Source organism: Grampus griseus (assembly GCF_964374135.1).
Source record: "Grampus griseus genome assembly, chromosome: 16".
Classification (NCBI taxonomy): Eukaryota; Metazoa; Chordata; class Mammalia; order Artiodactyla; family Delphinidae; genus Grampus; species Grampus griseus.
Genome location: NC_139010.1, coordinates 26136706 through 26208225, shown reverse-complemented (window position 1 = coordinate 26208225; position 71520 = coordinate 26136706). Strand labels below are relative to the sequence as shown.

At 49.5% G+C, this 71520-nt stretch overlaps 1 protein-coding gene across 1 annotated transcript; it reads right to left on the bottom strand.

Annotated features, from left to right (window-relative positions):
• Positions 1–25404: 25404 nt before the first annotated feature.
• On the bottom strand, positions 25405–61213 carry CHST3 (carbohydrate sulfotransferase 3; the record flags this gene model as incomplete). The annotated part of the gene is made up of 3 exons (XM_082673881.1): positions 61182–61213; positions 28070–28291; positions 25405–26686 (listed from the first exon to the last, which is right to left on the bottom strand). The coding sequence occupies exons 2-3, from the start codon at positions 28225–28227 to the stop codon at positions 25405–25407; spliced, it is 1440 nt and encodes a 479-aa protein (XP_082530007.1). The 5' UTR covers positions 28228–28291; positions 61182–61213.
• Positions 61214–71520: the final 10307 nt, after the last annotated feature.

Sequence of the window (71520 nt, the reverse complement as noted above, 5' to 3'; positions counted from 1 at the left end):
ATGCAGTCCTCGCTCTGATCTATATCACCTTGAGCAAGTGGCTTAACTCCGTGACTCAGTTTTTCCCATATGTTTAATGGGGATAACAATAATACCTACCCCTGAGGTTATTGTGAGCGTTGAATTTAGTCGAATGTCCTCCCAGCAAAGCACAATGATAGCTATTATTGTTATTATTATTAAAAACTGGATCGGATCGGAGGACAGGGCTTCAAGCATAACAGCCGTGCTTTTAGTTTGGGGTTTATCTTGTTGTTTTTAATCAGGCGCCTGTGAGATATCACCGTGGGAGGCAGGCTTCTGCTGCTAACAACTAGGGAACCAATGCTGGGATGGGAAGTGCCCTGAGGGGAGACGAGGAGCTCAGGGGAGGCTCGTCCCTCAGGACAGGGGTCCCAAGAGCCCAGGAGGGACCTGGACGGGCCCAGAGTCTGAGGGTGGGGCTGTCTGCAGGGGCTGGGTTTGAACACGAGAATTTCTTTTCTTTTCAGTAACCACAGCAAAGGGCTCTTTCTTTGTCTTCAAGGTTCCCAGCCTTGCCCTCCACCCACACCCCCAGCCTCCCTCTGGTCACATGGTGGAGGCTGCCCTGGGCAGGCGTGTGTGTGAGCAGCCTCCTGCCTCAGAGCAGGGCAGGGTGTCCAGGGACTGGAGGAGGCTGGCAGTGCGGCCCGGAAGGAGGTTCCACACTGGAGCTCCCTGGGGCTTGGAGATCCACCTGCCCTGAGGCCCTGGCCTGGGGCTCTACAGAACCGGGTTGAGGGGTGGCATTTAGTCACCAATGTCCACCCTCCCCATCTCCCAGAGGAGATGTGATTTTGAAGTTTGTCCCTGCCATAAGTGTCATCTAACATTTTTGAGGCTTTCTACATGCCAAGTTCTCTCCTAAGCTCTTTGTCTGTCTTATCTCATTAAACCTCACAGCATTCACTTAACTCTAAGAGTTATTACAGATGAGAAAAACGAGACTAACAAGGCCAGGGTGCCCAGCTAACGAACGGTAAGCCTGGACTAGAGTCCAGCTCAGGGGACGTCAGAGCTACCTTCTTCTTCTTCCTTTTTTTATTTTTTTTAGATAACTTTATTTATTTACTTATTTATTTTTGGCTGCATTGGGTCTTCGTTGCTGAGCGTGGGCTTTCTCTAGTTGCGGTGAGCGGGGGCTACTCTTCGTTGCGGTGCGCAGGCTTCTCATCGTCGTGGCTTCTCTTGTTGCGGAGCACGGGCTCTAGGCACGCGGGCTCAGTAGTTGTGGCTCGTGGGCTCTAGAGCACAGGCTCAGTAGTCGTGGCTCATGGGCTTAGTTGCCCCGTGGCACGTGGGATCTTCACAGACCAGGGCTCGAATCTGTGTCCCCTACATTGGCGGGCAGATTCTTAACCACTGTGCCACCAGGGAAGTCCCCAGAGCTACCACAGCTTCACACTGACCTCTCTTCATGGGGCAGAGACCCAAGGAGACCAGCAGGGTCTGAGAGCTGAGAAGGAGCCCTCCTGTCTGCCCCCTTCATCCTCTGGCCAAGATGGCTGACTTGACTCAACCTAAGTGGCCCACACATCTTGGTGGCAGAGGACTCTAAGCATTTTTACTGGCCTTTTGGTAAAAAAAATCAGGTGAAGTGCCTGGCCTTCATAAGTATTCATAACTGTTGAATAATGTCTACCGTTATCATTAGCTTCTGAACGGGGTCTCTGGCCTCCCCAACCCCCTTTTTAAAAAATTTACTTATTATTATTATTTTTTAATTAATTTATTTTTTGCGGTACGCGGGCCTCTCACTGTTGTGGCCTCTCCCGTTGTGGAGCACAGGCTCCGGACGCGCAGGCTCAGCGGCCATGGCTCACGGGCCCAGCCGCTCCGCGGCATGTGGGATCTTCCAGGACCGGGGCACGAACCCGTGTCCCCTGAATCAGCAGGCAGACTCTCAACCACTGCGCCACCAGGGAAGCCCCATTATTTTTTTTTTAAAAGATCTTTATTGTAGTATAATTGCTTTACAATGGTGTGTTAGTTTCTGCTTTATAACAAAGTGAATCAATTATACACACACATATGTCCCCATATCTCTTCCCTCTTGCGTCTCCCTCCTTCCCACCCTCCCTGTCTCAGCCCTCTAGGTGGTCACAAAGCACCGAGCTGATCTCCCTGTGCTATGCGGCTGCTTCCTACTAGCTATCTATTTTACGTTTGGTAGTGTATATATGTCCATGCCACTCTCTCACTTTGTCTCAGCTTACCCTTCCCCCTCCCCATATCCTCAAGTCCATTCTCTAGTAGGTCTGCATCTTTATTCCCGTCTTGCCCCTAGGTTCTTCATGACCATTTTTTTTTTAAGATTCCATATATATGTGTTAGCATATGGTATTTGTTTTTCTCTTTCTGACTTCACTCTGTATGACAGACTCTAGGTCCATCTACCTTACTACAAATAACGCAATTTCGTTTCTTTTTATGGCTGAGTAATATTCCATTGTATGTATGTGCCACATTTTTATCCATTCACCCGATGATGGACACTTAGGTTGCTTCCATCTCCTGGCTATTGTAAATAGAGCTGCAATGAATATTTTGATACATGACTCATTTTGAATTATGGTTTTCTCAGGGTATTTGCCCAGTAGTGGGATTGCTGGATCGTATGGTAGTTCTATTTTTAGTTTTTTAAGGAACCTCCATACTGTTCTCCATAGTGGCTGTATCAATTTACATTCCTACCAATAGCACAAGAGGGTTCCCTTTTCTCCACACCCTCTCCAGCATTTATTGTTTGTAGATTTTTTGATGATGGCCATTCTGACTAATGTGAGATGATATCTCATTGTAGTTTTGATTTGCATTTCTCTAATGATTAATGATGTTGATCATTCTTTCATGTGTTTTTTGGCAATCTGTATATCTTCTTTGGAGAAATGTCTATTTAGGTCTGCCCATTTTTGGATTGGGTTATTTGTTTTTTTGATATTGAGCTGCATGAGCTGCTTGTAAATTTTGGAGATTAATCCTTTGTCAGTTGCTTCATTTGCAAATATTTTCTCCCATTCTGAGGGTTGTCTTTTCGTCTTGTTTATGGTTTCCTTTGCTGTGCAAAAGCTTTTCAGTTTCATTAGGTCCCATTTGTTTATTTTTGTTTTTATTTCCATTTCTCTAGCCCAACCCCCTTTAAGGATGCACTATAATCCTCCATTGGAAGGGTGAGGACCCCGGCCTGAGGGTGGATAACTTGCTCAGGCCACTCACTCGCCTCTTTCCTGGCAGCCTGACCCTCACAGATACGTTATCCTCCTGGCGGAGCCCTGAAGAGTGAGTGGAGGTGGGGTGGGGGTGATGTGAGTGGACAGACCCAGGGAGAGAAACAGTAAGCCAGAAGCCAGAGAGACATGGCGAGGAACTCGGGAGGCCAGGCATGGCTTGACCATTCACCAGGTATGTGGCCTTGAGTGGAATGCTGACCCGCTTTCATAGAAGAAACACAGAGAATGGTGGAAGTGACAGGGATTCTCTCCTTGACCCAACCCCAGCCAGGCTCCTCGGAGCTTCCTTCTGGACTAGGCCTCCACTTTGGCCTATAAAGACCTGAACAGACGCTAACATAGTTTCTAACAGCCTGGGGCCACATCCCTAGGATGATGCTGGCCCCTCTTAAAGTGCCTGAGTGGGAAAACTCAAGGCTGCCAAAAGAACTGACTGTTCCAGCCGTCACCTGAAGAGGGGGCCCACCTCCCAGACTCCGCGGGAGGGGCAGAGCCTAACCTCCATAAGGCCAGTATGCCAATCCTGAGGGGTTTCACGTGGACCAACACCTCCTTCCTGTTTGTTTGTAATTCTTCACTTCCCTGACTTTCCTGAGCCCCTGCGCACCACCCCCGCATTCTCTCATTCTCCCTTTAAAAGGCCCAGTCACCTCTGTGCAAGTCCCAGTTGAGTATATTTCACACTGGACTCTTCTCCCTACTGCAGTGGTTATATCACTGACTAAAATCTGTCCTGACCACTCTAGCTAGTGACAGGCTCCTTCATCTTCCACAGAGGTATCTCAGGGCCTCTGCGAGTTTGGATGAGATGCTCAGCCCATTGCTGGGCATGGCCTTGAGCACTGGGCATCTCCACCAGGTGTGCTGTGCTGTCGCAGGTGGAAGGTGTTATGAAATGACATTCATGACCATTGACACCCAGACTCTAAAACCTTTGGATTGTTTTCTTCCTATCTGGGCTGAGCATAATTCTGCACCAATCCAACAGGAGACTCTTTGGGGAAGGCAATGGGCGGAGATGAAGACTTAAGAAAATAAAGATGGGATCTGGGTCCAGTGGGGCTGGGAGGAGTAAGGGGTAGGAACCTGGGGTAGAGGGTAGGACGGTATGTGAATTAGCATACAAGCACACACACCCTTTCCCATGTCCAGCTTGTTTAATATCAGACCCTAAATGGGGCAGTAGTTCAGCTATCACACCTCCCAGGTGGACGTTGGGACCAGGTCACCATTCTGGTTAGTAAAGATGGGAAAGGCAGAGCTGTCTTCCTTCTAGACCAGGCCTATGGGTGGGACCACGAGAGACGAGAGCCCCACAGCTGTGTGTTCTAAGGAGAGCACTGCATCCCATTTGAGTGGAGACAGTAGGGAGGGAGAGGGATTTTAATTTCTTGGAGGTTTCCAACATCCTCTTTGAAGATTTTATTTAAAAGAATCCTTGTTTAAATGGGTTTCATGTTTCTTAAGGGCAAGTGTAAGAGTGGTTTTATAAGGTATGATCCCTGCTTTCAGAGACTGACAAGAATAACATGATTAATTCTCATCATGAACATGGCTCCAAATGTTTTATAGACCTCCCATTTCAGAGGAAGTAATTATCACCTTGGATGGAGAGTTAAAATTGTCAGACAGACTGGGGTACAAGTTATTCACCTTATTGGCTCTGTGTGACCTTGAGCAAGAATTATGGGTTGAATTGTGTCCTCCAAAATTCATATGTTGAACTCCTAACTCTCAGTGCCTCGGAATGTGACCTTATTTGGAAATAGGATTGTTGCAGATGAAGTGAGTCAAAATCAGGTCATATTGGAGTAGGGTGGGCCCCTAATCCAATATGACCGATGTCCTTATAAAAAGGGAAAACTTGGAGGCAGACCTACACAAGAACACCAGGTGAAGATGAAGGCAGAGATTGGGGTGATGCTTCTTCAAGCCAAGAAACACCAAAGATGCCAGCAAACTACTGGGAACTAGGATAGAGGCATGGAACAGATTCTCCCTCATGCCCCACAGAAGGAACCAACCCTGCTGACACCTTGATCTCAGACTTCTAGCCTCCAGAGCTCTGAGACAATAAATTTCTGTTGTTTAAGCCACCCAGTCTGTGGTACTTTGCTATGGCAGCCCTAGCAAACTAATACAGCATGTCACCTCACCTCTCAGTCTCAGTTTTCTTGTTTGTAAAGTGAGGATAATAATATTACCTACTGGGAGGGGTAAGGGAAAATAAAAGCGTTATTATGGGATTATATGAAATCACGTGCATGAAACTTTTGAAAATTGTAAAGCACTACAGAATTTAAAGAATCTTTCATTCAATTAGGAAAATGATAAAGAGACTTCCCTGGTGGTTTGGTCCAGCGGTTAAGACTCCACGCTTCCCATGCAGGGGGCGCGGGTTCAATCCCTGGTTGGGGAACTAAGATCCCACATGCTGTGGGGCATGGCCAAAAAAAACAAAGGTAAAAGAAATAATAGTACCTACTGTGGCAGAGATAGTGATAGTCACCAAACATTCTATTTGTTCCCCTATATTCCCCACCCGCACTGCAATTGGGTAGGTGCCATGTGATTAGCACTGGCCAGTGGTCTGTGGGCTGAAGTGACATGAGTCACTTCTGGGGAAAAGAACAGAAGAGCCAGCCGAAGACCCTAGAGTTGTCTTTTCCTCTGCCTCAGCACCAACACCTCCTGTTCAGTAGACTGAGTGACAAGATCAAAGCTACCTGACTTGCTGGGTCACTGCATGAACGAAAGGTGCCCCGGAGAGGTTCGTGGACCCACAGCCGACTTCATGTAGATAAGAAATAAACCTTTGTTACGTTAGGCCCTGAGACCTTGGGCACTGTTTGTTACCACAGCAAAACCTAGCCTATGTAGACTAATACACGACCTCTAGGATTGTTGTGAGGATTAAATGGGTCAATATGTGTAAACAACTGAAGCAGTGCCTGGCATATAGTAAGGACTCAATAAATGTTAGCTCTCATACCACCTGTGTGACTGGGGGCAGGATGTGTGACCTCGCTGAGCCTCTGTTTCCTCATCTTCAAAAGAGAAGCAATGACAGCATCTACTGTGGAGTTGTTGCAGGGATTAAATAAGATGCTACTTGTAAGTGCATGGCCCGGGGAAGTGAAGTGTGTTCATTCTCCTCTCTCTGCTCCTCATTATGGCTGCCTGGTCAACGTGCTTACCTGCCTGTCTCTCTGAGGCTCCTCTGAGCAGGACTTGGCCAGCATCCACTGACCCTTCCCTTCCTGATGTAAATGCATTGGGCCTTATCCTGTGATGAAGTGATTACTCAAAGCATCTGCTCTTTGTTTTGTAAATCTTCCCACAGCGGGGGCTGGAGGCCCAACCTTCCCTTGCTGCCAGGCCTCGGAGGGGGATTTATGCCCGTGCAGACCAAGGATCAGCTCATCAGCTGTGTGCTGCTAGGCAGACTGCCCTTCCCAGAGCCGGCCAAGGTCTTGAACTCAGCGGACCTTGGCTTTTCCATGGATCAAGGTAAGTCAGTTTTCCCTGAGCTGGGTCATAAGGAAGCCATGCCATAGGGGCTCTCTGTGCCATGTGCAAGGAGAGGGAACGTTTCTCTTGAACAAAGGTAAGAGGGAGAACGTTAAGACACCAACGAACCTGCAAACGGAGAGCTGGGAGCTGTGACAAAGTGCTGATGCCCCAAAGCTCAGGCAGAACCAGAAGCAGAGCAGCGACATGCAGAAATGGCCTCTGCGAAGTTGCAGACATGCCAAGTCCGAGAGCGATGTCAAGATTTCTCTTTGATGTAAAAAAGGAATCGAAGTTAGATAAGGCCACGATTGAGAGCAGCTGGATTCTAGTAGGTCCTTAACTGTTAACTGGCTATTTGCACTGATTTTTACAATGTGCTCTTGTAGTTGATCTCACCTTAATTGGCCCTTGTGGTGTTAGCAGTGGTTCTCCCAGGGTCCCCTGGGCCCTGATGCCGTATCCAGCCTCTAAATTAAATCTCGGAGACAGAATTTGGGGTGAAGTAGAAAAGAATAGCTTTATTGCTTTGCCAGGCAAAGGGGGCCACAGAGGACTAATGCTCTCAAAACTGTGTGTCCCGACCTGGAGGGGGTAGTGAGGAGTTTTATAGCAATGGTTCAAAGAGGAGGGCGTGATCAGTTCGTGGACATTCTTCTGACTGGTTGATGGTGAGGTAAGTGGGAAGCATCATCAACCTTCTGGTTCCAACAGTTCGGGGTCTCTGTGCTCTTGGGCAGCATACAGTTAACTTCTCCCACCTGGTGGGAGTTTCAGTATCTGCAAAACAGCTCAAAGATATTGTTATGTGTGTCCCTTGAGGAGGAACCAGGACTCTGCCCCAAGGCTGCACTATTTTTTCTTGACTTTTCCTCCCTTGTCTCCAAATCCCCCTCCCTTCCCTAATTAGTGACTGTTTGAACCTGCCTGTTGGAACTCAGGGAAGGTCATGGAGGCTGAACGAAGCCTATTTCCTGTAATCAAGAAACGAGGGGGGGCTTCCCTGGTGGCGCAGTGGTTGAGAGTCTGCCTGCCGATGCAGGGGACACGGGTTTGTGCCCCGGTCCGGGAGGATCCCACATGCCAGGGAGCGGCTGGGCCCGTGAGCCATGGCCGCTGAGCCTGTGCATCCGGAGCCTGTGCTCCACAACGGGAGAGGCCACAACAGTGAGAGGCCTGCGTACCGCAAAAAAAAAAAAAAAAAAAAAAAAAGAAAGAAATGAGGGGACACAGAAAGGCTTTTGTGCCCAGGAGCCCTACAGGGTCCTGCTCGTTTTCAGCCCCTTTAGGTAGTGGATGTCCAGACCCCACTCCAAACCAACTGAGTCAGTCTCGGAGGACAGGGAGCGGCAGTGGCTCTCAAAGTGTGGACTGGGGACTGGCAGCGCCAGGGTACTGGTTAAAAGGCAAGTTCTCAGGTGCCATCCCTGTCCAGCTGAATCAGAGACTCTGGGGTGAGGCCCAGAAATCTGTTTTAACAAGTCCTCCAGGAGATGCTGATGCACAGGAAAGTCTGAGCACCAGCTGGTGGTTTTAATGCATATCCAGAGTTGAAAACTACTGGGTTAGGTTAGGAAGTTCTGTGTTTTTAAAATAAGTAGTGAATGGGTGAGGGTTGAGTTTCACGGCCTCTTCAATGGTGGCTTATCTTCTCCCTGCTGAGGTTCAGAGTTCAGGATGAGAGCAGCCAGGCTCTACTCCCTATAAGGGGAAAGGGGAAAGGGGACAGTGACCTTCCCATTCTTTGAACATCTTCTACGTACATAAGTGAGAACAAGACAAAAATTATCTTCACAATTAATACTGCTGCCCACTCTGCTCTATTACCAACACCAGTAAGAGAGGAGGCCGGCCCCAAACCTGCTCAGGGCATCCGTGACAAACTGTATTTTGAGACTCTACTGAAATGTAAAGAAGTGGAGCCCAGACTCCCTTAGCTGCATCTTAGTGAGTTCAGCTAAGCCCAGTTCACACCCTGCAAACATAAAGCCTTTTTCTTGGGTTTTGGCACATTCTTCACAACCCTAATCCTGGAGGAATTAATTTCTCATTTTGGAGTAACAGAATAGTTGTGGGAAGTGGGTGGAGTGGGAATTTCTAGGAATCACAGCTTTTTTTGTTGTTTTCATTCACTTCTTTTTTTCATATTCAATCTAATGTTCTTGTCCGCCGTTCCTGACGCTTCACCCAGCAACAGTTACTCTGCTTTGTCTTGGGGTCACTAGAATTTAGAATTTTTACGGGTGTATTGGTATTTTCAAGCAGAAGGGAATGAAGAATGTGTCTGGGTTAAAGCAACTGGAGGATGGGGTCTGGCTGGAACTCCATACCCTCTGCTTTCCCAGCCTGGAAGGAGGTGTGGGCGTGTGTGTGTGTGTGTGTGTGTGTGTGTGTGTGTGTATCTGTATCTGTGTGTGTGCATGTGTGTGTATCTGTGTGTGTCTGTGTAGGGGAGCAACCACAACATGTCCTTCGATCTGGTTCTCCCACATCTGGCGAAATCTGTGACCCATATGAGCTAGCTCCTGCCTAGTGAGGGGCCACAGGAGAGGAGGGAAACCAAGGGCAGGTGGATGCTTGCCAGAGGGTGCTGTTGGCTCAAGGGGCTCATCTCTCTCTGGCTCATCCCTCTCGATCTCTGGACACATCAGCCCCATGTGCACACCTTGCCCCAGGCGCACCCTGGTCCTCACTTACTTTTTAACCACCCTCCTCTTTCCTGTCTGTCTTTGCCTCTTAGGGCTTCTGCTTACAACACTGTGGGGTTTCTCCTTGGCTTCTTCCAAGTTTGCTGGGCTAAGGGAGATGTCTTGGATTTATTCAAATCAGCCCCATATTGGGGCCAGATGCTTCAGAGAAAATGAGCTGGTCAGGATGAAGTGAAGAAACAAACAGGGGAAAGAAGGAGGCCCAGTGGTGAAGAGCAGTCTCCTCCAGGGCCTTCTGAAAAGTCTCCTTTCTCGGTGCAGCCTGTGCTCCTTCTCTCCTCCCAAACCAAACATTTGCTTATACATTTTTGTAAACTTCCACGTCTCACTCTGGGGCCAGCAGACCAGTGTTTGCTGGGCTGTTTCTTCCTCTTTGTGGACAGAGGTGAGGCGGACGGAACACGGGAGTCCTGGCAAGTGTGAGCTGAAAGCCTCGCAGGAAGTCGACAGCGAGTGCCAGCCCTGTGGGGGGCAGCTGGCAGGCATGGCTTTCTGAGGTGGGCGAGGACGCGGGCAAACGCTCAGGCTTTTCTCCCTTCTAATTGCACAAGTTGTATTAGTAATCATAACCATAATTAGTCATAGTAATCATAGCAATGGTGATGATAAATTACCGTGAGGTGTTGGACTGGGAACATCACACATTATCTTCTCATTTAGAGCCTCCCAACACCCCCTGAGCAGGTGCTTTGGTGTTGTTATTACCCCCATTTGTACTTGAAAACTGAAAGGTTTCAAGAGAGGTCTCCATGAATCAGGGATGGAGTTGAGATTTGAACTCAGGCAGCCTGACTCCAGAGGTTACACTCTTTTTTTTTTCGATACGCGGGCCTCTCACTGTTGTGGCCTCTCCCGTTGCGGAGCACAGGCTCCGGATGCACAGGCCCAGCGGCCATGGCTCACGGGCCCAGCCGCTCCGCGGCATGCGGGATCCTCCCAGACCGGGGCACGAACCCGTGCCCCCTGCATCGGCAGGCGGACTCTCAACCACTGCGCCACCAGGGAAACCCCAGAGAGGTTACACTCTTAAACACTATGTGATGAATGCAAGGAATACATGTTGGTTTAAAAAGTTGTTTAAAATTTAGATAAGTAATTTACTGTCAACAGTTTGGTTAATTTCTCTGTGCAAATATATTCACATTATAAAGAATATTTTATATAAATGGAGTTTTATAGCCCTCTTTTATTATCTAATATATCCTGAACATCTTTAACTGTCATAAAAGGTCTTCTGCATGATTATTTTAATAGCTGCAGAGTTTCCCTTCATATGTGTAACTATAATTTGTTTGACCAATTCCTTATTATTCAACACTTAAGGGTTTTTTTTTTTTTTGGTTTTTCACTATTATAAACAACATTTAATGTTTTAAAACATTAAATCTTAGCATTCAGCCACAGTTAATTCCTTAGAATAAATTTCTGTACTAGATTTGCTGGATGAAAGGTTATGAAAAATGTTAAGGTGTTTGATGCATATTATCAAACTTTCCTCCCAGCAGGTGAATGGATGTTTATCTACGCCTTCACCAGCACTGGGTTTTACTATTTTAAAAAACTGTTGCTGGGAATTCCCTGGCAGTCCAGTGGTTAGGACTTTGCGCTTCCACTGCAGGGGGCACAGTTTCGATCCCTGCTCGGGGAACTAAGATCCCCAGTGCTGCATGGTGAGGCCAAAAAAAAAGTTGTTGCCAATTTAAGAGGTCATTTTTGTTTTGGTTTGCATTGCTTGGCTGTCTGCTGAATTTGAGCTTTATGCCTATGTTTACTGTGGCCTTGTATCTGGAGGGCAGCTCCACGTGTGATGTTTCCCTGCCTTAGCTCCGCCCTGCTGGCATTGAAAGCCAAATTCTAAAGAGAGTCTCTGGTCCCGCTGCTTCTTTCTTGGCCAGGATCCCATGAGCACTGTTCACAGAGGCAGACAACATCTGCAGGATTGACAACTGGGCTGACAATTACCTGCCTTTTATTTATCCTGTCACCAGGGAGAGGGATGAGGGTATCACAGGCTCTGAGCACTCAGATGTCCTCACAGTGGTGTGGCACAGCTGTTCTGAGGTCAAGCTCTGGAGCAGAAAGACCTGGGTTTGCAACCTGGTCCACCCAGGGTCTACCTCTCCAAGGCTTAGTTTCCTCATCAATAACATGGGGGATAATCAGTAAAATTATCAAATCAATCACCCATTTCGCAGGGTTGGGAGGATCATCCAAGGAGATAATGCATAGAAGGTACTGGGCATGTACCTAGCACATAGTACATGCTCAATCAATCATCATCATTATGATTATTGATCAATTGTGAGTATCTGGAGGGTTTTGAGAGAGGTATTTTGAGTGAGTGGAGGTCCTGGGCCTCTTGAGGAGACTGATAAAGCTCAGGCAGCTCTTGCTACAGAAATGGACTGAGTGTTGTCTCATTGTAAAGGGCACAAAGGAGCTGGTGACTTACACTTGAACCAGTGAGGCCCAAACCACTTCAAATTGGACAGTCCCATCAGTCATATACAGGGAGGGACTGACACAGACACGGGGTCTGATGGTGGGTTTTATTTTTCCCTGATTGGGAAATTATTGGTACAGATGATTACAAATTAAGCCATACTGGAATTGTTGCTGAGTTTCCAATGAAATGGAGGGTATAGAAGTAAGTGATACTGAGTCTGCCTGGCAAGTCTGACATGGGATGTCTTTTATTGCGCAGACAGGGACTGTGCTCTTCACTTCTGTGCCCTGCAGCCTGGCAGGGGGGCTGCATACTGCGGGCACACAGCCGGCATTTTTTGTTTGTTTGTTTGTTTGTTTTGTTTTTGGCTGCCTTGGGTCTTTGTTGCTGCACAGGGCTTTTGGCCAGGGGGGCTACTCTTCTTCGTTGCAGTGCACGGGCTTCTCACTGCAGTGGCTTTTCTTGTTGCTGATCACTGGCTCTAAGTGTGCAGGCTTCAGTAGTTGCAGCACATGGGCTCAGTAGTTGCAGCACGCGGGCCCTAGAGCATGCAGGCTTCAGTAGTTGCAGTGCACGGGCTCAATAGTTGTGGCTCATGGACTCTAGAGCGCAGGCTCAGTAGTTGTGGCGCACAAGCTTAGTTGCTCTGCCAGCCAGTGTTTGATGGGCTGAACTGTTTCTGCTACTTTCTATCTCAGCAAGTTCCTTAAACCTTGTCGAGCCTCAGTTCTTTTATATTTGAAATGGAGAAATAATTTCCACCCAGTTGAGAGCAGTACTGAGGGTTCAATAATAGATAATAAGCAAGTCCCCAGGACGGTGCCAGGGTCATAGTAGGAGCTCAAGAAATGTTCATTAAATGAAAGTGCTGCCAAAAGATGGAAACAACCCAAGTGTCCATCAACTAATGAGTTGATGAGCAAAGTGTGGTATATCCATACAATGGACTATAATTCAGTCTTAAAAAGGAATGAAATTCGAATACATCCTACAGCATGGATGAATTCTGAAAACATCATGCTACGTGAAAGCAGCCAGACACAAGAGGTCACATATTGTATGATTGCATTTATATGAAATGTCCAGAACAGACACATCCATAGAGACAGAAAGCAGATTTGTGGTTGCAGGGCATATGAGGGTATCCTTTTAGGGTGATGAAAATGTTCTAGAACTAGATAGTGGTGATTGTTGCTTATTATGGAGGTCCTAAATGTCACCAACAGTAAATGTCACTAACAGTAAATTTTATGTCATGTGTATTTTACTACAATTGAAAAAAAATTGTTTATTCCAAGTGCCTCTTAAACTTCCTTACCATTCATTCATTCATTCATTCATTTATTCAACCACCACTTGTGCTGTGTCAGGCATAGTGGGAGACAATATGAAGCCTTTCACTGAGGCTTAACTACCCGTGAAAGAGAACTTGAAGGGCACGACATCTAGAAGTAAGCTGTTGGGAGCATGTCCCTGTAATGGGGTCCTTGGATTTCTTCTTCCAAGGGAAGTCTTTAAAAAAAAAAAAAAAATTATTTATTTATTTATTTGGTTGTGCTGGGTCTCAGCTGCAGCAGGCAGGCCCTCTAGCCGCTGCTCTTGGGCTCCTTTGTTGTGGCTCACCGCTCCTTAGTTGCAGCACATGGACTTCTTAGTTGCGGCAGGTGGGCTCCTTAGTTGCAGCTCCAGGGCTCCGTAGTTGCAGCTTGCCAGCTCCCCAGCTGTGGCACACGGGCTCCTTAGTTGTGGCACATGAACTCCTAGTTGCTGCATGCATGTGGGATCCAATTCCTCTCCCCGACCAGGGATCGAACCCGGGCCCCCTGCACTGGGAGCACAGAGTCTTCTCCACTGTGTCACCAGGGAAGTCCCTCCAAGGTGATGTCTTGACACATGTCTTCTCAGCTGTTGCTCTGCTCCCAGCCAAGTGAGACCTGCCTGCTTCAGGAAGCGGTAGGCTGCAGACCAAGTGTGAACACACCTCCATTCGGGCCAGCCAGACCCCTCCAGGGCCAGGGAAGGGGGGAGAAGTGCTGCCCATTGGACAATGTTTTGAATGAATTGATTTAAACTCAGATCTTCTTGGTTCTCAAGAATCAGTCTCTCCTCTCATACAGACAGAAGGCAGAGGGCATTTTTTTTTCCTGGAAAGGAAACTGCTTAAAGAAATCAAGATCAAGTCAGAGGAAAGAGACTGCTGAAACACAGAAGTGGAATTAATGAACGCTTCCAAAAGGAAAGAGAAGATTAGTCCTACTCACTCACCCAGACTCTGGGAGTTGCCCGTTGCTCTGTGAGCCATCTCAAGGTCTGTCCCTGGAATCTCAGCACTGGTTTTCAGGATTTGTCCTGCAGGGGGCAGCTTGACTGCCTGGGGCAGATGCTGAGGGACCTATTCTATTTGGCCCAGGTTCCACTGTATGCTCTATTTAGGCTTCCCTATAGCCTTCAAAATACTTGTTGATTTGTTGATTAACTGAGAGGCATCCAGAAGAGGGTGAATAGGGTGAAGAGCCTCTATCTTCAAGTAATAGCAGCCACTGTTTATTCAGGGCTTACCATGAAACAGACACACTACATGCATCCCTGTCCTTCACACTGATATTATCCCCATTGTATACATGAGCAGTCCAAGGCTCAGAGACGGCAATTCACTGGTCCAAGGTCACACAGCTAGGACACCTTGCTGGAGAAGAGCAGACTCAGGCTGACTTTGAAAAGCTGGCACATAGGGGAGGGGTCAGACTTGTTCTGTATGATCTCAAAGGAAAGCCTTTCGTTCTGGTCCTCCACAGCCTTTTCGTGGCCTTTGGGGTCTCAACAGATCGAAGTGGGAGACTTGAGGCAAAAGATGGGACAGAAGGGTCTTCAAGGAGGAGGGATGTGGATTCATATCCTGACACTACCGGTCATGTCAGCTCTCTGTGCCTCTCTCTTCTCATCTGTAAAATGGGACATAATTGATCAGGCCAGGCCACGCTGCTTCATTCTACCTTTCACGGTTCCCTATAGCTCTTGGTATCAAGTCCAATCTCTTATCATGACTTAGAGGCTCCTGCACGCTCAGGTCCTAGCTTTCCTCTCCAGCCTCTTGTCTCATCACCTCAGCCAGAGCAAACTGTTTCTCGGTCCCCAAACTCTTCAAGTTCTCTTCATCCTCCAGGCCTTTTTACACCCTCTCCTTGGTCACCCTGTTGAACTTTCCTAGGTGGGCAAGAACGGGTGGCATTTGAACTCAGGCGCTGGAGATGGCCATGCTGATCTTCACAACAGCACACCCAAGGGGTGTGTTGGGCCCCACAGGTGAGCATCATCTACTATGTGCCTCAGAGCAGAAAGAAGTTGAAAACTTTCAAGGGAGGGTAGCTCTGGTATGGACTGGATGCCGGCTGGCTCTGTCCACCCTCCAGGTGGGAAAAGAACCTGTGCTACTCCTCACTGCTTATTCTGTCCTCTCGCACAGGTGGGCAGCAGCTGTTTTGGGGTAGGGGTGGGCAGGAGAAATCCAGGTGGGTGTGGTAAGAGATGGTGAAGGGAAGGTTGAGTTCCATGATGTTCTGACCAGGCAGGCCTAGGCAGAGCCCATGGTTTCCAGACTAACCGTGTTATTCCTGAGGTCTAAGCATTAAGGGTCCCCTGGTGAGCATTGTCGGGAAAGCCAGCCCAGACCCCAGCATTCCACCAGGACTTTAAGCTGTGGTTTGAAAACTCAAACACTCCAGGGCCTGGGGTGCTGTCCTAATGAATGGAGTCAGAGCTGTGGCCCTCTTAACCTGTTGCTTTCTCACTTTGGAGGGACATGGATTGACAGAGAGGATGTCTCTGTTGGAAGTAAAACATCAATGCAGATGCCGTGATAAATGCTGCCTAGTATTGGAGAGACCAGAGGGAGACTGGGCCCCGCCCTTCTCCCAACTGAGGCCCGCTGTTCCTGCTGGGATGAGAGCCCCAGGTGACCTACCACCCCAGGAAGCAGGTGCTGTCAGGCCCCTCTTCTCCCTCACACCTTTCACTGGAAATTTGCGCTGTGATCTGGAAACTTTCAACGACTTGTATCTTCCTTCCTCTCTGGGCCTGACAGCTTTTTTCAGAATTCTGGAATGTTGTTCTGCCAGCAGGGCAAGTGCTGGGGAATTAATACTTCCGAGGAACAACCTTCAGCCAAAGACTGACAGGTCTTCTTTTTTTTTTTTTTTACTGGCATAGGTAAATTTTAATATATACTTGGCATTTTCTAGATCTTGATAATTTAGCAACTCTGAGATTTTGTACCAATATAATGTATAATTCTTTTAAGTATAAATATGAACAACTTTTTAAAATTTAATTTTATTTATTTACTTTTTATACAGTAGGTTCTTATTAGTTATCTTTTTTTTTTTTTTTTTTTTTTTTTTTGGTGGTACGCGGGCCCCTCACTGCTGCGGCGTCTCCCGTTGCGGAGCACAGGCTCCGGACGCGCAGGCCCAGCGGCCATGGCTCACGAGCCCAGCCACTCCGCGGCCTGTGGGATCCTCCCGGACCGGGGCACGAACCCACGTTCCCTGCATTGGCAGGCGGACTCTCAACCACTGCGCCACCAGGGAAGCCCTAGTTATCTATTTTATACATATTACTGTATATATGTCAATCCCAATCTCATAATTCATCCCACCAGCACCAGCCTGCCCCCGCTTCCCCCCTTGGTGTCCATACGTTTGTTCTCTACATCTGTGTCTCTATTTCTGCCCTGCAAACAAGTTCATCTGTATCATTTTTCTAGATTCCACATATATGCATTAATATACAATATTTGTTTTTCTCTTTCTGACTTACTTCACTCTGTATGACAGTCTCTAGGTCCATCCATGTCTCTACAAATGACCCAGTTTTGTCCCTTTTTATGGCTGAGTAATATTCCATTGTATATATGTACCACATCTTCTTTATTCATTTGTCTGTCGATGGGCATTTAGATTGCTTCCATGACCTGGCTATTGTAAATAGTGCTGCAATGAACATTGGGGTGCATGTGTCTTTTTGAATTATGTTTTTTTTTCTGGGTATATGCCCCGTAGTATGCTGGGTCATATGGTAATTCTATTTTTAGTTTTTTAAGGAACCTCTATACTGTTCTCCATAGTGGCTATATCAATTTACATTCCCACCAACAGTGCAAGAGGGTTCCCTTTTCTCCACACCCTCTCCAGCATTTGTTGTTTGTAGATTTTCTGATGACGAACATTCTAACTGGTGTGAGGTGATACCTCATTGTAGTTTTGATTTGCATTTCTTTAATGATTAGTGATGTTGAGCAGCTTTTCATGTGCTTCTTGGCCATCTGTATGTCGTCTTTGGAGAAATGTCTGTTTAGGTCTCCTGCCCATTTTTGGATTGGGTTGTTTGTTTTTTTGATATTCAGCTGCATGAGCTGTTTATATATTTTGGAGATTAATCCTTTGTCCGTGGATGCGTTTGCAAATATTTTCTCCCATTATGAGGGTTGTCTTTTGGTCTTGTTTATGGTTTCCTTTGCTGTGCAAAAGCTTTTAAGTTTCATTAGGTCCCATTTGTTTATTTTTGTTTTTATTTCCATTGCTCTAGGAGGTGGGGACTGACAGGTCTTTGATGTAGGAATACTCTTGGGCTCCCTCACCTCACCCCTCAGCTCAGATCATTCCAAGGTTCAAGCTTTATGCACTTCCTGGAGGTGTTCAGCTCCAGTTGTCCAAGGTGGCAGCTGGCTCAACCCTGCACCCTTGGCTGGCTGTCTCCTCCCCTCTTCCCCTCCTCCCCTGCCAGGCTGTCTGCAGCTCCGACATAAACCATTTGCTCTCAAATCTTTGTCTCAGCATCAGCTTGTGGTGTAATTCAAACCAAGTGACCCAGTTTTCAAGAGGAAGCAGAAATCTGGTTTTTATATAAAATCCCTTAATTTTAAAGTGGTGGCCAGTTGTTAAAAAGAAAAGCAGACCATGCATGGACCACACATCCACAGGGTAGATTTGGTCCATGGCCAGTGCTGTGCAGGGCTGTGTGTGTACCTGGGCCTGGCCTGACCCTGACATCCCTTAAATGCTTCGGCATCATGGCTTTGGCTATTCTCATGGGTGCTCTTTCCAGCAGCTTGGCTTTATTCTTCCCCTGCATCTCATGAGAATGTCCCCTCCTAGCTGTCACTCTCTGCTCCCCCCTCCCTCCCTCCATCCATCCCTCCCTCCCTCCCTCCCTCCCTCCCTCCCTCCCTCCCTTCCTTCCTTCCTTCCTTCCTTCCTTCCTTCTCTTATTCTGATTTTCTTGAGGAAGCCTCTCCTGCTGAGTCTTTACTACTTGCTTGCTCTTCTAATAAACTGCACAGCAGCATTTAGCAAGGGATTTACTAGCTACTAGGGGATTACATCTCCAGGGAACCCGTTTACTGTTGGTAACCTTTGTCCGGCTGTTTCAGAAATGGCTCCTTTAAGAATGACCCCAAGCTCTAGTTTCTCAGATCAATAGTGTCCTGTGGTGTTTATGCCTGGCCTGGTTCTCCAGGGTCTCCACTCTCTGTGGGGGTCAACACATCTTTTGGGTAATGCCACAGAGGCCCTGCAGGTGTGGGTTGATTTGAGGACACGAAGGGTTTCAAGCAACTGGGAGGTTTTATGACAGCTGCATGGATGCCTTGGAGCTGTGAACTCTGACCCATAGTGACCCTGAGGCTGCTACTCCCCACACAGGCTGACTCTTGCCCCTGGCCTGCAGCTCAGTGAGAATGATGTGAAAGTGGGATGGGGCCCTGAAACCCTGGGCTTTTTCTCCCCAGCCACTTCACCTACCACCTTATTGTCTGCTTACCATGGCTTTTAGTCTTACACTTGCAGGTATCTGGTAGGTACACATTGTTCTATAGAATGCCAAAGTCTTGAAAATCTTGTTTGGCAAACAAAAAAAGTTTTCATGGTAAAAGAATTCCACCCATAAAATTTGTTATGAGTGAATCCTGGTAAGCTGGGTCAGACAGAGGAAAGCAGGGCTTCTAAGCGCCTTTAATGCACTAATGTGCACTATGACTTCTTAAGAGAGGTTAGGTGACAACAGTTCCTCCAAAAACACTTGGGGCACTGCTACAGACTCTAGGACCTGGCAGTGCGGGGCCTGGCAGGGCTCCGTGAGCAAGTGGCACAAGTCCAAGGCCTCTCTCTGCTGGTGATCAAACTGCCTGCAGGGATGGAGCCAGCTGACTGCCCCTCCGAGACCCCATGGGGTGTTCGGCTTCTTTCCAGGGTGGATAACTTGGGGTGTAGTGCAGGAAGATTCAGGAACCCTAAGAGGTCTGGGAGTGGAAAGAGGCTCAGCCTAGGCTGGTGGCTGAGGGGGCCAGTGCGTGGGGACGTCGCTAGTCTCTGCTCTGTGATTAGGGCAATTTGGTTCTCCAGGTGGCCATTTGTGGTAGGAAACACAGCCTAGAAATTAAACTAAATATATCCAGTCCCCAGCAGATTGGACACAGCAATGGCACCTGGCTGGGGACGGGGTGGCCGAGGTTCCACCCAGGTCGGGATGTCATGTGCTGACTCCTATATTTTAAGGGTTGGGAGGGAAATGGTTTGAGCTTCCAAGACCTGGCCTGGGTGGAATGACAGAGATACAGGTTTGAGTTTTGGGGAAGAGGTCTCATTTCCTCATATCATGCTTCACTCTGTCACCCCTTCACTCCAGGGACCGTTGTCCCCAGTGCTCAGCTCTTCTCTGCCTCCTCATGGCTGCTGCAGTTCCTACTTCCCGTCTGTCCCCAAACCCACAAAGCTCCACCAGCTTTGTCTTTCTGTGTTCCAAAAGGAACCCTCGCCCTTTTCCCTGAGGAAATGCCCATTCCCTCCAGGTGGCTGTTAGGAAACAAAAGCGTGGAAATTTAATTTGCACTAAGTTGATATGACTGATACAGCAATGTAATTGCATTAAATTTCTTAGTTGAAAGGGTTCTTGGTAATCTCAGGTGATTTTTGAGATTTTGTTGAAGGCCAAATGAAATCTTAAGTACTCTTTCAACATGTGAAGTGAATGAACGCACAGTTGCTCCCAGTGAGAGCGTTGCCTGCCCTTTCAGCTGACTTCAATCCATCCCTAAAGGGACTTTTTTGGAACAATGGTTATCAACTACTAATTACACCTTTCATTCTAACGGAAACTGGGGTACAGATTAAGGGAAGTGACTTGCCCAAGGTCACAGGGCCAGAGAGTGGCAAGGCTGGGACTTGTCCCCAGGTCCCCTGACCTTTAGCTAATGTTCTTGTCCCTCCCCGACAATGATGAGGTATTTCTCTCTCAGACCTCATCCTTGTAGCCAACTCCAAACAGTTATCACCAGCTCTGCCATTCTGGTAAAAGAATATTCATCACACCCTCTGCACTTATCCGTGCTTCCCTTGTGCCTTTCACCCCTGAAGAGTAGGCAGTTTTTCTGACCTGCTTCATGCTGGAAGTTACCCCTTTCCTACTGCTGCTAATTTTTTTCCCTGTTACTTTTTTTTTTTTTCCTATTCCCCTCCCCACTCCAGCTTTATTGAGATATAATTGACGTACAAATTTTCCTGTTAAATTTTTACAACCCAGTTGCTGCTGAGAATAAATGCAAAAAAGAGGGCAGAGACATTTCAGATTCTGCTCATTGCGCGTTTTCATTTTTAATTAAATAAATCAAGTAAGCCATCAGGTGATGGGTTCACATTCTGTTCTGCAGAGAAGATCCTGACTGGTGGTGGCCACCAGCTTTCTGAAGGCAGCCCCTGTGTTTCCAGGAGATTGTAGCCACGACAAGAACATCTGGGACATTGACGGCAAGGGGGCTGGGAGCAACATGGCCAAGCAGGCTGAGCTACATGCTACACATACACACGTGTGGACACATATGTACATACCATGGCCACGTATGGCCATGAAGGGGTATCCTGTACTATGCGCCCATGAAACATGACAGGGGGCCAAAATTCTTGGCAAAAAGAGTTTGCAGGAACCAGGAGGGAGCAGGGGAGCCAGGCAGACTTGGCCTAGAAAGTACAGATGAAAGGGAGACTTTAGGGGGTGACCAGTTCAAGCCCAATGACAGAAGAAGCAAGGAACATAGGTCATTTTATTTGACAAATAAATACAAATAAAATACCTGGTCTACAGTATGAGCTAGGCCCTGAGGATGGTACCATGTAATCTTGGAAACACATAACTAACTAGTCCCCCATGCACAGTATGGAATGACAAAGGTCACAAGACCCTAGGATCTTGAAGTTCTTATGACATCTGAGCTGCCAACTCTGCTTCATCCTTTTGAGGTAAAGAGCAGCTTCCACTCTTCTGAAACCATGGGCAGTTGAAAGCCCATGTGGCTACATTCAGGAAACTCTGGGCCGCCTCCCTGCCTTCTAGCTGGACCATGTGCTAGGAATCTTCACAGGCAAACTCATTAACTTTGGAACTCAGAGGACGCTCCTTCTTTAAATTTGTGCAGACTAACAAGATCCACTTCTTGGAGCTTGTCAGACTGCACAAGTTTAAAGAAGGAGCATCCTCTGCAGGCATCTGTTCCCCCACCCCACTCTCCCTGCCTCAGGAACCCACCCCTCTGAGACCCACCTTTGCTTTCAGTCTTTGGGGATGGGAGTGGGAGAGGACTGCCTTGGGGACACAGCCATCCAGTCTTCTGCCCCTGTCCTTCATAATCCAGGGCTTCTGAAGGGATAGGCCTCATAGTCAATTAACACAGAACCAGGGCTGGAAGAGACCTTCAGGGTCAGGACCAGACCATCTGATGCTTACATCTCCTGTCTGCTCTCTAGGCCAAGCATACGTCTTCTGGGACAGGGACCTCCTGGAGCTTGTTCAGAAAGCAGAGGTGGAAGGGAAAGATGTTCTTGTAATGGGTCGGTTGGGTCCTCTGCTCTTAAGGGTTTGGTTAGCAGCTGCCCCATTAGACCAGCCTCTGGCATAGCTCCCAGGCTGAGGGTGCTGGCAGGGAAACATTTTTTTCCCCTGTTCATTTGGTTACTTATTTTCAAGTGAGTGCATCACATAAAGGGACAGAGGGCTAGAATTTGCTTATGTCTCTCAACCTTAATAATAAGTTGGTGATAACCTGCAAGGGCCATGCTACAGAGATCTGCTTCTTCTTTTTCCCTCTTCATGGGACTCAGGAATCCTGCCCCCGCAAAATCCTGCTCCCAAAGACCCTTCCCCCCATGTCCTCATCCACTCCAAGGTTTATAAACAAGGCCCAGAGGAGAAGCCAGGAATGGGCAGCAGTGGCGACAGCCTGAGGGTGTTGGACACTGCCCTGTCTCACCAAGGCCTGGAATGTTCTGAACTATTTTTATAGGCTGGGCTAAAGAGGTCTTCATGAAGAAAAAGAAAAACGAATAAACGCTCATTGCTGAATGAGCCTCTTGTTCCCAGGAAGCTGGCGGTGGGCGGAGGTGAGGCCTCAACACTCCCTCTGTCTCCAGGCAGGTGGGTGCTGTGGAGGTGAAGGCTCGTGGGGGGCCAGAGGGAGCAGAGAAACCAGGGCTGGCCTCGCTGGAAGAGGAGGCACTAGCTCCCAGCTGGACCACCTCCCCTAGCCCAGCTCCCTGCTGAAAACCCCTCACACGTTACTCCAACCAGGTCCCATGGAGTGTAGAGTCAGTAGTCATCCCTCCCTCTCCTCCCTAAACCCCAAGGGTTCCCAGAGCATTGCTAAGCCCAAGGCAACACTCTCTTGAGGTGTGTCCTATTTCAGATACCTGGACAAAGGTAATATAGCAGAAAGGGCCTTACTGTCATATCTTCAAATCAACAAGAGGAAACCGAGCTAAAAAAATACCCTGCGGCCATCGTGACTCCCACGCTCAGTTTTGTCCTCTCGTGTATTCTGAATCGTCTTGGAGTGTCCTTGTATGTATGAAGTGAATGGTTTCTATTATTATCGTCTTTTTTGATTTGGGTACAGCTTTGAGTCCCTGCAAAAAATAAAATATTTTCTGTCTCTTCTTTTTCACAAAATAAATAAATTAAGTCAACCTGCAGTGTACAAATTGATAATGTCCTGAGAAGTCCCAAAGGTCCATTCTCGGCATAGTCCTCAGAGCTCAGGGGTGGAGGCCTTGGCCCCAGAGGCACAGTAAGGGAAGAAGGAAGAAGTCTGCAGTCCACACTAGGAGGGCCCCAGGAACCAGAAAGGGCCTTGGATAGAGGTTCCTGCCTCCCACCACCCCCAGGTGGGGAACAGTGGAGGGAGCAGGGCAAGGTCTGGGGAAGAATGGCCAGTACTTCTGGGCCTGCCAGAATCATCCTGGCCCCACTCTGCCCCAGGATCAAGTTTTCAGAGCTGGAGTCCCTTTGGACCCCAGATTAGAGCCATTTCCCGGCACAATTTATTCTTGGAACAGAAAACCTAGAGACTTCCTCGATTGGCTGAATCCATGGTGATGGAGACCCAGCAGCTCAAACGCACTGACTGTAATGGATCCCACAAGATGGCCACTGTCCTCACCTTTTCAAAGGCTGGCTTCCTGCCAGGACACCCCCCCCTTCCCTATGGCAACACTAGCTGGACCCAGATCCTGTATTTCCCTGCTCCCCATAATACTCAAAACAAAACTCAGCCCTCTGGGCTTGACAATGAGACGGATCTGATACAGAGGTTGTCCAGGAAATCAGAAATAGCCCTTAGTGAACTGCTGACGCTTCCTGCAAGTTCTGAGGTGGTACTGAGTGCTGCTCCCTAGTTTGGGGTGGGAATGGGGAAACGCTTCCACTCTGGGGACATCTGCTTGGTCACAGGACCCTGACGCCCCAGGAAATATGTTAGGACCTGGGAGAGATGTTCAAATCTGGCCTCTTCTTGGGGAGGGGATGAGGATTGCTAATTTATGCTGCCTCTGGACACTCAGCAAAGAACGCCACTGGTTTCTGACATTTGTTCCACGTTGGATCAAACAAAAAAGCCCGTGGGGCGCTGTGGGCTGCCATGTGGCCACCTTGGCTCTGGTTCTTCTGGGGGAAGGCTCCTCCTCCTCTTCCTCCAGCAGGAGCCAAAGTGCTCCCCACTGGTCTTCCTGGCCCCCCTCAGCCCCTCAAGCCCACAATGCTTCCAAGCAGCACTCCTGTAGAAACAAACCTGAAAACACAGCCACAAGAGACCAAACCATAAATAACTTAAAAAAAAATAAAACATGCACCCCATCCCACATTGAGCAATACTCTTCCCAGAGCCCTAAATGAGGAATTCCAGACACTAACCACATAACCATGACGACCAACCATGTGGCTGACCTCTGTCCCTGTCTTCTCGGGGGACGGGGTATCCTGATGTGACTTCTCCCTTAGGAGCACTCTGTATTTCCTTCTGCGCCTTGCCCCACAGCGGCCTGGCCGGAAATGACAGGACTCATGAGCTGCCTTTTGCCTCCAGGGACCACTGATGCTCCTGCCAGTCAGGCTTGAGGCCGCTTTCAAATATGGACCTGCTCTCGGGGAGCCAACTGAGCTAGGACAGGGTCTTCGGGCTGCAATCACACGAGGGCCAGCCACGCCATTTCAAACCATGCTGCCTGCTAGCAGCAAGGACATGAATGGGTCAGGGGAGGTAGCCACGAGCATCTAAGGTGGGCAGAGGCCATGGACTTGGCAGTTCTGCATCCACCGTTCAGCCTCGAGCTTGGATGGGGAACAGGGTCATGGCCCATGACCGTATATCATTCCCCCCTCCCCGAATAACTCTAAAAGGTAAGCAGAGGCTTTTCTTTAGGTGTGTGATACAGATAAAGCATAAGGCAACGGGGAAGGTTTTTTCTGTGTGTGTGTTTGTGTTTTTATGTTCTTCTGCCTCTCTGTGTGGTGTGAGTGTAGGTATTTGTCTTTATATGTGTATGTTTGTTTTGTAGCTCTATATAGAGCTGATTTCACCTCTCCCCAGGGACCCACCCAGATGCCACACTGGATTATGGAGAAATTCGGAAACTGAAAGGTTGACACTGAGTACAGCAGGGGGTCTGACTGTGGCTAGTCAGTGTCTGAAACCCCTTCTGGTTGTTAAATATTTGTGGACTCTGACCCACAGGGTCTACAGGCACCTATGTGTGTTTCATGTATATTTCTGTGTGTGTGTGTGTGTGTGTGTGTGTGTGTGTGTGTGTGTGAGAGAGAGAGAGAGAGAGACAGAGAGAGAGACAGAGACAGAGAGAGGGAAAGAGAGGCGAGAAAGGCTTGTCAATAGGCTCGGGCCTGCCTGGGCCTGCTCAGGACACCACAGCCCCTTAGGTCTGGGTTTGCAGCCCTCAAAAGGACTGGCCACTGTCCTGTTCTCAGCGGGAAGCTCCAGGCCCACAGCTAGGGCGGGAAGCGAGCGGGCTCAGGGCCTACTTCTACAGCGCAGGCGCCACCTACGCCCTGCACGTCTTCCTGCCCACCCCCGCGGCGGCGCTGCAGTCTCCCAGCTGGCCTGGGTGAGGCAGGCAAGGCGGGGCTTTCACCAGGAGGGGTGCTCGACGCCCCGGGTCCCCTACGTGACCCAGAAGGTGCCGCGCTCCTCCAGCAGGCTGACGGAGCGGTTGGAGAGCGAGGCGGCGTCCTGCACAGGCTTGTAGCCAAAGAGGCGCATGGCGGGGCCGCAGGCAGCCTGTACCACCTGCGCTAGCTTGAAGGGCATGCTGAAGCGCCACTTCTCAAACTGCTCCGAGGAGTTCTTCTGCGTGGAGTAGATGCCGTCGTGCGCCGCCTGGGTGTTCTTCTGGATCCAGTCCTCCACCTGCGGGGTCAGGGGAATGCCTGCAAAGCGGTACATCTCCTGGGCCTTCTGCAGCGGCCTGAGGGCCACGTCCTCGTAGCGCACCAGCATGTAACGGCCCCGCAGCCAGGCCGGCTGCCTCAGGCCCAGCTCAGCGGACAGGCGGATGCTCTCACAGTTGCCCTTCAGCCGCAGCACCTCCTCCTCCCTCAGCTGGTCCTGTCCCTTGGCCAGCCAGTTCTTCCAGGTCTCGTACTTGTCGGCGAAGGCCACCATGCGGGAGGCTAGCACAGCGCGGGGGTCGCGCACCAGCTGGATGACGCGGAGGTCCAGACGGGGGTCCTCGGCCAGCGGCTGCAGGAACTCCAGCTGCCGTATGCGGACGGCCTTGATTGCCATGTGCTCCTTGCGGCGGCAGGCCTCGGAGGCCAGCGTCATGTTGAGGAGGCCGCAGCGGCGGTTCTTGCAGGGGTACTTCTCGAATACCTTCTTGACGAGGGGCGTGCAGACGGGGTCCTCGCAGAGGGAGCGGCTGGAGCCCCGGCGGAACACGAACTGGGTCAGGTGGTCCTCGGGTGCCGGGATGATGAAATGCTCCAGGAGGTACAGGTCGCACAGGAAGAGCTGCTTGAGCACGTCGCGGTATACCAGGGCCGAGCCTGCGGCGTTGGCGCCGCCCTGCTCGAAAGACACCGTGCGCTCGATGTGCCACAGCGGCTCAAAGAGGTAGAAGATGTTGCCCTGCTGATTGAAGAACTCGCCCACAAACGAGGAGCCCGTGCGCGTGGTGGCCATGAGGAGCAAGTGGCGCCGGGGCGGGGCCTCGGCGGGTGGGCGGGACTCCTGCTCCCACTCTGTGGTCTCCTCCTCAGCCTCCTCTGCCGGCGCCACGCCTAGCTGCAGACTGAGGTTTCGCAGGCGGCTCTGCAGCTGCGTGAAGGCCGAATCCAGCTCACTCAGGGACAGGAGGGATGCGTTCTCGGCCAAGACTAGGGCTGGGTCGGTGCTATTGGCATCTGCCGGGGATTGGGGGATCTGCTTCAGTTTGTCCGAGACCCTGTGAGAACAGAGGGATACCGGGGTCAATGACTGACTGGGGACTCCATCCCCTGTGCCACCCTGAGGAGCATCCCAGGATAATCACCCAGAAGCCGACTCTGAGGCAAGGATTTGAGTGTAAGTAGTTTATTTGGGACTTGATCACAGGAAGAACGGGTAGAGGGGTAGGGAAGTGAGGCAGGGAGGAAAGGAAGTCCATAAGGGTGAGCAGGCTACCCCTGTGGCCAAATCGCTCTGCCGGAGGAACCCCAGGAGACGGTGTAGATAGAACACACCTCAGGATTCTCTACCCAAGGGGTGTGAAGCTCCCAGTTGGCCTTGACTGAGGGCTGCTCCCAGAGGCATTTACTCCCCAGGACTTGTGGCTTGCCAGTGTGCAGGTGGAGAGAATGCCCTCAGGTGGAGAGTTGCAGGATCTTGCAATAGGACCCAGTAGGCACAAACTGGAGCAGTCCATGCTAAGGAACCCAGGCAGGGCACTGACATAGTGCCTACTACATAGCCCTATTCCTAACCTACCCATCCTGGTTGATGCTTTCTTGCAGGGGTTGTGCTTGGGAGAGAAGGTCTGTGAAATCTTTCTATGTCTTGCAGGCCCACTAGCAGGGCCACTGCACACAGCGGTACACTGCCAACTCTAGGGGGCAGCATTCCCAGCGTAGCTGTTGTGAGTGCACACCCCTGGAGTTGAACAGTGCACAACCTGGGCAGCTGAACATGGCAGCCCTGCCCACCACAGTATCTGTACCAGGACCCTGCCTCACCCTCATCCATGACTTCAGATTGGTATAGGAGATATGCTGTTAATGTGAGGCATCATCCTAGGCCAGGAAGTTAATTAATAATAATAACCACAGCCAGCAAGTACAGGACACCAACTGTGTGTCAGGCACAGGGCTAAACACTTTTACATTTTCTTATTTAATCTTTACAACAAGGCAGGCCCCATTATTAGTCACATTTTACAGAAGAGAGACTTAAGACAGAAAAGTGAAATAATTTGTCTAAGCTGTCACAGCTAGAAAGGGCCAGAATCAGGGGAATTCCCTGGCAGTCCAGTAGTTAGGACTCCATACTTCCACTGCAGGGGTCATGGGTTCAATCCCTGGTGGGGGGACTAAGATCCTGAAAGACGTGCGCTGCGGCCAAAAAAAAGTGCCAGAATCAGGATTCCACCTCAGACTGCCTGAGTCTGGAGCCCAAGTCTCACAGCTGTGCGGTCATGAGGACATGGGCATGACCTACTGCCTGGGCACAGGAGAGGTCTGATGATTACTGGTTGAGGGATTGCCTTTGTAGGTCCACAGACAGCCCTATAAGCTACCTCTCTGCCCCCACCCACCCCACCTTGACAGGGAAGACTTGGGCTTGCATCCCTCACCTTGATATGATTTTATTTTCCTTTTCAATGAAGACAAAAACCACCACCACAAAAGCAAGGAAAAGGGCATATTTGCTCCTCATTCTCAGGCTGTGCAGAAAGTGTCGGCAGTCCTGGGGCAGAGTGAGTCCTTTCTCCATGGGGAAGGGTAGGGCCATGGGCACTCAGCTTGGGGACATCACTCAGGACCTGGCTCGTTGTTCAGGTGGGGGACACCTGGTCCTGTGGAGAGATGAGCAGTCAGGACACCCTTGTCTGTAGATGAGAACAAACAGGAGCTTTTCCACCAGACTTTTGGGGACCACAGCCCTGTTTTGTCAGAACCCCAGACCCACTCTCCCAATGGACTATGCCCCAGAGACTTGAAATGAGGTCATTCAAAATACCAATGAACCTTCTGATTCGTCCATGTCACTTCCAGCAGTTTATGCTTTGACTTCACACATGACTGAAAGGCAAGTGTATGAAAAGAATACTCCTTGCAGTAAACATGTTTGCAATAGCCAAAGAGTGAAAACATCTAAATAAAATATGCTGGAGCAAGCAGTGGATTATTATGCAGCCACGAAGAATAATGAGGTGGATCTACTAATGCTGACGTGAATAATCTACTATATATTGGGTTGGCCAGAAAGTTCGCTCAGGATTTTCCGTAAGATGTTACAGAAAAACCCAAACGAACTTTTTGGCCAACCCAATATGTTATAATTTTATATATAAATAATGTGTATATATTATACATAAGCAAGCTGCAGACATAGTGTGTTTATATAGGCTAGGGTTTCTTAGCGTCAGCACTATTGGCTTTTAAAAAAATTTTATTGGAGTGTAGTTGATTTACAATGTTGTTAGTTTCTGCTGTACAGCAGAGTGAATCAGTTATACGTATACATATATCCCCTCTTTTTAAGATTCTTTTTCCATATAGGTCATTACAGAGTTCCCTGTGCTATACAGTATGTCCTTATTAGTTATCTACTTTATATATAGTAGTGTGTATATGTCAATCCCAATCTCCCAATTTATGCCCCCGCTTTCCCCCTTGGTAGCCATAAGTTTGTTTTCTACATCTGTGACTCTATTTCTGTTTTGTAAATAAGTTCATTTGTGCCTTTTTTTGATATTCCACATATAATCAATTTCATATGATATTTGTCTTTCTCTGACTTACTTCACGCAGTATGACAATCTAGGTCCATCCATGTTGCTGCAAATGGCATTATTTCGTTCTTTTTTATGTCAGCACTAATAACATTTTAGATCAGATCATTCTCTGTTGTGGGGATTGTCCTGTGCATTGTAGGATGTTTAACAGCATCCTTGGCCTCTACTCATTAGATAACAGTAGAATCCCCTTTGCTCAGATGTGACAATCAAAAATATCTCCAGACGTTGTCTAATGTCCTCTGGGCAGGGGGGAGGTACAAAATCATCCCAGGTTGAGAACCTCTGATGTAGTATGATCCCATTTGAAAAAAAAAAATTAAGGGAGAGAAAAGTGGACTGTGACCACAGGCATACACAAGGCCTGTAACAAAGGGACGGGTAGGTCAGGAGAGAAGGGTGGGGTGAGTCTTAGTGTTTGCTGTGTAACATTGTGCACTATTAGAAATTTTACCATGCAGATGTATAATTTTTTTTTTTTTTTTTTTTTGGCTGCGTTGGGTCTTCGTTGCTGCGTGCGGGCTTTCTCTAGTTGCGATGAGCGGGGGCTACTCTTCGTTGTGGTGCATGGGCTTCTCATTGCAGCGGCTTCTCTTGTTGCGGAGCATGGGCTCTAGGTGCGTGGGCTTCAGTAGTTGTGGCTCGCGGGTTCTAGAGCGCAGGCTCAGTAGTTGTGGTACATGGGCTTAGTTGCTCTGCGGCATGTGGGATCTTCCCGGACCAGGGATTGAGCCCGTGTCCCCTGCATTGGCAGGCAGATTCTTAACCATTGTGCTACCAGGGAAGTCCCGGATGTATAAATTTTTAAAAATTAACTAAAGGTTTTCCACCATAGCATGTGAATTCTAACAAAATCCTTCACATGGCCTTGGCCTTCGGGTCTCAGCTTCGTGGGGCAGCTTCCCCGGGATAGGTTAGGGCCTCCTCCGCCCCGCCACAGTACAAAGACTCTCTTTAAGCACCTGAGACTTTGTCATAAAGCAGGCCCACTTGTAATGACTTGTTCAGTGCTAATCATCCCTTTGGGGAGGACGGGGAGTTTGTCTGGCTCCCTCATTATCCCTTAGCACTGGGCCAGGCACACAGGAGACACTCATGCATGGCTGCTAAATGACAGAATGGTTAAAGGGATAAATGACTCTTAGCGGAAAGTGTATATATTTTTTAAAGCTGGAGTAAAAACACCATTGCCCAATGGAGGCTGAATCACCATTTCTTTCACTCGTCCTCACCATCACACACACACACACACACACTGTCCCATACCACAAGCCGCAAGATTCCAGCACAACCCCCTCTTCCAAAAGTCTATCCCTTTCTCCACAAGGACCCTCATCCATGGGAGACAGTCTGCTCCAAGTTTGGAAAAATCTTATTGTGACCTTGTGCAGGACATCCAGGACCATCCTTCTTTCTGGGAATAATGAATTTCTTCCAAGCTGATGACATGGGGGAGTGGGAGGGCAGAAAGGAGGGTCCCAGGGCTGCACCTTCATCACACAATGGAAGTGGCTTTAGGGACAGCCAGAAAATCTACCCTCTGGAGAAAGCAGTGAGGCTTGTGAGAAGACAGATGTGTACCCTGGCAGCTGGAGTGGAGCTCCTCAGCTGTGCAGGGCGGAGTGGTGGTGCGGCAGTGGGCAGCTCTCCCTGGCAGAATGCTGGGGTGCTTTGTGAGTGTGGGCAGTTGGAGGGGAGCCAGGAGGGAAGAGGGCCGCAAGGCCATTTCAAGGGCAACTGAATATTTTTGCCTCTTCCTAATTCTTCTGGGCCATTTCCTATGCACTCATTAAGCAGATATTTTCTGAGCACCTCCTATGTGCCATTCTAGGCACTGGCAATACAGCAGTGAACAAGCAGACCCAGCCCATGCCCTCATGGGGCTTACACTCTGGTTGAAAGAGTCAACTAGAAGGATATGGGTAGATGAAATTTATTGAAATTTATAAAGTTACTACTCTATGCCTGGTGTCAAGCTAAGCACTTGATTTGCATTTCCTCATTTCACAAAAGCCCTATTAGGTAGCGACCAGCCCATTTTACAGATGAGGAAACTGAGGTTGAGAGAGATTAATTTATTTGCCCAAGGTTCCTCCAGCGGCAGCCTGATCACCCCTCTCAGATCGACGTCATTCCAGCCTCTTGATGTTCCACAGTGACACCCCCCCACCCCCGCCATAGCACATGTGGTTGGGCTTTCCAGCTGATGGTCTGTCTTTCTCCCATTCCCAGACTGCAAGTTCTCTGAAGTCAGGACCAGCGTCTAGAATGGCATCCACCATATATCAGCTGCCCAGCAAATCACTGGTGAGTCAACCCGTTGAAGCTGGTGCCTGGAAGGCTGTCAGCATTCGTTTGCAGAATGCCGGGCAGGGCCATGTTCCCCATGCACCCAGTTTAGCCTGTGGTGGGATGCAAGGCCACCTATCCTGCTGGGAGGGTGAGCCCCAGTACTGAGTCTGCAGAGCACAAAGGGTTGAAATCCTGGCTTTCTTCTCTCTCGGCTCTCAGCTGAGAGTTGCCTGGATCTGATGATGTGATGGAAGCAGAAGGAGCTAGGACCAAAAGTCCTGGGCTCTTGTCCTTTCTGCATGTCTACCATGCTGTGTAGCATTGTATAAGTGACTTAACCTCTCTGGGCCTCACTTTCTTCACTGGTAGCATGGAAAGGGTGGTTGCTGTGAGGAGCAGTATCTGGTACATGGGAGAGGGAGAAAAGGCAGGTGTGGCCCAGGGGGAGTTGCGTTCACTGTCTTCTCTCTTTTGGGTCTAACATCTTTGGTAAGATTTACAACTTTGGCTGCCTCGATGACAAAGATCCTGAACCTTCTCCTCCCCTCCCTTCCGGGCACTGTTTCTATTTTCGAGTCGCTGTCCCAGCCCCCTCACCCCCCGAATAATACCAGATTCCTGAGAACCTTCACGACATTGCCCTAAAAGGAAGACGCAAGGGTGAAAACTCCCTCCAAATGAAACCGCAGGCAGGCTGTTGGCTCCTTTGCCCTGCCCAGGCAGGCTACCCCTAGGGTTAGCTTTGGCAGGCCAGCAGGCAAGTGGGCAGGCAGGCGAGAGAGGTTTAGACCCGGGGGTAGCAGAGGGTCACAGATGCCAGGAGGTCACGGGTCATGAGGGACGAGGACAGGGCTGGGATGGGGGTCACTCAGGTAGAACCTGGCCTGCAGGAGGCCCTTTGCAAGAAGTGTGTCTGTGATATCTGTGACACTGGACAAAACTACCTCCCTCCCCAAACCCGTGGTGCCCCCCTTGCTTAGCTCATGGGAAGAATGAAAAATCTCTTCCTTTACTTGATGGATGCCATCTCCCAGGGGAGTACTTGATACCTTCCTGCCCCCCAACACCAGCAAAAGGAAATTGTGACAGCCAAAGGAAAAGGTGGCACGTCCCTGCTGGGATGCCAGTGGAGGTCATATTTCCAGGGCACCAGGGGCAGGTGCCAGCCCAGCTCTGCCTGGATGCAGTGGGGAGTGGGGCAGCCGTCCTGGGCCCAGTTATACTCAGTACTCAGCTCAAATGTCCCCTCCTCCGGAGTCCTTCCCTGACCACTGACCTAAAGTTGACCATCTCCCCTCTCCCTATCATGTTCCCTCTCTGCACCCTGCTTTACTTCCTTCCAGGATGGAAGTGTACTTGTTTGCTGCCTATTTCAGTCACTGGAGTGTGAGCTCTCTGAGGGGAGAGCTCTCTGTCTGCTTCATCCTTGTATGCCCAGTGCCCTGCTCTATGTGCACCAGGCACAGTAGGTGTCTCATAATTTTCGTAGAATGAATAGATGGATGCCTTTTCCAAAGCACTTAGCCCACTGTGAGATGCTTAATCATTCTAAGTTGATGGAAAATACAAAGAGGAAGAAGAAAAAGCCATTGTTCCCTGAGTGAAGCATATGTGCGCACTGTGACCTGTGCTGCGGGTATGCGCTGATTATATGTCCTGAGTGTGTACTACAAGCGTGGGCTGAGCGGGTACTACACGTATATACTACATGTGTGTGCTACGAGTGTGTACTATGGGCAAACCTTGGCGCTTGGGGCTTCACATACATCAGTCTCTTGAATTATATCAATCCGGGATGCCTTTTTTAGGATAAAGAAACTAGGCCTTGTGGCTTTCAGTTCCAAGTCTCTCCAGCTATGGGCTAACAGTAGGGAGGGCAGAAACCAGCGAAGGCATCCCAGGCAATCTCAGTGAGGGAGCGCACTGGAAAGAAAGCAGGCTGTGATCTAAGGCCCGAAACTCGAGGCACCAGCTCCCCTACCCGGCTCTCCCCTCGGAGGCCTTTCTGCTCAGGCCTCCCTCGTGACCTGGCAAGGGGCCTTCACAAGAGAACAGCTTTCTACTTGGATGGCTCCCAGGCAGGCCCTGGGCCCGCCGCTGCCTCCCGTGGGGGGAGGTGGGGTCCCAGAGTCTGCTGTGAATGGCGCTCTGATAAGGGATGGGCCCTGCCAGACGTTGCATCAGGCAGCAAAGCTCCACTCCCCTCCCTTGTCTTGCTCGCGGCCAAGAGCACAGTGGGGACTGGGGCCTCAGCTGTGGCAGGCCCTGCTCACAGCCTTTGCACTGGGCAGGAGGGGCAGCCGCCTGAGCCGAGGGAGGCCAGGAGCTGAGATGGACGAGGCTCCTGGGCAGAGATGCGAGCAGTGAAGCCCATCGTGGGAAAATTCTGAACTAACTCATGAGCGGCAGCCCTCGGGGGCCGGGAGGCTGCCGCAACCATGCCGTGTCGCCAGACACCCGGGAAGGGAGACCTCGGGGGGCTTTCTGTGAGTTGTCTCTGGATCCCCTAGAGTGGAGACGGAGGGCAGGAGCGCACGTGCTCATAGGTGACCTCTGCTTGGGGGATGCAGGAATCCATCCAGGGGCCTGTCCAGGCAAGGTTCTGTTTCACAAAGGGACGCCCAGAGATGGCTTGGGCTGTCGAGCTTAGCATCTGACAAGAGAGTAAATGGCCAGGAGCCGTTGGATGAACCAGTGAGCGAAGGAATGAGAGAAGGAGGAAGTGGATGGAGGCCTGGCTGACGGATGCTCCCCTGCGCAGCCTGGGGCTATCATTCCTCCCCAGGTCCCTCACATCCCAGGGCTCCAGCTTCCTCTCCCAAGAACAAACCATCTAAAACTTCCTTTTGGGCACATGTCCAACCTCAGCCAAGATAGAGCCAGAGTACGTGCTCCAAAGGTGGGGGTATGTGTCACCTGAGTGGCAGTGGGCATCCAAGAACTCGTGAGAAGCTGTGGGCCAGAGCCACGAGGTGGACCAAGGGGCTGAGGCCAGCCTGGTGGGGGTGGGGCCTCCACAGACTCGGAGGGAGCCAGCCCTGGCCGGGACAGACCCCGCTGCCCCTCGGCCCCGTTTGGCTGTGCGGGGGTATGGGGCAGCACGCTCTCTACCCCCAGGGCCTGCTCAGCTGTGTGAGAAGCACATCCTGTGCAGAACGCTGATGGCTGCACGGATACGGGCCCCGAGAACAGTCCCAGCCTCCCTGTCCGCACAGGTACCTCCCGTGCCTCTCACGCTGAACCCTAGGCCCTGGGCCACGTCGGAGCCGACCCACTGCTCTGGGCTTTCCAGCCCTTGCCCAGTCAGGAGCTGCAGCAGAGGCTGGTATCCAGGAGGCCCCTAGCCATGCAGCCAGGCAGCCTGGTGAGGAGTCTGTTGGCTTCTTTGGAACCGACCTGGACGTGGGCTGAGATTCGTGGCCAAGGATGTGCACCCAGCTCTGGAAGTCCAACGTGTGAGAAGCGACTTGAGTGTCTCAGCAGACAGGGCTGGCTAAGTAACTGCAGTGCATTGGCACAATGAAAGCAAGCCAGGCAGGGGTTAAAAACGCTGATGCGCAGCTACAAAAATGGAGTATTAAGTGATGATTCTTTTCACTTTCTACCCTTTTGGATTTGAATTTTTGACAACCATGCACATGTACCACTTTAATGAATAAGCTTTAAAATCTCATCTGAAGCTTAAAAAGAGAAATGTAAGATTACTTTGAAAGCGGCGTGGAAAATGCATTGGAAGAAGGAAGGACTGGAGGCCGGGAGAGCAGGCTGTCCCTTCTGCACTGGTCCAGGAGAGAGGAGGCGGCCTGAGCAAGCAGGGACAGAGTGGACAAGAGGAAGGACAGACATGTGAAACCTTAAGGAAACCCGCGTGGTGCATGTGACTTGCATAGCGTGGATGAGCCTTGAGGACAGTAATGCTTATGAAGTGAAATAAGCCAAACACAAAAGGACAAATCCCGTATGATTCAACGTACATGAGGTACCTAGAGGAGCGCAATTCGTAGAGACAGAAAGGAGAAGGGTGGTTGCCTGGCCCTGGGGGGAGGGGAAATGGGGAGCTGGTGTTTAATGAGGGCACAGTGTCAGTTTGGGAAAATGAAAAAGTTCTGGAGGTGGATAGTGGTGAAGGTGGCACAACATGAATACACTTAATGCCACTGAACTGTGCACTTAAAAATGGTTAAAATAGGGGCTTCCTGGTGGCGCAGTGGTTGAGAGTCCGCCTGCTGATGCAGGGGACACGGGTTCGTGCCCCAGTCTGGGAAGATCCCACATGCCGCAGAGCGGCTGGGCCCGTAAGCCATGGCCGCTGAGCCTGCGCGTCCGGAGCCTGTGCTCCGCAACGGGAGAGGCCACAACAGTGAGAGGCCTGCGTACAGCAAAAAAAAAAAAAAAAAAAAAGTTAAAATAGTACATTTTATGGTATGTCTATTTTCCACAGTAAAAAAGAATTCATAAACAATAGGCAGGGTGAAGGAGGGCAACAAAGGACTCCAGGAGGATCCCTGGTTCCTTCCTTGGACAGCATTCCTGTTCTCTGCTGCACCCACAGCGCCTGGCACGTGGCAGGGCTCATAATGTTTGTGAGGTGAATGAATGGATTCATAACTGTGTTTAAGAATTGGCTGAGTTTCTTGTAGTTTCTCTTCCCCCATGTTAGTGAGGAAGATGACTAACATGCCATTGATTTTATATGTAGAGAGAGAGAGGGAAAGAGACAGAGACAGAGAGACAGACATAGAGACACAGACAGACATCTTGGAAAAGCCTGAACAAATTATACAGTGACTGTCTTGACTTCTTTGCTTTTACATATTGACTTTGAAGCCCTGTGACCTTAGGAAAGGAACTTATACTTGAGTGGTTTCATTATTTATAAATGGGACACTTAACAGCATCTACTGTATACTCAGTGGTCGTGAGGAATTCAGTAAGATGCTGGTGAAATGCTTAATCCAAGCCCAAGTTGTGATAAATGGTCCTACTAAGGAACCACTCACCCTGTCTTTACAGATGCAGCAGACTCTGTGGCTTGTGACTAGTGGCAAGTACTGGAATGGTTGCAGTGGGGTGGGGGTCTCAGTCCCCTAAAAATACCAGGGTGTAGGAAACAGTGATAACCTGATCTGACCACAGCTAGAGACACCCCTCAGGCAGAGCCAACATCTGCTCATTTATGGATAGCATTTGGCTCTGGGCATCTCATCCTCTCTCAGCCTCATTTGGGGGTAAACTTGCTGACTTTCCCCATCCCGAGCACTGCAGTCACCTGTAGCCCTGAAGCAGCAGAGCAGCCGAAGAGAGACCCAGAAACACCATAGGCAGAACCCTTAAGGATGCTCTCTCCCCAGCTTCCCTATAGGCCAGAGCTGCTCACAAATTCCATACGGCCTCCCATCTCCAGGAAGTGCTGAGTGCGCTGACAGGAGTGTGGCTGCAGAATGACAGAAGCCATGGGGTACAATGGAGCCCTGCGGAGTAGCCAGCTCCACTCTGGCTGTGGTGAACAGAGGCATCAGGCCTCAGATCTGTCAGGCTGAGGTCAAGTTGAATGCCAGTGGATTTTGCCCCCAGGACAAAATCATGCTGTCAGCAGGGACTCAGGCCAGCAGCCTTACACAAAGCAGCTCGGCTTCCCAACTCTAGCTGTACTTGCCTTCAACTGTGCAAGTGTGCATTTCTTTCGGAAAGGTCCAAGAGAAATTTGTCCTATACACTACCCCACCAATCATGAAAAACATGGCTTTTGCCCTAAAACTGCAGAATGTCAGGATTGGAAAGGACTTGGAAATTTTCTTATCCACGCTTCCTCTTTTTTCATCTATAGCAATTCAGGTTCAGAGAAGGGAAGTGCTTGACCAAGGCATAACTGGATGGTGACAAAACTTGAACTACTACATAGGTCTCCTGCCTCCCAGGTTAGTGATGGCCCTGCCAAACTTTATCACCCTGACTCTCATAGCTTAGCTCACTCAATAACCTTCAGCACAGGGATGTCAAACAAATGGTACACATTCCACTCAGCAGTCCTATGCCTGGGGCAGACATCACTAATCAATCATTGTCCTCTTTTCAGCTGAGACTAGCTGTAGCCTCATAAGCCTTCTCAGTGCAGTGCCAATCCATTAGAGCTGGCATGTGAGATAAAACCAGTTTGCCCCTCCAACTTTACGGGATCCTTACTGGCTACCAAACAAAATTCCTCACCCTCCTTTAGTTTACCATTCTGCTGTCTGACATCACCCCTCAATGCCAGCCAAATTCCAAGTCTCCTCCTACATAAACCTTCCATTCAAGCACATGTGCCTTGTACATCCATCCTCCAAGCCTTTCATTTAACACATAAAGGCCTTTACTGAACAAAACACCACAGATTACAATTAATGGTGAGGTCATTAAGAATAGTTAAAGCATCAAAATTTGCAAAAAAAAAAAAATTCCTTTTGAAAAGAACTGCAATGGATGCAAGGTTCTTATAATTCTACCTTTCTCCCTCGCTTGGCTTGTGCTTTCATGAATGATAGAGGAGGTAGCGTTACAGAGAGCCTAGGACACTGCACAGAATGGCTGCCAATCCCTTCCACACCACAGCTGGCAGAGATCTTCACACGGCTAATTTTATATTGTCACTCACATGCCTTTGTATGTTTTTATGAATAAGAGCCAAAAATTTTAGAAGTCTTAGGGCTTTCCTACAAAGTGTTTTTTGGATTTGGGGAAAATTTGGGCAAGTCCATTGGAGTGCGTCTTGAGTGTGAACATAATCTGCCATGGGTATTACAGCAGAAAGAGGTTGAGGCCAGTTGCCTAAAGAAAGCATATACGGGCAAATCAAAATGATGCGTGGTGCCACTTTTTCCCATACTGGATTGAAGAACCAAATGTTCCATAATATATTGTGTGGGTGAAATTCTAGGGAAACAACTGGCAGAAACTTGGTGCTCACCGGATACCCACATGCTCTCTACCTTCCCCAGCCCCTCCTGCAGTTAGGTTGGGCCAGTGACCAGGTTCTGACCTGTGGGGATGTAGGTTAAAGTGATATAAGCCACTTCAAGTCCTGTAAAATGATCCCACACATTCCCCAGGTCCTCTCTTCTCTTGCTGTGACAAGAACTGGAGGCCACATGTTCCAACTAGCTTAATACAGTGTGGAAGCAGCCCAGATCCTGAGCCGCTGCTTGGAGAGTCACGCCACCTGCATCAGAGGTGATGCAAGTACAAAATTAGCCTTTGTGGTGCTGAGCCACCATAACAGGATTTCTGAGATTACCGGGAAGAGAAAAACTCTCAATGCATAAGCCCAGGGTCCCCTTCCTGCTTTCTCCTACTGACTGACATTCCCAAGGAGACTTTCTGCACCGGAGAATGTTCATGTAAGGGACAGATGGAGAGGAGAATTTCTTTTGCTCCCTGTTTTTTTTTCCAATCCTACTGTCTTCAATGCAGAGGATACAGAATTTGGGTCGTCCAGGGTGGTCCGCAGTCCCACAGTTTCCTCAAGCCCCCATTTAATCCTTCCTGTTAACAGTAGGCAGGGGCTTTATTCCTTGTGACTCTTCTCTTTTTCACCAGGGAGTTCTGCCCACCATCCAGGCGCCAGATCTGTAGGGGAGGTAGCGGTAGAAGAGAGGGGAGCAGACTGGGTCTTAGCCCACACCGACTACTGCTATTGTCTGGGCTGATCAATGGCCACGAAGGAGTCCATCTATACCCAGCCCTTGGAGAGGAGAGCCGGAGTCTGAAGGTGGCGAGAGAGGTCCAGGCTGTCAATGTCTAACTGCTCTGAGGACTAGACAGGGGGGACTTGCAATCAGACTTGGTTTGGGTGCCAGCTCTCCCATTTATTCTCTAGTGATTTTTAAAATTAATTAATTAATTTATAGCTGCGTTGGGTCTTCGTTGCGCGTGGGCTTTCTCTAGTTGTGGTGAGCGGGGACTGCTCTTCGTTGCAGAGCACAGGCTTCAGTAGTTGTGGCACGTGGGCTCAGTAGTTGTGGCTCGCGGGCTCTACAGCGCAGGCTCAGTAGTTGGTTGTAGTGCACGGGCTTAGTCACTCTGCGGCATGTGGGATCTTTGCGGACCAGGGCTCAAACCCATGTCCCCTGAATTGGCAGGCAGATTCTTAACCACTGCGCCACCAGGGAAGCCCTCTCTGGTGATTTTAAGCAAGGTATTTAACTGCTCTGAGCCTGGGTCAGCCCCACAGCATTGTCGTGAGCATCAGGTAAGCTTGTGTGAGGCTCTGAAAATAAGGAGGACTGCACACAGGCTGGTCATCATTACAGGTCTGGACCAGTGTGAGCCAGATCCTGTCTATGCTGATGGCACTGTTGGTTTACACCCTGCACGCACATCTCTCTCCCAGCTGGGCTGCAGGCTGCCGCAGGGGAAGGACACTGGCTGATTCACTTTGCCTTTTCCTATGGAACCAGCCCAGAAAATCCTTGCCTGCTGTGGCTTTGCTGCTGCTATTACTATGGGCCCAGGACACTCCTTTCTGGCATGATTTGGAGGGCCGCTCACCTCATGCATCAGGTCCCAGGCCTAGACACACCTGGATATGGCGGTTGCCAAACAGTTTCAGCCTTCTCAGCTGGGAGGGCAAGTCATTTCGATTCCTGGGCCAAGGCCGATCAATTGGAAGTGGCTGTCTGAAGCGTGTTTGAAAAGGTCGCTCTCCGCAGGAAAAGAGTGTGGTGACTGCTTGGTGACGTCTACTGCGGCTAGAGGGGTAGCACGCTGTTGTGCATTTGCTGAATCTGCTTGAGCACTGCTTTTCGACCCTGACAGCATGTGAGAATTATCTGGAGTTTCAGAAATTGCTGAGGCCCGGGTCCCACACCCAGAGATTATGATTGAATTGGTCTGGGTATGGCTTGGGTATCAATTGTTTAAAGCTCCCTAGGTGATCGAAGATTGAGAGCCGTGCCTTAGAGAGCACCCAGCTTCCTTAGAGAGCGCCACCTCAGGGCTTCTCAGCCAGAGGAGCTGCTGCCGGTGTGCACCCTAGCTCAGCAGCAAGGCCATACTGACAGGAGTGTTGCTGATCTCTTGTTGACCAGGCGTGGATGCCGGGTGAACATGCCAGTATTCTTGTTTTACTTGGGATACGGTGCTTGGGAAGCTTTTAGGCCTATGTTTGAGTGGTCCATTTAAAACCAGCTCCCTTATACCGTGGCATACTGCTCAGCAATAAAAAGGCATGCACTACAGATACAACAACTTGAATGAATGTGTGAGGTATTGAGTGAACAAAGCCAATTTCAAAAGGTGACATACTGCATGGTTCCATTTCTATAACATTCTTGAAATGACAAAATTATAAGATAGCAGAACAGATTAGTATTGCCAGGAGTTAAAGAATGGTGAGGGCAGAAGGGAAGTGGGCATAACTATAGTACAGCAACATGAGGGGTCCTTGTGGTGATGGAAACGTTCTGAATCTTGCCTATATCAGCATCAGTATCCTGGTTGTGATATTGCACTAGCGTTCTGCACCACTGGGGGAAACCGCATAACGGGTTCAAGGGATCTCTCTGTATTATTTCTTAAAACTGCACATGTATCTGTAATTATCTCAAAACCAAAAGAAGTGTAATTAAATAGAAAAAAAGAAAAGAAAACCAGCCGCCACAACAGTAGGCAGGTTTTAAAGAGGTCTTTGGAAAATGGAGCTAGAGGTGGGTGGCAAGATTGAGCAGAAATGGCTTTCCTGGGGCAGGAGTGAAGGAGTTGAGTCCAATCTGGAATTCCGAGTTTGGCTTTTTGGAACACCATGGACTGGCCACCCTCCTGGAGTCTATTCACGTGCAAGGACAAGCTTGGGGGCTTTCTGAGGAAGTAAAACGATGAGGAAGCCCATCCTCACAGTAGGGGAAGAAGAAAGACGGGGACAGGACTCTGGAGGGGATGATACGACCTCTGACCCTCTCATCAGCTGGAAGGCCTGGTGTGAGCTTCAGATAGGAGAGGAGCTAGGAGGCCACTCGGGACTAGGTGCTCGAGCTGTGCTGCCACAGGGCTCAGAGACCCAGAGGAGGCCTGAGCAGGTGGGTCAGGCATGGCCTTGAACTGAGGAGATCTGGGTAGCCATGCTAACTGTGCCAGTTACCTTGCACTCAAGGGTTGGTGATACCTGGGGATGCCTGGTTATCTCTGAACTGCTCATGGGACCTACCCCTGGGCAGAGCAAGCTTCAGGCTGCTTTATGGCAATTCTGCAGCTCCCAGGGAAGAAGGAGGAAGAGAAGGGTTTGAATAACTAAGGTGGAATTTTTGAAAATTGCATATATTTGGGAAAGTACCTAGTGAGCCTCTGGCTAATAAAAGCTCACATTCAACCAGTAAATTCATCTGCTGAGTATTTGCTCTGTGCAAAGCATGGGAAGAGCCATTGGGAATAGAGGGAGGAAGAGAGTCTGTGCCCTCGGGGAGCTGAATCATAACAGAAGTTAACACTTCTAATGAACCAGGCACAGTTCCAAGCACTTCACACACATAAATATATTTAGTCCTCAGGACAGCCCTGTGAGAAAGGTACCACAGTACCTTATAGATAATAATCACCACCCCCTGTTAACGCAAGCGGTGACCAAACAACTTGCCCTCAGTTATCAGGTGGGATTGGAACCCAGGAAGTCTGTCTCCATAGTCCACGGACTCAACCACTATGCTGTAGCGCTGAGCGGGCAGATTTAGCCAAAAGGCAGGAGCTGTACAGAAGTGGGCAGATCAGAGTCTTGGCCAGGACCTGTACCAACTTGTGTGACTCTGAACAGCTCTCTGGACCTCTTTATAGCTCACATTCCTTCTCTAAGACATGCATGGCCCCAAATGCAGGGCTGCAGGAGAGCCTTCGAAGAGATGTGCTTTGGAGGCACTGGGCCATTGCTGGCCTTCCGTGAAATGGGAGCTTACTCGTCACCCCAGACAAGCAGTTGTCACTGGCTGCAGGTGACAGTGAGTAGAATGCTGCTCCTGGCCCCAACCCTGCAGTTCTGCACGGGAGCTGGGTTGCTGCAGTAGGGCCAGATCCCAGAGACTGAGTGGGCCTGAAAGTCTGAGGCAGCATCATGAAATGCAGAGGGAAGAATAGGCTGGCACCCCGTGGGCTCCATTCCTTCAGAATCAAGTCCAAACTCTTCCACATGGTGCTCCACCTGGAAACAACCTGGCCCACCCTAGCATTCCAATTGGTCATCACATGTTCCCCCATGCAGCCTCCCCACTGGCCAGATGTACCCATCACTAGCAAAGGACACAAAGACAGAACATGGCAGAACTGGGATTTGAATCCATGTCTGTTTGGCTGCAAAGTAGAGGCAGTGCAGTAAGCTGGAGAGAGCACAGAGTAAGGGGTCAGATGCACCTGAGTTCCTTCTGTTCCATCCACTAGCTGTGTGACCCCAAGTGAGTGCCTCATATTTCTGTGCCTCGTCTATAAAATATGGTTAGTAATAGCCCTGTATTAACACACTACCACAAACTTTGTAGCTTAAAACAGCACATATTTATTATCTTCCAGTTCTGAATGTCAAGTCCAAGGTCAGTTTCACTGGCCTAAAATCAACGTGTCAGCAGGCCTGCATTCCTTCTGGAGTCTCTGGGAGAACCTTCTTCCTTGCCTTTTCCAGCTTCTAGAGGCTGCCTGCTTTCCATGGCTCATGGCCCCTTCCTCCATCTTCAAAGCCAGAAATGGCTGGTTGAGTCTTTCTTAATGTATTACTCAGACCGCCTCTTCTGTAGTCAAACCTCCCTATTATAAGGACCCTGATGATTACACTGGGCCCACTTGGATAATCCAGGATAAGCTCCCTATCTCAAACTCCTTAATCACACTGCAAAGTCCCTTTTACCATGTGACGTAACATGTCCACAGATGTGGGGATTCATATGTGGAGATCTTGTGGGGGGGAGGAATTACTCAGCCTCCCACAAGCACGTACCCCATGAAACCGGATGCTGCAAGTTAAATGCTCAGCGTAGTGTTTAGCCAGTAGGAGACTGGTGGTGCTTAATCTCAGCTGGGCGTGAGAAGCACTTTGAGAGCTTTTACAAAATAGTGCCCGGGATTCACTCCTGAAAATTTGGGGGTGGGGCAAGTGTCTATGCTTCGCAATTTTTATAAGCTCCCTAGTGACACTGTTGGGTAGCCAGGGTGGGGCTGACTATAATAAGCACTGAATTCATGTCAGCAGTTATTCTTATTCCCACAGCTACTTAGCACTGAGCCTCAGTGCCCAGGAGCTGGTCAATAGATGCTTGTTGAATTAGACTGAAGTGAATCACTCCTGGGGCCCCAAACTACCCCTGGGATGGGATGGGAGGGGTGAGAGGGCTTCTCACTGCTGCATCAGGGCCTGAAGAATGAGGTTCTGTGGGCAGACAGAGGCCTTGGCCTCTGAATCAACCTCACACCCAGAAGTAGCTGCCTGGGGGGCTGGAGTCTTTCCTCCTCTCCGAAGTCCAGTCAAGGGGGCCAACCGGGCAGGATCCAGTCATCAACGGGCCATTGTTAATGGAACAGAAGGGCTCTGTGCCCATTTAACACTTCTCTCCCTCACGAAGCTGCTCCCAGCTGAGGGCTGGCTTCTGGAAAACTGCAGGGCTGGGGCAGGGCCCCAAGGCTACAAAGGGGAAGGGGAAGGGGAAGGATTAGGGGTGGGGGCTGAGTCCCCTGGTTGGAGGAACAGAGGCAGCTTGGAACTATAGGCCAGTTTCAGAAGTTAGCAGGCTGGAAAGCTCGGGTGCTGATGCGGGCACTCAGGCCAGGAAGAGTTTCCCATTAAAGCTGGCAATCCGGGGACAGTGAAATCCACCAGACCCCAACCAGAGCCAGGGGACAGCTTTCTCCATGGGGTGCTCACACTTCACCTCCCTTCTTCTGTTTAAAAAAACAGAAAGGTGCAATCCACACGGTAAATGCCACCTTTCGTTGCCTGTAGAACAGTGTTTTCAAAAGGGCTGGGGGCGTTTTATGTTCTGTGGGCTTGGTATTAAGAGGCAGGCAATTCAACCAGGGTTGGGCATAAATGTCCTTTTGCTTAGCAGACCTTTCTTCAGCACTTGGTATTCATAGTGAGCTGGATTTCAGGAGTGTGGTGTTGAAGATCCCAAAGACAGTGCCCGGTCAGCATCCTCAAAACTGCCAGAGACCTACAATGCTTGTGCTAGCCATCAGCAATTATTACGTGTTGAATACAGAAAATCCTCTGGTAGTCTCTGCCAAGGGAGTACATTGTCTTAAAACATATTCTAGGGGCTTCCCTGGTGGCGCGGTGGTTGAGAGTCCGCCTGCCGATGCAGGGGACACGGGTTCGTGCCCCGGTCCGGGAAGGTCCCACATGCCGCGGAGCGGCTGGGCCCGTGAGCCATGGCCGCTGAGCCTGCGCGTCCGGAGCCTGTGCTCCGCGGTGGGAGAGGCCACAGCAGTGAGAGGCCCGCGTACCGCAAAACAAAAAAAACAAAAAAACGAGAAGAAAATATTCTAGGAGGGTGGGATCTCCAAGTGGGCCAGAAGCACCTGGGAACTTGACAGAATGCACATTCTCAGGCCCCTCCCCAGACCTCCTCAATCAGAATCTGTCGGGGTGGGCATGGCAAGCTGTCTTAACAAGCGCTGCAAGTGATTCTGATGCACGCTCAAGTTTGAAAATCACTGTTCTAGAGCCATACGTTTCAAATTTCAGTTGTGCAATCAATTTGGTAGGTTGGACAAGCTTTTATTTTTTTAAAGAACAGAATTGTATAGACAGAAAATATCAGAGTGTGTTAAGGATGCGTAATAAGGATATGCACGGGTGTCATACGACTTTCAGTGATGTGTGTGTGTCTCTGTCTGAGGCTTTGGTCCAAAAGATTGAAAGCCACTGTTCTACAGCCAGAGTGTACTACAGAAGGTTCCCGACTTAAGTTGGTTGACTTTTAAGATGGTGCAAAAGCGACATACATTCAGTAGCAACCGTACATGAATTGGGGCTAGTGATATGCCGTACGATCAGCTGGGGCTCCCAGTCAGTCACCCAGTCACGGTCACGAGGGTAAACAACTGATAACACTTACAACCATTCTATGCCCACACAACCGTTCTGTTATAAACTTTCAGTATTCAATAAATTACATGAGAGGTTCAACACTCTATTATAAAATAGGCTTTGTGCGAGATGATTTTGCCCAACTGTAGGCTAATGGAAGTGTTCTGAGCACGTTTAAGGTAGGCTAGGCTAAGCTATGATGTTTGGTAGATTAGGTGTATTAAATGCATTTTCAATTTATGATGGGTTTATCAGGCTGCAACCTCATCATAAGTCAAGGAAGATCTGTGATTCAACCGGCTCCCTTTTTGTAATTTGTCTGAATTTAAAGAGGTTTTAAAGGTCCTGGCATGAACAAAAAGATTTGTGCAGTGTATGGAGAAGGTGCTGTGACTGATGGAACGTGTCAAAAGTGGTTTTTTTAGTTTTGCGCTGGAGATTTCTCGCTGGACGAGGCTCCACGGTTGGGTAGACCAGTTGAAGTTGATAGCGATCAAATTGAAACAATAATTGAGAACAATCAATGTTATACCACGCAGGAGACAGCCGACAGACTCAAAATATCCAAACCAAGCCTTGAAAATCATTTGCACCAGCTTGGTTATGTGAATCGCTTTGATGTTTGGGTTCCACATAAGTTAAGCGAAAAAAACCTCCTTGACCAGATTTCCGCATGCGATTCTCTACTGAAACATAATGAAAATGTGTTTTTAAAACAAATTGTGACGGGCAATGGAACGTGGATACTGTACAACAGTGTGGAATGGAAGAGAGAGTGGGGCGAGCGAAATGAACCACCACCAACCACACCAAAGGCTGGTCTTCATCCACAGAAGGTGATGTTGTGTATATGGTAGGATTGGAAGGGAGTCCTCTATTATGAGCTCCTTCCGGAAAACGAAACGATTAATTCCAACAAGTACTGCTCCCAATTAGACCAACTGAAAGAGGCACGTGACAAAAATCGTCCAGAATTAGTCAACAGAAAATGCATAATCTTCCGTCAGGATAACGCAAGACCGCATGTTTCTCTGATGACCAGGCAAAAACTGCTACAGCTTGGCTGGGAAGTTCTGATTCATCCGCCGTATTCACCAGACATTGCACCTTCGGATTTCCATTTATTTTGGTCTTTACAAAATTCTCTTAATGGAAAAAATTTCAATTCCCTGGAAGACTGTAAAAGGCACCTGGAACAGTTGTTTGTTCAAAAAGATAAAAAGTTTTCGGAAGACAGAATTATGAAGTTGCCTGAAAAATGGCAGAAGGTAGTGGAACAAAATTGTTCAATAAAGTTCTTGGTGAAAATGAAAAAAAAAAGATCCTGGCATAAAAGTTCCCTTGCCCCACACCAGGCCCTCATGTAGGTTATTGAACAGATGAGAGGGGCAGCTTTGGGGGCAGACAGCCTCTTTACAACACTGGCCTAAAGCTAAATTAAATTGTGCATTTCCCCCATGTTTATAAAACTTTCTGTCCCTCCACTGCCCCCCTTTCTTTATATATATGCCTAGAGAAGTATGTGGACCAGGTAGCTAACCAGTTACATCTGGATGTAGGGTTGAGGGGTGAGTTGTTGCTTTCTTCTCAGTATTCATCCATTTTACTTGAATTTTGTATGTTAAACATCTATCATTATTACAAAAATAAAGCCATTACTTAGGGACTCCCTGGTGGCACAGTGGCTAAACTCTGCGCTCCCAATGCAGGGGGCCGGGGTTTGATCCCTGGTCAGGGAACTAGATCCCACATGCATGCCGCAACTAAGGAGCTCATAAGCCGCAACTAAGACCTGGTACAACTAAATAACCAAATATTTTAAAAATAAAATTAAAAAATAAAATAAAGCCACTACTTAAAAAATACAAAGCCGAGGAGGGTCCATCGCTGTGTGGAAAAGGGAAGGCATTTGCCAAGACAGGATAGTGCTGCCCAAAGGGCCACCCCTCCCCCATTCATGCCCTAAGTCTGAGCCCAGACCCCACGTGTCCCTAGAGCCCTCCCCCACATTCATAATGATTCCCTTAGAGGAAGAGCACCGTCCCCCCCTACCCCACATCTGTCACCCTCTTAGAAAGCCCTTTGGCAGCTCCAGGTTCTCCCACCAGCCCTCTGGATCCTTACTGCCACCCTCTCCTTCCTTAATCAGATTTGAAAGGGAGGTACAAAGAAGCTAAGTGGGGCTTCCCTGGTGGCGCAGTGGTTAAGAATCTGCCTGCCAATGCAGGGGACACGGGTTCGAGCCCTGGTCCGCCACTAGTGAGCCTGCGCTCTAGAGCCTGTGAGCCATAACTACTGAGCCCGCGTGTCGCAACTACTGAAGCCCACGCACCTAGAGCCTGTGCTCCGCAACAAGAGAAGCCACCCCAATGAGAAGCCCTCACACCGCAACGAAGACCCAACACAGCCAAAAATAAATAAATAAATAAATTTATTTTTTAAAAAAAAAAAGAAGTTAAGTGACTTGCCCAAGGTCACCCAGCAGGAGGTACAAGGCCAGGACGTGAAGGGCAGGGTCTGCTGAAGGCCAGTCTCAAGGACAGGGCTCTCCTAGCAGCATTCTTCTCCACCTTGCACCATTCTTATCACTTTCCGCTTTATGTTAGGGTTAATGTTTACTGTACAGCACCTGATAAATATGCTGGGGAAGAAGAAAGGAGGGGAGGAGCAGGGAGGAAGGGAGAGGAAAGGAGGGGAGAAGGGGAGGGGAGCAGGGAGGCCTCTGGTCACACTCAGGATAGGAGTGGACCTTACCTGTGTGAGCCCCTAGGGGACTCTGAACATTCAGTCCAGCCAAGAGGCAGCAGAGTCTGGTCACATCACCGTCACCAGGCCCTGACCCCACAGGCCCCCGTTGCAGGCCCCTGCCCAGCCAGACTAGAGGGCAAAATGGAGAAGGGGCAGTGGGGAGCACCGGTTTCACGTGGAGCCTGAAGGAGCCACACTTGGAAGCTGGGGACGGCCAGGGGCTAGCTGCCTGGAGCTGCGGGGGATAAGGGACGTGGGGTGGGTGAACCCAAGGTGACCCCTGAGGGATGTGGGCAGCCAGCACTGCTTGTAAGGGACAGTCTTAGGCAGAGCTGCACTCTGCAGGCGGCCCCTACTACTTCCTGAGCTGCAGTTTTTCAGTTGTGCCTCAAAAACAGTGGCGGAACTGGAAGCCCAGTGGAGTATGATTTGTTTTAAAACTAGATAATTTAAAAGCAGCTTACACACAAGAAACTCATATTGCCGGTTGCCTTCGTGGAAAGACCTGGGTGTCTGGGTCAGGCGTGGGAAAGAGATTTCACCACATATCCTTTTGTACCTTTCCAATTTTATACCATGGGCATGGATTACTTATTTTATAAAATTTAATGAAAATAAAATAAAAGCAGGTATCAGTTTTCTACCTGTAGAGGTAGAGGCAAAGTTCTTCTGAGGTGAGACTCTCATTTCGGAAAAGTCATTTGAACACGCTTTTGAATTTAAGCAGAGGCAAAGCCAAAATCTTATCGCAGAAGGAAAATCTGGGGGCAGTGCGAAGCAGAACTGCCCCTACAGTCGAACGTAACAGTCTCCTTTCTCTGTGAGAAAAGTGACAACTCTCCAGAAATTATTACTGTGGTGATCAGGCCTGAGACTGACAAGGAGGGAGTAAGTGGCTTTGGTCCCCTCCCTCCTGTGGGGGGAGGGGTGTCTGGAGGAGCCGCCCTGTACGCTGGGGAATCCTGGGGGATTCCAGACATCTTTGGAGAGGGCAGGTATACTTGTGCTGACCACATGGGCCTTGGGCATTAAAGGGGACAAGGGATCCCTGAAGGCTGCAGACCCCACAGACCTCTGGGAATCTGGCACCTGTCTGTGGAGAGCAAGGCAGGGTGTCACATGCTGGGTAATCACCAAGGCCAGGCCTCTAGTGGAGGCCCTTTGTTTCCTGGCCCTTCCATAGACAGGCTCTGCCAGGGCCAGTGTGGGGCTGGCACTTGGGCAGAGAAGGAACCTGCCCCTCGAAGCCTGGGGAGGAGCTCTATGGCTTCAAAAGTGCTCCCAGAGAAATGGTGACTCATAGCTCAAGGGAAATCAGAGCTTTTCTCACTCCAGAGGTTATTCGCCTTGCAACATCAGGACCTGGTGATTGCAGATGAATCAGAAATGCAGGCCTGAGAACAGCCAGCCTGCGCGGCTCAGTGTCAGAGGGCAGGCTAACCCCTCCCTCCTTCTGTCTGTCTCTTGGCAGAAAGAAGACTTAAAGAGTCTCAGTTCCTCTCTTTTCCGGCGAAGGGAGTTCCGGTGCACCAGAAAACCTCTCTAAGCCTCAACGTCCTCACCTGTTAAATGGGGATAACCGTGCCTCCCTTGCTAGGTCGTGGTGAGAGTGAGAGGGCTGGCCACCAGCCCCTCCTGCGGTCTGGGAGGGAGCTGTGAGTGGCAGCAGCAGCTGCAGCAGCCTGGCATCCTGCACCCGCAGACTGGGCTGAGGAAGCTGGCACTTGGCCCCTTGCTTGACTCATACTCCTTTTCCAGGTTTGGCCTTTAAAACCAGGACAGGCACCCCCTGAGCCCCGGTGCTCCTTCCAGAGGAGAGAGTCTCACCCCAGATGGCCACGTCAGCAGGGTTTGCTAGGCCAAAGAAGCTGGAGCTGTCACCTCCTAAATGTCTCCACAGAGTCCAACAAGCTCTGGGGCGTAACCCACACTCTGAGATGAAAATTCTCCAGCACTTCCTGTCTGCACCACACAATTTGGCAGGCATAGGTTCGGTACAGCCCACGTCCTGTATTCTCTGATGGCTTTATTTGAGGCTGGAGTGGCTAAGAGCATAGGCACATCTGGAGTTGGACAGCCGAGTGTTTGAATTCTGGCTATGTGACCTTGGACAAGTCACCTAACCTCTCTGGGCCTCAGCAATGGCATCTATAAAATGGGGCTACCTCATGCAATCAGATTGACACAAATAAATCACCCAGCCTGAGGATACCTAGTACATAAAGAGCTCTCAGATACTCAACTGTACCTTCTAGGAAGGCGGAGGCTGCTGGGACCTGGCATAGCATGAGCACACAGCTCAACCAGGCTTTACTTTTAAAAAGTGATTCCAATGGAATAGCAGGCACCATTCTTTTTTTTAATTTTATTTTATAAATTTATTTATTTACTTATTTTTGGCTGCGTTGGGTCTTCGGTGCCGCGCATGGGTCCTCTACAGTTGCGGCAAGTGGGGGCCACTCTCCGCCGCGGTGTGCGTGCTCCTCACGGCAGTGGCCTCTCCCATTGCGGAATACAGGCTCTAGGCGTGTGGGCTTCAGTACTGCGTCTCGTGGGCTCAGTAGTTGTGGCTCGCGGGCTCCAGAGCGCAGGCTCAGCAGTTGCGGCGCATGGGCCCAGCCTCTCTGCGGCATGTGGGATCCTCCCGGACCAGCGCCCGAACCCGTGTCCCACGCATTGGCAGGCAGATTCTTAACCACTGCGCCACCAGGGAAGTCCTGCAGGCACCATTCTTAAGGGAAGAACAGCTCTAAAAACTCGACACAGCTGTCCCCTTCCCACCAGGAATTCCAATCACAGGCCTGGCATGGAGGCCCTTTTGGAAGCTGTTCATGCTCATCATCACTTCCAGAAGCTCCTGCCTCATTCGGGTTTATGAGTGGGGGCGGTGTGGAGGCCGCAGGCAGGGAGGGGAGCAGTGGGAAGATGGGGCTACAGAGGTTGGGGAGAACTCAGGGCAGAAAGCCAGGGAGCTGACCTGGCCCTGCTGCCTGGGTGTGAGGGTCCCCTTGCAGGACTTTGGGCACGAGGACTGGCAGGTGGGCAGCAGACAGCAAGACTCAGTGATGTCATGTTTTCCCAAAATGACTCAATGGCTTGTCCCTGAGCTCTGAATGGTGAGCTGTGTGCTGTGGCCTTGGGGCCTCCTCATCTCCTTGCCTTTCAGGCTTGCCTGCGTCTCTTCTTCCCCTGTCACCTCCCACTCTCCCAGCCTAGGGACCCATGGCTACAACATCCATGCTCTGCTCCTGGCTGCGACTCCAGCCCAGGGGATGTCCCCATGCTGCCTCTGTCACATCTCTCTAAATCTCCATGTTGAAGAAAGAGCTAAGTGCCAGACAGACCTGGGTTTCATTACTACCTCTGCCTCCACCTGGCTGAGTGACCCTGGGCAGGTTACTCTGCCTCTCTGAGCCTGTTTCCTCATCTATAAAATGGAGACTTTGCTAACAATTTTGCTAGGTTGTATGGGGCTCAGTGAGAAGGTCTGTAAAGTACTTGGCACACAGCAGGCGTTTAGCAAACAGAAAGTATGACATCCAAAGGCCTCTATGATCTGACCTCAATTTACTTTTCTAGCTGCTTTAAAAAAAAAATAAGGATAATAGCTCACTCTTCTTGATGCTGTGTGCCAGGTGTTGCTCTAAACACTTGTACAGAAACACATTTTATTCTCCTGTCACCCCCACGTGATGGGTACTATTAGTATCTCCATTTTACAGATGAGAAAACAGGCACAGAGACGTTAAGCAACTTGGCCATGGTCACACAGCCAATAAGTGGGGATTGAGGGTCCTCATGCAGGCAGCCTGGCTCTAGAGCTTACACATGTAACCACAACTCCATCCTGCCTCAACTCTTCTTTGTGCATCCTACAAATTGAAGTTCAGCCCAACTGGACTCCTCACCAACCTTTGCATTCAATCTGAACTTTCCCATGCCTGTGCTTTTGCCCAGGTTCCCTTCTTGCACTGGAACCCCTACCTCCTCCATGAAGCCTTTCCCAAGTCCTCCCTCATGTCCACCTTTGTGGGCTCATCACAGTTGGACTCAAAGGTGGTTATTTGTGCCTAGGTGTCCTCTCCTCTTCTTGCCTAGAGGCACCTTCTGCTATCCCCAGCCAACCTGGCATGGTTTCAGGCATGAGCAGGCACCCACACAGGCGGTGCCCTGGCCAGAGCACCTAATGTGTGCTACCTGGGTGGTGTGGATGGGAACCCAGCACACAGGGCCCTACTACTTCTGTGAGCACAGCTCAAAGGCTGCAACTGGAACCAACCCTGGGAGGCAGCCTGCCAGCTGGGCTTCCTTCTCTCTGCTCAGGGGAAAGGACTCAGCCATGGGGGGCCTCCATTGCTTGGGGGTCAGCTTTGAAGCCCGGAGAGGATGAATGAATGTCCATCCAGAAAGGGGACAGGACTGAGAACCGCTTGCTGGTGGGGTTGAGTAGTGAGGCCCATAGTGCATCCATCCACCAGGCCACCTAATTCAAAGAGGCCTCTTGGAGCGTTTCAGGCCTATCCTTGGGATCCCAGCCCAGTGCCCACAGGGTAGTAACTGCAAGAGGCCATCTGCCCAGGGTCTCACTCTCCCATTCCCTCCCTGTCCCACATAGGGCCTCTGGTCCACATCAGCTACCCCCTTCCACACACCATGACTCCCACCACTTCTGCCCAGACACTGATCACTCCCTAGGCATCCAATCATGGGAGCCTGGGCACCGTCCAGTGCCTCCTTCCTCCTGCGGCCAAGTTTCACACCCATCACTCATGGTCCCACAGTCAGGCATGGGTACTCAGCGCATGCCTGGGGCTGTGCTAAGCACTGGAGACACAAGGGGAACAAGGCAGACTCTGTCCTGCTCGCAGAGCTCACTACGTGGTGGAGACCACAGACCATGAAAGCAGCCAGGGCAACACAGCGGGGCAAAGTGTGAGGACGGGGACGTGCAGGCAGCCATAGGGAGGGCCGCTGACCAAGGCTTCTAGAAGGAGACATCCAAGCTGAGGCCTGAGGATGAAGCGAGCTGACCATGAGAAAAGAAGGAAGGAGAGAGTGTTCTGGGCAGCTGGAAAGGCTACAGAGAGCAGGACACGTGCATCGGGAAAGAGGTCAGTTTGGAACCTGGAACAAACAAGTACGTGACAAGGGCTGGTGAAAGAAGAGGCTGGGGATGATATTCACCGGGAGATCACAAGGCCCAAGGAAGCCATTTGGGGACTTCCCTCATAGAGCAGTGGTTAAGAATCTGCCTGCCGATGCAGAGGACACGGGTTCGAGCCCTGGTCCGGGAAGATCCCACACGCCGCGGGGCAACTAAGCCTGTGTGCCACAACTACTGAGCCTGCAAGCCACAACTCCTGAGGCCACGTGCTGCAACTACTGAAGCCTTGCACGCCTAGAGCCCCTGCTCCGCAACAAGAGAAGCCACTGCAATGAGAAGCCCGGGCACCACAACAAAGAGTAGCCCCCGCTCGTGGCAACTAGAGAAAGTCCAGCGCAGCAACGAAGACCCAATGCAGCCAAAAATAAATAAATAACTTTATTTAAAAAAAAAAAGGAAGCCATTCGGCATCTCGAGCAGCTCGGCGCTTACTCCACGGTAAGGTTTCTGTCTTGCCGGAATGGCCTTCGGGGAGACAGAGGCCCCCAGTCTGCCAGTTCTTCCTTTTGCCAATAATTTAAATCCCTTCTGCTGCCATCGGCGTCACTTTCTGAGAGCTGCCATGGCTAAGGGGAAGCAGCAATCAGCAGATGGCCAGCCTTGCAAAAGAGGCTGTTGTATGAGGGCAGTGCCCTGCCCAGCGAGCCTTGGGGAAGGCCGAGGCTCAGACTTGGCTTGCAGCACCCCTGAGGCCAACCTCCCCAGCACTTCCCAGTCAGACACCAGCAGCATGCCCTGGCCACAGTTACGAAATGACTGTCCTGTGAGCCATTCCACCTCTCCGGCTGTGGCCCCAGCAAGACGGACACACCCAGGGTCAAGAGCACTGACTCTGAAGCCAGGCTGCAGGCCTCAGACCCAGCTCTGCACTCATCAGCAGTGGGGTGCCAGCAACTTATCCCATCTGTCTGGTTCTGTCTGCCCGTCTGTACAACAGGGAGCACAACGGTACCTATCCTGAGAGCATCCTGTGAGAACTTGGTGAGTGCAGGCCAGGAAGGCACTAATTAAGCGCAGGGCTGTGCTTGCTAAGCTGTTAGTGCTAATATTTCCTGTGTCCCCAGCCCCGAGGCACCTGCACCAGATGGAAAAGGAGGAGGAAAACTAAAAGGAAAGTAGCATCTCTCAGAATAAGAAGAGGACAGGGTTCCATACCCCTGAGGTCACGGGGGGATGGGGTGGGGGGTTCCAGTTCTTCATCCTGTGAGGATGACTTCCCCTTCCTGTTTCTAGGTTTGCAATCTTGGGCCTCTTCAGGCGTGTCTATCCTAACCCTGCAGAGACAGGCCCCAGGCATCCTCCAGAGGACAGCCAGGGGCCACAGCCCCGGCTGCCCACCTCGGAAGTTGTGAATTCTTTGCTAAAAATCACTGCAGTCTCAGCCAGGATGGTGGCCCAGTTTGTTTTCAGAATACTTCCTCAGATAGCCCTATCTTGGCTCAGACATGTTAGCACTTTCCAGAATCCTGCAGATGGTGAGGCAGCTGGAGAGGAGGGGAGAGGAGGGAAGCGGGGAAGAGTGGGAGAGGCCTGGGGCCAACGTTCAGGTAGCTGCACGGGCCCGCGTAGGCACGGGCATCGCACAGCGTGCTCGGACAGACGCACACAGGATGGGAAGCGGGTCAGACGGTGGAGGGGGTCTTTCAACCGTCTAAGCTATGGAGCCTTCTTATGAACCAGAACTTTCCTAGGAAACCCAATATGTAGAAAAGATAAATGGGGGACCTCCCTCATGGTCCAGTGGTTAAGAATCCACCTTCCAATGCAGGGGACGCGGGTTCGATCCCTCGTCGGGGAACTAAGACCCACATGCCGTGGGGCAACTAAGCCCGTGTGCCACAACTACTGAGCCCACATGCCACAAGTAGAGAGAAGCCTGCACACTGCAATGAGGAGCCCACGTGCCACAACTAAGACCCGATGCAGCCAAAAATAAATAAATATTTTTTAAAAAAAGATAAATGGGGGGAGAGGCCTGGATCCTCCCTCCCATCAGACCTCTGAGGGGTCCTCGTTGAACTCTGGGGCTCCAAGGAACCTAGTTTGAAAACTGATGCTGCTAAAGGAATCATACACTTCTCTGGGGGGAGTTAGTGCCCACATTGTTTTAAGATAATGAGCTTCTGAGCTTCCCTGGTGGCGCAGTGGTTAAGAATCTGCCTGCCAATGCAGGGGACACAGGTTCGAGCCCTGGTCCAGGAAGATCCCACATGCTGCGGAGCAACTAAGCCCGTGCGTCACAACTACTGAGCCCGTGCTCTAGAGCCCGCGAGCCACAACTACTGAAGCCCACATGCCTAGAGCCCGTGCTCCGCAACAAGAGAAGCCACTGCAACGAGAAGCCCGCACACCGCAACAAAGACCCAACTCAGCCATAAATAAATAAATAAATTTATAAAATAATGAGCTTCTTAAGGGAAGACGAAATGATGTTTCTAATAAATTCTAATTCGAGTCTAGTACAGAGAATGCCACACATCCTGAGAATCAGGACTCAGAAAGTGCAAAGTGATTGATCCTATTCGCTGACAAGTTTGTGAGCACCCCTCTGGGAAGTATTGTGCCCTTGGGCCTGAATATCTGGGGCATAGAATATGTGGTGAACAATAGTTAGAACACCTAGCTACGTACAGGCACATTTCTAAACTCCTCACAGATACAAATTCACTTATAGCCCCATTACTTATAACCCATTACCATCCCCCTCTTACTGATTAGGAAAGTAAGGCCCAGAGAGGTTAAGTAATTTGCCCAAGGTCACACAGTTACTAAGCAGTACGGTAGGCATTCTGGCTTTAGAATATGTACTCTTTACTATTACATAATTTGCCTTTTGGGATGAGTGCATCCCTGTGCTTATGTATCTGTGTGTGTGTGTGTGTGTGTGTGTGTGTGTGTATTTTGGCCCATGATGATGTGTGCTAATCTGTATGTGGGTGTGCAGCCTCTTTCCAAACAAGACTGCAAGCCATGGGGCTTACCCCTCAAATTCTCTCTTGGAAGCCTGACAGCAACAGGCTAAAGGGGCTCCTGCGTGGAGGCGGGACCCAGAGCCTCAGGGGGGTGCCTGTTCCCCAGATCCCAGGGGTTTCAGTTTGCTGACCCAGCTTGGCATAGGCACATCAATGGAAAGGCCCCCAGGCCCCTCCCTGGGACTGAGTGGAGACCTCAGCTGCCAATCCCACCAGGGAAATACCCCCACCCTAGCACCCTGGTTCTCCCCTTCTCACTGGGTGCTGGGTTTTAGAGTGGGTCAACTGAATTAAATGAAGTTATTAAGTTATCACGAGTTTACCTCATACTCCACAAAGAAACTTACAACAGTGAACTCACACCACCAGAGCCCTAAACTGATAGGGCCTAAGCTCATAGGTCCGGTCAAAAGCAGAGACCCCTGACATTCTGGTTAGTCCGGGTAGCCCTACACCGTAAATGGGGTTTTTAGGGTTTCTTCACATGGGAGCCCACTTTGGAGAAAATTAGCTTTGGCCCATCTGCTCTAAACTGATGTTTAAGATGTAAAGCTTCCTCAGATGCCACAAAATTGGAAAAAGCCCCAACATTCTCCATCAACAAAGTCAAACTCACCTCGAGCAGGGCCGAGGCAGGGAGACTTCCTCAGATGGAGCAAGGCTGTGCTGCAACCCCTAGCTGTCTCTTCTCCCACATTCTCCTCTTGTCCCCAGCCACCAGTATGCCAGCTTCCCAGTGTCCCGGACAGCCGGCGTTGGGTGTGTGGCGTTGGGTGTGTTCCCCGACTTTTGAGGCTCCCTGAGTCAAGGAGGAGGGGCTGGATGGGGCGGATGCAGGAAGGAGGGAGCGGGTAAGGCAGCCGGTGAGCCAGGTGTGAGCACAGAGGCCAAAACAGAGTTTCCCAGGCTAGCTGTTTACTTGTGGCATTCAGGAGAGGCTGAGCTGGGAATTGGCTTATTTATTTTACACGCTTTTCCTCCAAATCCTTTTCAGAGAGCCCTCTGGAATCCCAGTGATAAATTTCCCAGAGTCTAAAACAACCCAGCACACAGCCATCTCTGTGGGGCAGGGGGGTAAGGGGAGGCATGGGGGGAGGGTAGAGGCATAGAGAGGGAGTGATGGGCTGCTAGAGACCTTAAGTTACTGGTGGTCAGGGGCTCCCGTGGCCTGCATACCCCTCCTTCCAAGTTTGCAGAGGGGGGGATGTGCAGGAGAACCAGCCTGATTTAGGTTGATGAAGACGTAGGCTGAGACCTTCAAGCACAGAACAAACTGTCCAGCCTGCCAGAGGCCACCCCACACCCAGACGTGGAATCTACATGCTCAGGGCAGGACAAGCAGTGTTCTCCCACCTGTTTAAGCAGAGGGGACAAGCATTTCTGTTTAAGGAATGAAAAGGAGAGCTGTTTTCCTTTCCTCCTGCGTGACTTCATAAAGGGCAGAGGCCTCTCTGAGTGTTTCCTCACGGCAGATTCCCTTGGCTCCCCGCTTTACCACTTCCCAGCAGAGGCACTCACAGCCCCTCCCTGGTGTTCACCCATCATCTGACAATGTTCCTAAGTACCTCCGTGTGTCACGCACTAGGACAGAGCCAGGGGTACAAAGATTAATAGCCCCCGCCCCTCGGATGGGGCAGCTTCTCCCCACACCCAGTCTCCCAACTGCCATCCTGGACAGCGAGTCCACACCACAGTGAAGCGGGGAGAGGGCCCCGTATCTTTGCAGGTCAGCACTGCGCACGCTCCGGCACTCACCCAGGTGGGCTCGCTGTGGAAGGTGGGCAGGGCCAGCTGGGCAGTGCTTATCTTCTGCTCCTTGTTTAAGGTTGCCAGCTTTCCCCATGCCGTGAACACCTGTACCAGAGGATCTGGGGGTAGAGATGCGGGTGGGCAGAGCTGTGAGGATTCTGCCCCAACGGGGGTAACCCCCTCTCAGCCTTGGGGCTGGGGAGATAGAATACCAACCAGGCAGAAAACACAGCTGCCCCTAAGTGCCTGCAGGGAGTCCTGAAGGCAGCATGGCTTGCACTTCCTCCTTAGCTTTGTGACCTTGGGCTGCCACTGCACCTCTCTGAGCCTCATTTCCTCATCAGCAAATCGGGAATGAGAACCACTGTCCCTCTGTGGGGCCTGTGTGAGAAAGCATAAGCTGGGGACCCGGTGAGTCATGTGGTTATCGCAGCCCCTGGTTGCCCCAGCTCTCCCCATCCATCCCTCCTGAGGAACAGACACCACCACGGAGTCTAGCTCTCCTGGGCATGGAGTGGGTGGTGGGAAGGACAGCCGTGACACGCCCCTTCATATTCAGGTGAGGGCTGATTTCCCTGTGTGATAGATGTCTCCCCTGGCAAAGGCCGAAAGGGAAAGGAACATAGTCATCCATGTGAGGACGTTTACCTGGCAATTCCTTCCAAACCCAAACCTGCGACTTGTATAGTCACGAGTGGTAGCTTTGTCCCCATTTCTCACATAAGCAGTGAATCTGCTCTCGCCAGAATTACTCCAACATCTCCCTGCAGTCACTCCCAAACCCCCATCGTTTTCTGACTCCAGATCCACACGGAAGGCTCTAGCAGCCTGGTGCCACCCAGCCTTCGATTTCCATGACCCATGGTGTAACCCAGGCTAGGCAGAGTGTGTGTAAAAAGAGGACTGTAGTCAGGGGCCCCAGGACCCAGTAAGTGCATCAGCGTTGCTTCCTTGTTGCTATGGAGAACCAGTTAGGGACCTTAGAGACAGCTGGGCATGGTGGAAACAGCATGGGTTCCAGAGTCAGACTGTCCAGTTTCAAATCCTGGCTTTGTCCCTCACCAGCTGTGTGACCCCCCAAAAATTACTTAACCTTTCTGAACCTCAGTCTCCTAATCTGTAAAATGGTGACAAAACGCTAACTTCATAGGGATATGAGGTCTTGATGAGATAACGTAGAGCTCTTGATTCACAGAAGACATAAATAAGGTGGAAAGGTGATATTGGGAAGGGATTGGCTGCAGTGTTCCACCTGAAATTGGGGGTGGCCAAGCCCAGATCACTCTCTCGCTCATCTGGGGCCACAATCCTGGGTGCTGCCTACACACTTTGCTAATTTCAGGATTCAGACCACTTAGAAGCTTCACATGCACACCAAACCTAGTCACAAAGGGCCAGGGGTGGGGTGGGGGAATGACACATTTCTTTGTGATTACATGGCCAAGTTGCACCACATCCTGGCATGTTCCCAATTCCATGAAGGTAGGGAATCATTCTCAGGACTGCTTGCAATCCCAGTTCCAGGAACACGAGATGTTTCCACTCCTCTGGGAAGCTCATGCCAGCTGGTGCAGAGGAACCCACCCAATACTCAGTACAGGGACTGTGATTGCCCCTCTACCTGCTGCCACCACAGAGCCAAGCCACTGCTGGAGGACACAGACCCTTCATGAGACCCATCTCCTTCCAGGCCAGTAGGAGCCAGGAAGAACACGCCACGACACTGCCAGCTTAGCCAGATGCAAAAATGGAGACTTTCTTACTGCCCCTCTTAGGGAAGCAGAGGCCAATGCTAAGACTCAAGTCCCCAGTGCCAGCCCACAGCGCACAACAGAACCTGCTGCTTGGGCTAAACAGATCAGGCAGGGCTCCCTGGAACCACTCAGGGCCCCCTCCTCTGCAGATAGACCAATTCCAACCTAGCCGAGGCCACCTGGCTTGGCTCATAGAGTGTCCTTAACATATATGAATTATTGGTGTCATCACTCATCAAACAACTATTTATCGAGTACCAACAATGCTAGGCACTGTACTAGATCCAGGACAACCTTTGAAACATCCTGGAGCCCCGGACACCAAGGGCATCCGAAAACAGACACAACTTCAGATGCAATGAAAATAAATATGGCTTCAGGACTGCCCTGCTTTCTCCATGACCTTGGAGTGTTAAACATCCCCTACCTCGTTTTACATATACACACCCAGGGCTGGAATCTCCTCAGCCCACCCCCCCTGGAAGTCTCTCTGAGGAAGCACATCCGCTAGGGGGAAGGGTCTGTGCTTCCCTCGCAGGCCCTGTCACTGCCACCACCCAGCTGTCCAGGGCAGCACCGCCTGCCAGCCTTTTCTACTCTGCTCACAGACCCTAACACGCCTGGTCTGAGTTTATGAGTCACTCCCTCCTTTCTGCCGGCCTCGCCTCCGGAAGGGCTGCGCACACCCAGACACATCACCCAGACACCGGGTTTCCACGCCAAACTCGCTCCTGATGAACCCGGAGAGCTGACTGAAATGTCTGATTTCCCCTCCCCACTTCTCAGCCTCGAGGTCCCGGCCACGACTTTTCAAAGACAAGGCAGCCCCTCTCCTGCCCGTCTCGCTTTGGGGACACCTCACTGTGGGGCTGCAGGGCCAGCAGACAAAGACAGTGGATTTATTTGAGGCTGGAGGACATGCTTGGTCTAAAGATCCGAACGCCCGCACTTCCGGAATTGCACGGTTCTGTCTGAAGCGTGTGCGTGTGTCTGTGGCTCGATGGGTGATGAGCTGTGCGTATGTGGCAGTTGTGAATCTGGGTGCAGTGGGTCTGGAGGTGTGGGTGCCTGCGCTGAGCTTTCCCCGCGCCGAGAACTCCCTCTCCCACCTTCGCTTTCGCCCCCTCTCCCTCCAAAGTTTGGCGCGCGCGCCCGATCGGGGATGGTGGGGTGCGCACCGCTGGGCCATCTCCCGGGCCCAGAGGCGGTTCCGGGATGCCGGTGCCCTACTTACCCCGCCACCGAGCCTCCTCCAGCGGGGGCGGATCCGACTTTCCGAGGCAGGGGTCCGGCGCGGGCAGCATCCGCCCGCAACTTTGCCCTCCTCTCGGCAGGACCAGGCAGAAGCGGCTTCGGCCGGGGACGGCGGCGGGGAGGGAAGGAGGCTCGGCCCCGCGGGTTCGCACGGTGGGCGGGAAGCGGCGCCAGGAGGGCGCCGTCCTGCGCAGCGAGCGAGCGGTCCTGCCTGGCGCCTTCCCCGTTCGGCCCGAGTCCGCGAGCGGCCGGCAGTGGCGGCGGATTCCTGAACTGCGTCCAAGGCGCCCGGGGAGCCCTCCTCCTCCTCCTTTTCTCCCTCACCCCACCCAGCTCCCACCCCTGCGCCCCCGGCAACTTGGGAACCGCTGGCGAAGTTGCCGCAGCTCGGGCTGCGCGACGGGCCTCCGGGTGGAAGCAGGGAAGGAGAGGGAGGAGCTGAGGGGGAGCGGGCCGCCGTCGCCCCAGCCCCTGGGGAGCTGCGCGCTGCAGGACCCCTCTGTGGGCCTTTGTTCCCAGCGCTGCGCCTCCGCCCGCCTGTCCCCTGGGACTCTCTTGAAGCCACTGGGATCCCTACCCGCTTTCAGAGACGCTGAGAAGAGCTCCCCTCCTGGGTCGGGAGGGGCGAGGGAGGGTTGGAAGGGAGGTGGCCTGGAGATCCCCGTGGCTTCACTGTGCCAGAGCCCCTCAAGTCCTTCCGGCCTCCCATCCTATTGAAACGGAGTCTTTCTAAAACCTGAGTTCCCTTAGGAGTTTATGATTAATGTGTCTATCCAAAACTTTATTCCCTTTCTTGTCCCCTCCGACTTCAATCCTGTGCTAACTGAACACTAGTCAACCAGAGTCAGTTGACCAAAATTGCTGCTGTTGAGAACATGGTTAATGTACTAAGGTTGCTGGCGTGAATTACACTGTTAACGTACTAAAGTTGCTATTACAGGTATCATTAATGTACAAACTCAGGTTGTCTCTCCAGGGCAAGGTACGTTAACAGACCCCCTGAGGCCTGGACCACCTGGCCAGAGAATCCTAAACCAGAGACATCCTGAGTCCCGGAACCTGAATGTCACAGAAAGCACAATATAAGAACTCTAGTCAATATCTTGTAATAACCTATAATGGAAAAGAATCTGAAAAAGAATATATATGTGTATGTACATATATATACACATATATATGTATAACTGAATCACTTTGCTGTATACCTGAAACTAACACAATATTATAAATTAACTATACTTCAGTTTAAAGAGAGGTTAAAAAATGTCACAGAAAAAAAAAAATGTCACGGAAATGTCCCAAGATGATTAATCCCAGCCTCTTTGTTCTTCCCCTTTATAAAACCCCCTCACTCAAAGAGCAAGTGGAGCGGATCTGAGGTGTGTCTCCCACTTCCTTGATGAGTGCCTTGCAAATAAACCCTGTACTTTACTTCACCACAACCTGCTGTAGTATATTGGCTATGCTGCTTGTTTGGCAAGCAGACCCGAGTTCGGTTCGATAACAATTTTGTCCACCATGAAGAGACCATCAACTGGAACTGTTTTTGTAAAAGGGAAGGAAAATGACATGAAATTCTTTGTGTGTAGGCTTTTATGCTAGTGTATCAAAGTTAGCCTTTTGGAATTGGTTTGTCTTTTATCTCTGTGTGTGTGTGTGTGTTTGTGCGTGTGTATTTGTGCTAAAGAAGGTACACTATTTTACTTGGTGGACATTAAACATTAAACAAAAGTTCAGTTCCTAAAAATAGCCCTTTAGGATGCATACTACAAAATCGGACCACCTTTTGTTCTGGTACCATGACTAAAGCCAAAAAGATGATTTTTTCTTTTTCTTTTTGGTAACACTGTGTAACCACAGTATTCTTTAGACTCTGGAGAAAAATGCCCAAGATTAGGCTCATTTGATAATCCATAACTAGTTTTGCCAGCTTGATAAAACATCTTTTCAGAATTCTGACCCTAAGAGAGCAGGTTCTAGGAGGAACTTGCTTTTCTCTCCCTGTGCCTTGAGCTGTAAATGTTCTACCAGGGCTCTCAGGAACTCCTGTCTTATCTAGGCATCTCCAATTCCTGAGACTGAGAGGAAAAATGGGGGGGTGGAGGGAAGAGGCCTTTTTAAACTTAACTTATTCCAACTGTTATTTATAAACTAGTGAGTTTTATATTGTAATACCTGATTCATGACTAAGTTAAAATGAAGCTATGAGGTCTCTAGTTGTATCTGCCTATATGTCTGTGTGTACATTATACATATGATATGTCTCAACTTCCAGACCTTATTAACAAAATTAATTTCTTGCGACTTCCCTGGTGGCTCAGTGGTTAAGAATCCGCCTGCCAGTGCGGGGGACATGGGTTCGAGCCCTCGTCCGGGAAGATCCCACATGCCGTAGAGCATCTAAGAACGTGTGCCACAACTACTGAGCCTGTGCTCTAGAGCCCACAAGCCACAACTACTGAAGCCCGTGCAACTAGAGCCTGTGCTCTGCAACAAGAGAAGCCACCACGATGAGAAGCCTGTGCACCGCAACAAAGAGTAGCCCCCACTCGCTGCAACTAGAGAAAGCCCGCACAGCAGCGAAGGCCCAACGCAGTCAAAAATAAATAAATTAATTAAAAAAAATTATTAAAAAGGAATATACAAGAAACTAAACCAAAGAAATTTCAGGTTTATGTGAACTGGGAAATATTCAGTATTAAATTAACTTTGGGCATTAAAGTTCATTTTTGCTGGTTTAATTAATCAGACATGTCCTTGGAGCCATCAACATTAAGTATGATATTTTTATTGTACCTAGGTTTACTGGAGGTTAAATAAGATCTTATTATATCTGTTGCAGAATTTGTCAACAAGAAAAATAACTTGGTATGATGAAATTTTTTTTTTTTTTTTTTTTTTGCGCTACACGGGCCTCTCACTGCTGCGGCCTCTCCCGTTGCGGAGCACAGGTTCCGGACACGCAGGCCCAGCGGCCATGGCTCACGGGCCCAGCTGCTCCACATGTGGGATCTTCCCGGACCGGGGCACGAACCCGTGTCCCCTGCATCGGCAGGCGGACTCTCAACCACTGCGCCACCAGGGAAGCCCGATGAAATTTTTTAAAGTAAATTAAATGTAAATGAGATAAGTTTTTTTTTAAAGGAGAACTCTTTAAGAATAATTATGTTTTATGACTGTCTACTTAAAAGTAGTTTCTTCAGATATTTGGTAACTTGAAACTTTAGAGTTTTGCTAAATTAAATTAAACGATGGAAGTTTATTGAATATTTTACAAGTTTGCTAATCTACAGAGTGCTAATGCAAAAGACAGTTCATAGTTGCTTATTTCTTAGTTTTCACTAGAAATTAAGGTTTTCAAGAGTTGAGAATTCTAATTAATATATTTAATTAAAACTAAAATTTCATAAGAAAACACCTTTGTATGCAAGGAAAAGAAGGTATAAGAAATGGAAATTCATTTTTTTAAGAGAGAGAAAGTAATTTGGTCCTAAAACTGGTTATTTCTAAATGGGAAAGAAAATATGGGACAAATTAATATGGGTATAGAAAGTTATGGAAGCTTTGCAAGAGGGAAAGGTCTTTAGAAAGGAATTCTATGTGTAGTCAGGACTAACGAAGATTAGAATGAGTTTAATTGAGTAAATGAATTTTAATATTAAAGGTAAGATGGTGTAAAACCTGGGTTTGTTTTCTCTCTATGAAGAGAACAAAGTTTTTTTGGACTGTTGAGCTGCTTTTGATAACAGATTGTAAGTTTCTTTCCAAGCTTTTAAGTAATTTAAAATGTTCTGTATTTGCTTTTGAAATCTTTTATTGTCACTTTGGTTAAATGAATAAGTATTATTGCCTATGGTCCTATCTGACCAAGCCCTATGGTCCTATCTGACCAGTGCCCTATGGTCCTATCTGACGAAGCGTGATACCTCCCGCGCCTGGTGCAGTGTCCTGCTGGGCAGAGCCACCTCTGGGGTACAAGGCTAGCGTGGGAAAGGACTTGGAAGTGGAACACAAACAAAAAATCAAAACCCTCAACATCTGCACTTGGCACCTGTCATTCTCAACATGTGTAGATGAGAAATCCAAAGAGGATTGAGAATGACCCACGAGCAGGTCCTCACAGGTGCAAGAAGTCAGAGGACCCTGTTCATTACCTAGGACCAGAGCATCCAAAGCTTCAACCAGCTGCCAGCTAGAGGGGGCCTGGGCAAGGTACTGAAGGCTGTGAGATGAGACCTTGGTATCTCTTACAGCAGAAAAACCCAACTGGGTGCTTCCCTTCTGTTATTAACAGCGACCTGCAATAAGGGACCAGGGATTTGGTGAGAATTGAGACCCCAGCTCACTTCCTGGGTAAGTTCCCGGAACCCCTCCCTCTGCAGCTGCAGCCACCCTGGTTGCTCTCGCCTCACATCACAGGGGCCCGGCCTCTGCCCTGGAGTCAGTCTGCAGGCTCTCCAACTTGTTTTTAGAGTCGGTATCTTGACACATGGGTTTCTCCAGACCCTATCCACTCTTCTTAGAAGGGAGGGCCTCCATTTCAGTCTCACAAATCTGTCAAGAAGCTACCTTTAACTGCACCTGCTGGTCTTACAAGGGAGGCCTTCCTGCGGGACATACGGAATCTGGAATTTTATCGCCAGAACTTTGTGATGCCCCTCAGGGGATACAAAGGTGGAAACTTAGACCGTGTCACCACCAGATTGTAGAGAATGAGACTCTGTGCTACTGGTGTTGGTCAGAGGTGGGGAGGGTGCACCTGAGTAGTCACTGAGGAATTCCTGTGTTCACCTAATGCTTGTTGAACACATATTGGATATGGGGGCCCATAGAGGTAAACAAGCCTAGTCTCACGTTCTGATTAGAGAAGACAGACCTATGTCTGAACAAGCACTAGTGAATCAGTGTGCTGTGTGAGGTGAGGCTAGGGCTGGGGATGGGGATAGGTGTCTCCAGAGCAAGACCACAGGCTTGCACAACTCCAGGGGCACCAGGCATGTGGAATGTGATGTGACTGTTGGCCCCTGGGACTGTGCAGTGCGGCAGCCTTATTCCTGGAGCTGAAGACCCCAGGCCTGGGCTTAAGAGATGAGCTGAAGTTCTGCAGATAGGAAAGAAGGTAGCAGTGAGCCATGGCTTTCTAAGTAAAGGGACCAGCAATTGAAAGAAACATAGGTGTAAAAGGGTATTCTCTCCTCAAGCATGCCAGCCACTACGTGGGCCTTCGGTGAGGGTATCTTGGGTGCCAATGAGAGGTAGAGAGTAAGGGTCCGATCCAGGACATTGAGAATTTTCATCCTAAAATAGTTTCCAGGCTCTACCTCTTCCCACAGTTGCTCTGCCAAGAGAATTGGTCTCAGGTTTTTGGTTTTTTTTTTTTTGAAAGAAAAAATTGAAAGAACTTTCCAGGCCAGAGGCAGAATTGCAAGATGGTTAAGAATGTGGGAGCCTGAGCACCATTTTAACCAAGTGATCCAAGTGATGAAATAAAAATTCACATTTTAAAGGCAAGACAAGAAAAATTTAAACAGAAAACTTTCTCTGTCCCTTGGCCTCCTCTCTCCCCTCTAGCACCTTTGTGCATCTCCATTATGTGTTAACTAGACCTCCCCAATGGCAGAAATACCTGCTCAATCAGAAAGATAAAGTTTTCTCCTTCTGACACCAGCCATGTAACTCCTTAGATGACACCATTCCCTTCTCAATCTTGTAAAGGGTCACGATGACCCACCACTCCCTTTGTCTGTGCAGATATCTTTGGTGAACTTTATATACAAAGCCAATATAACATTTCCATTAAAGATATCGATTGGTGCAGAACAGACTGGTCAGACAACCTGGGGAGATACTGGGCTGCATCTAATGGAAGTTCTTAGCTTGAATACTTACTTATGACCTTATTAATGTTACTAGCTGTATTACTTCTATTCTGCCTATTTTACAAGATTATTATTCTCTCATTACCACATACGTGACAGCCTCTGATAAAAATAATGATGACGGGGGCTTCCCTGGTGGCGCAGTGGTTAAGAATCCGCCTGTCAATGCAGGGGATACGGGTTCAAGCCCTGGTCTGGGAAGATCCCACATGCCGCGGAGCAACTAAGCCCGTGCGCCACAACTACTGAGCCTACACTCTAGAGCCCGCAAGCCACAACTACTGAAGCCTGTGTGCCACAGCTACTGAAGCCCACGCGCCTAGAGCCCGTGCTCTGAAACAAGAGAAGCCACCGCAATGAGAAGCCCGCGCACCGCAACGAAGTGTAGCCCCCGCTCTCAGCAACTAGAGAAAACCCGCGTGCAGCAGCGAAGACCCAATGCAGCCAAAAATTAAATAAATGAATAAGTAAATACATTTATTTAAAAAAATAATGATGACTAGGCAACTTGAAACAGTTGAGCAAATATATCGTCCTCTAAGATCAATGATTGTAATACTGTAACTCTAGATATGGGAAGAAACAACAAGAGGGTACCATTTTCTGGACCATAACAGACTAGTAAGACAGGGGATCTAGAGGCTTTTGGCTACTGTTAACAGGGCCTAGTCCAATAATAGCATGTCGAGTGGCCTATCAACAAAATCTTCTCCTGACCTAAGAATGAGCATTCCTGAGGCCGTGGGACAAATCGGTCACGAAATGCCTCCCAAACCTTGGTCGAAATTAAGGCTGAAAGGAAGGGGATTGTAATACAAAGAATGTTGCCCACCATCCAGTTCTATGAGAATCAAGTTGTTAGCCACTGCAGTCGCTGACTTACATACACCTTGAAATGGGTTCAGGGATCAGGATGAAGCACTTTGTGCTCTAGGAAAACTGACAGAACCGGCCCTCAGATAATTGGATATTTTCGGGAAAAATTTTATGAACTCAGCTTCTTGCATTTTCCCAGACTAGAAAAGCACTAAAGCCATTAACTAAGATATCTGTTCACCTGAATAATAGTAACTTTCTACTGAGATGTGTGCTTGGTTGCACGTACCCCTTCACCAAACTCACATATATACTAGCCTCCCCGCTTACCTCTTTGGAACAGTTCTCAGAGCTGTCTGAAGGTCTGTCTCCCAGATTATAATCCCCAGGTTGGCTCAAAATTTTCCATTTCTTTCTTGGATTGACTATTGACTAATTTTTTTATCGACATTGACACAAGCTGAGGTCACAAACGATGGGACACACTGACATCATGTGCCTCCTGTCGTGATGTGCTGGGATGGACACGATGTATGAATTATTCCTGCCAAAAAAAGAAAAAATTCACCTCAGTCTAATCATGAGGAAACATCAAACAAACCCAAACTGAGGGACATCTACAAAACAGTTAGCCTGTAATATTTAAAATGTCAAATGACACGAAAGACAAAGGAAGAGGCTAAGAAACCATTCCGGGTTGGAAGAGATTAAAGAGGCATGAGCACTGTGGCAGGCATGCTTCTAAGATGGTCCCCAATTACACCCCCTCTTTGATGTCATCACCTCTCCTTGAGTGTGCCTGGACCTGGTGACTTGCTTCTTCTTTTTTTTTTTTTATTGAAGTATAGTTGATTTACAATATTGTATTAGTTTCAAGTATACAGCAAAGTGATTCAGTTATTTTTTTTCAGACTCTTTTCCATTATAGGTTATTACAAGATACTGAATATAGTTCCCTGTGCTATATAGTAAATCCTTGTTGTTTATCTATTTTATATATAGTGGTGTATATCTGTTAATTTTATGCTCCTAACTTATCCCTCCCCCATGCCTTTCCCCTTTTGTAACCATAAGTTTGTTTACTGTTTCTGTGAGTCTGTTTCTGTTTTGTCAATAAATTCATTTGTGTTATTTTGTAGATTCCACATATAAGTGATATCATATAACGTTTGTCTTTTTCCGTCTGACTTACTTCACTTAGTATGATAATCTCTAGGTCCAGCCATGTTACTGCAAATGGCAATATTTAATGCTTTTTTATGGCTGAGTAATATTACGTTGTATAAATATATCATATCTTCTTTATCCATTCATCTGTTGATGGACACTTAGGTTGCTTCCGTGTTGGTGACTTGCTTCTAATAATAGAGTACAGCAAAGGTGATGGAATGTCACTTCTGAGAACCCAAGAGACTGTGTTTAGATTACAAAAGACTGTGACTTCTGTCTTGCTAGCATTCCCTCTCTGGTTCATCTCAGCGTGCTTGGTCTGATGAAGCAAATTTTCAGATTGTGATCTACCCTATGGAGAGGCCCGTGTTTCAAGGAGCCGAGGCCTTTGGGCCTGATGTCACTGAATCTGCCAGCAATTCCTGAATGAGCCTGGAAGCAGATGCTGCCCCAGTTGAACCTTGAGATCACTGCAGCCCTGGCTGACGCACCTTGACTGCAGCCTTGAGCCAAGGAGCCCAGCGAGGCCGCATCCAGATTCTTGACCCACAGAAACTGTGAGATGATAAAGGTTGCTGCTTTAAGCCACTGAGTTTTGGGGCGACTTGTTATGCAACGACTTACAAGTAATACAACCACTGAATGTCATGTGTAATCCTGAACTGGATTCTGGAACCGAAAAAAAAAATCACTATGAAAGACAGTATTTTGATAATTGACCCGATATGAATAGGGACAGAATGAATAATAATATTGTGTCAAGATTAAATTTCTCGAGTTTGCTAACTGTACTGTTCTGTAAGATGATACTTGGTTCATTAGAGATCACACAGAAATACTTAGGGTCATGATTTCTGCCACTTCCTCTCAAATGGTTCATGGGTGCAAATAATAATATATATTATACATATTAGATATAACGTATTATAGAGAAAGAGTTTCGTTTAGTTATGAGCTTATCTGTTGTGTAACAAACCACCTCAAAACTTAATGACTCAAAACAACCAAAGTGTGTTATTTCTCACGGTCTTGTGGGTTGACTGGATTCGTCTGGAAGGCTCCTCTGCTCTACGTGGCATCAACCGAGGTCACTCACCCTGTGGTGCTTAGCTGGTAATTGGGGTGGCCTGGGCTGGAAAGTCCAAGAGGCTTCACTCCCATGTGTGGCACGTCCGTGCTTCTCAACATGGCCTCTCTCTCCCCACGTGGCTAGCTTGGGCTCCCTCACAGCATGGTGGTTTCAGAGTAGTCAGGCCTCTTACATAGTGGCTACCTTCCGAGAAGAGAGAGGAAGTGTAAGCTGCCTGGCCCAAGGCAGCCCAGCTGCATGCTGCCAAGGGATTGTTGAGCCGTTCTTAGGATCTGGTGCAAATCCCCTTCTCCGGGCCAGGAAGAGCTAGTTGGCAGTGACTCAGGGAAAAATCCTGGGGGCAAAGGAAGAGGGGAAGGGGAAGAATATAAAGAGGCTTCCCCAGCTAGAGTTAAAGGGCCCGAGGCCCAAGACCCTAGAGTAAGCTCTTCCCTCTCCCCACTCAGCTTCCTGAGCCCCCATCATTGTAACCTGAGAGCTCACTTAAAGATGTCAGGGAGTGAAGAGGGAGGAAGAAAAATGGCACTTTGGGGGCACAAAGTGCCAGGAGCTTTACCTACATCATTTCATTGACACCTGACAGCAGCCCTACAAAGAAACCATTATTATCCCCTTTGCAAAGAGTAGGTAGCAGAGGTCTCAGAAGGTGCGGTGACTTGAACTGACTCATACTGCAAAGGTATTGGATCAAAGGATGTATTTGCTTCTTTTTTATTTTATTTTTTAAATCTTTTTTTTAAATTTAATTTTTAAATTTTTGGCTGCGTTGGGTCTTTGTTGCTGCGCGTGGGCTTTCTCTAGTTGCGGTGAGCGGGGGCTGCTCTTCATTACGGTGCGTGGGCTTCTCATTGCGGTGGCGTCTCTTGTTGTGGAGCACGGGCTTTAGGTGCGCGGGCTTCAGTAGTTGTGGCACATGGGCTTAGTTGCTCTGTGGCATTTGGGATCTTCCCGGACCAGAGCTTGAACCCGTGTCCCCTGCATTGGCAGGCGGATTCTCAGCCATTGCGCCACCAGGGAAGTCCCTGGCTTCGCTTCTTTATTCAACAAACATTTTTTGGCCCAGGATTGTGCTGGGCCTGGGAACAGTAGGATGCATGTTGTCTTTGTCAGCTGTTGCTGCAATAAGTCTGCAAAACAAACATCCTGCAAATCTCAGTGGCTCCCAATGACAAGTATTTATTTTCCTCATTCCTAGGTAGTTCGGGGGTCAGCAGGGATTTCTGTTTCAGGCCACAGGTTGGCTGGGCTTGGGTCCAGCCTTTGGGTTGGGTTCAGGTCTAATCTTCACGTCCCCACATTCTACATGGACCAGTGGCTATCCTGGAGCATGTGCTTCTCGAGGGAGATCACAGGAACACAAGAGA